This window comes from Podarcis muralis, chromosome 7 (assembly GCF_964188315.1).
Source record: "Podarcis muralis chromosome 7, rPodMur119.hap1.1, whole genome shotgun sequence".
NCBI classification, from domain to species: domain Eukaryota; kingdom Metazoa; phylum Chordata; class Lepidosauria; order Squamata; family Lacertidae; genus Podarcis; species Podarcis muralis.
The window spans coordinates 18,928,358-18,979,450 of record NC_135661.1 but is presented as its reverse complement, the minus strand read 5'-3'; the positions used below and the strand labels follow the sequence as shown (position 1 = coordinate 18,979,450).

At 46.5% G+C, this 51,093-nt stretch overlaps 1 protein-coding gene across 1 annotated transcript; it reads left to right on the top strand.

The window, feature by feature from the left end:
- The first annotated feature begins 315 nt into the window (after window positions 1-315).
- GABRD (gamma-aminobutyric acid type A receptor subunit delta) lies at window positions 316-33,006 on the top strand. Its single transcript, XM_028740919.2, has 9 exons — window positions 316-1,505; window positions 22,069-22,181; window positions 23,698-23,765; window positions 23,916-24,136; window positions 25,272-25,354; window positions 27,465-27,602; window positions 28,469-28,624; window positions 30,498-30,709; window positions 31,613-33,006. The coding sequence occupies exons 1-9, from the start codon at window positions 1,438-1,440 to the stop codon at window positions 31,901-31,903; spliced, it is 1,350 nt and encodes a 449-aa protein (XP_028596752.1). The 5' UTR covers window positions 316-1,437; the 3' UTR covers window positions 31,904-33,006.
- Window positions 33,007-51,093: the final 18,087 nt, after the last annotated feature.

The following is a 51,093-nucleotide window of genomic DNA, read 5'->3' as shown; positions in this document are numbered from 1 at the left end:
GGCAGGGAATTTCCCCTACTCCAACTAAAGGTGGTCAAGGAGTGAACATGAGACCTTCGGCATGCAGGGCAGGTGCTCTGATAACTAATCTGCTGTCCTTCCCTTAAGACCCAGGCAGACCTCTGGTCCCCCTACCCCAGTATTGACTGCACTGACTGGCAGCAGCTGTCCAGGATTCCGGACAGGGAGTCTTTCCCACCCTGAACAGATATTGCTGGGCATTGGACATGGGAACTTCTGCACCCAAAGCCGGTTCTTAACCATAAAGCAACAGCCCTTCCCCAATCACCAAGACAATTCTGCCTCTGGGGGGCCACCAATGACCCCCCCCCTCCAGGATGATTTCTGAAACCTTGAGCTCAAACAAAGTTCTTTGTTCACACTCTCACCCCCTCCCCAAGATTGGGTGACTGAGTTTATTCGGGCATTTTTGCACTACTCTGCTTCTGTTACCCCCCACTAAAAACACACACACACACACAAAAAAAAACACCTCTGGAGCTGAAACTGACGGATGCGGGGGAGAAGAGCGTGCTTCTAACACCCACCCATCCCTCCTGAAACTGACAGCTTGTTTTTCCCAGGAAGAATAAAGGTAGGGGGTGGGGGAGAAAGAGAATTCGCCTTCTTTTTCCAAGACCCTCCTTCCCAATAATTCCTGCCATCCTCCTCTGCCTTCTCCCCAACCCCGCTTCGCTGTGCCTTGGGGGCCGCCTGACTGCTCTTTTTATTTATTTATTTATATACATATAATCAAAATCTGGGCTCGAACTGAGCACGTGGAGAGGCGCTGAGCCCTCCTCCTCCTCCTCCTCCAGCTGCTGCGCTCTCTCTGGTAATGCTCAAAATCTGTAATTTCGGAGAAGGTTTATTTTCGGCCACCAGCTTTGTACGGATCTGCTTTTTTATGTTTAAAGAAGAATAACGGGAGAAGGAGAATAATTTCGCCTTCTTGGAGAAGGGGAGGGAGGGAGAGAGAGAGAGAGAGAGAGAGAGAGAGAGAGAGCGCCATGTGGGGCAGGGTGCCATTTTTAGGGTGCCCGGGTGCGCGTTGCCTTTGGCATCCAGGGAAGGCGCCCCTCTGAGCGGAGCGGGGCAAGGCAGGGCAGCCAGGTAGTGCCTGTCCCGGAGTAGCTCTCCATCCCTCTCTCGCTACCCCGGCTCCAACTCCGGGGCGATGGTGGGAGCTGCGCGGTCGCCTTGGCGGCCACTGAGCCACTTGGCGTGAGAAGGACTTGCTCTCTGCCAACTTCCTCCCTGGGCAGGAGAAGGACCAGTCTGTGGATGCTCTCGGGAGGATGGCGACGTTACCCCATCGCAGGATGCGCCGCCGCCTCTGCTGCTGCTGCCGCCCAGCCGGGATTTGCCAACTTCTCCTCGTCTGAACAGCGCTGGGGACCTATCTAAACACACACACACACACGTATATAGGAAAAGATGGAATTTTTGACCTGGGTTTTGCCTTCCTTACTCCTGCTCTGCACCCAACAGCACACCTGCACCAGGTAAGAGGAGCAAGCGCGCCGTAGGAAGCGACTCCCTTCTCTAGTTAGAATGGGGTTTGTTGCTTTATTATTTTAAAAAATAGGTATCTAAAGGCAGCGATCCCAGCTGGGGAGGATGTTTGACTGAGCGCAGGGAAACTTCTCTCTGACGAAGGCTTTGGGCTGCAAGCCCCAGGCGCGCTTAACTCAAGAGGAAGGCGGCTGGAGCAGAGCGGGACTCACTCCCGAGGTAGGGTTGCCTAGTGGTTAGGCTGCACGCCTGCCATCCTAAGCGCCCTGGAGGCGCGATCCTGTGCGCGTCAGCCCGGAAGCCGAGCGTTGCAGAGGACAGCAGGGTTTTGCTCTCAGAGATGGGTCTGAAGGATCTCCCAGCATTACAGGGCGAAGTGGGGCTTGCTTCTGAGGAGCATTAGGAGGCGGGGTGGGTGTGTTTCTTTTAATGCAAGATCCAACAAAATTGCAACTCATCCTGGGACAGGGATGCGGAGCAGCTGTGGCTCTACGGGTGTTTGCTGGACCCTGCCGGCCAGCAGCCAGCGTGACCAAGAGTCAGCGGTGACCAACATGGGCAGGGGGCAATGGCCTCCCCATCCTTGTCCTAGGGTGACCAAGAGAAAGGGCTGGACCACCGGCCTTCTTAGCTCTTAAATAGTTGTGTAAGGAGAGGAGGATCCTCTCCCCCGCATGCCTCCAGCCCCTGCGCTGAAAATGTCTTTTTTTCTGCGCAACTCTTAAAAAGCACAGGAGTTCCTTCTTCCTTTACTTCCGACCGTCGCTGGGCCTATCCCAAAGTAATCATGGGGGACCGAGGATTCGAGTTAATGTTAGCTCAGGAATCTCTCTTCCCCCTGCCTTGTGCCAGAGAGCTTTCCTATCAAAGGCTGCCTCTGGGTATGTGCAGAGTGTTTGTGAGATTTCGACGAGCTCGTGCACCATGCGAGCTGGGAAAGGAAAGTGCACGGCGTACAACTCTCTCCCCCGACCCCAGTTAACAAAGGCTCTCAGCCCATCCTATGTAAGTTCAGTAGGAAAGTCGCACTGGGGTTAAAATGGGGGTTCCCTCCCAGTTGGAGGGGCTGGTTGGCTTGCATCACCCTGCCCTAGGGTGCGCTTGGCTGGGGGTATTATTTCCCCGTTTGCAAGAAAGCATTGCGCGCAGAAATGAACTGTACGTCTGAAGTGTGCGCAATAAAGGACGGTAATAACGCACTCGGAGATAAACACAGATTGATGTACGTACACACTCCTCATCCCTTTTACCAACGAGGATGAGAACGAGGGGCTTGAACAAGAAAGAGAGAGAGAGAGGGGGGGGGGGAGAGAGAGACCAGACTTTGCTGAGAGTTCCCCCGCACTGGGAGGCGAGATTCGCACTCGGGAATCGCCGCTGCAGATCCGTCTGCAAGGCTTTGGAGTTTTGCCCTCAAACGGATGCCCCTCTTGGGTCTTCGCAAGGGCGGCGGATGAAGGTTGCACTGATCACTTGGCAGCGGAGAGGAGGAGGAGGAGGAGGTTTTCTGCAGTAGAAGAGAGAATCATCAAAATATGCCCTACTTGTTAGACAGGAGGGAACCGGGGATCTCCCTAGAGAGTTCATCCAAGGGGTTGGGTATCACTTTAAGGAGCTATGGACCAGAGCTTAAAATATATATTCATTTTCTTCCCAAATGTGGCTTGTGCCCTACTGAGAATAGGCTCAGTGGGTTGTATGCAACTTTACTCCTGCTCAAAGTAGACCCTTTGGAATGGCTAGACATTACTTTGTCCCATTCATTTCAGTGTGTCTACTCTGAGTAGAACTTAGTTGAATCCAACCCTTTGCTGAAAGCCCCCCCCCCTTTTCGGTTTTTCCATAGCTATCTGAAGTTGAAGTAAGAAACACTCAGTGCATACTCAAAGACAGCCAGAGGTGATCAGATCACATAGGTAGACAGTCTCCCTTCCTCTGCCCTTTTCAAAAGGTGCAGTCCTATATGCAGTATTTCACTCTGAGTAAGTCTGGGGCTTGCTTCTGAGTAAACCTGTGCCAGATGGGACAAGGGAAGCAGTATTACATTTACACTTCTAATAATAAACTAATGGTCCATATAGCAATTATTATAGTCACATTCAGTTGTGTCCTATATTAGTGCCACTTGGAGCTGATCCACTTAGGTCAATTAATTTCTATGGATCCCATCCTCATTTACATTTGACTGCCCTGGGGAGGTGGGGGTGTTCTAGCAAATGTTTTTGCAAACTTAACTCTCTGGACCCTGGAGGCTGGGATATGTTTTGATGTAAACATGATAATAGCAATGGGGTTAATACTATTTTGTGGCGGGGGGTGGCTTTTTAGATTGTAATGTGTATTACCTTGAAAAGTGCTAAGCCAGCTGTGTTTGGGGCTCTCAAAGTCTTCCTTCTGTGTGAAGGTCCTGGACTCTGCTCAAAAGTCCTTCCCTGGTGGTGCCAACTGCTAATAACAATTCTGTAGTGAAATCTGTCTACTATTCAGGACTTGGAATCTATAACCCAATGGTGCACTTGGGGACCCATTTCTTAATTTAAAAAAATATATATTTGTATGTTGGTAGTACTGCTTTTGCAACCCACCTTAAGTCAGGCTGCGATCTGGTAGTGGGTCCCAACCCACCAATTCGAAACCAGTGCTTTAGACAACTAGAACCTCCAGCTAGGTGCAAGTTCCTTAAACAGGTTGTGCATTTTTCAATCTGAAAGCAGGGTATGTATGCGATCAGTTGGATGTGTGTGGCAGCTCAGACTCTTGCTTGACTTCTGGGACAGGTTATGATGAGGAAGGCCAAAAGGTTTCGAGAAACAAAATGGACCCATTTATGATGTGTCTGTCCATTAATTGTACGCAGGTGTGCACATGGGCACATTTGATAGGTGAAAAACTCTCTTGTCTGCAATTGGAGGTGGCATTTCTTCGGATGCTGTTAACTAGGCAACAGCCATGGGGCTTTTCTGGATGTGGATATGGTAGGAGAAAGCAATTTGATAATGCAGTGGAAACTGAGATGGGGAGGGGGGTGTCAGCTCATAATGCAGTGTAAGATTCTTGTGGGGTGTTATTATATTACTAATCTACACCTAGGTCAATCTTGGTATTTCAGGGCTGACAAGATGGGGAGGGAAGAGTCCCCCGTGATATTTGTAATATTTTCCTTCTTTGTTTCATTTTTTTTTGCAAGGAGGGAATGTTGTTCTAAAACGAGCATCAGAAATAAAAATAAGGAAGAGTTTTATTGATTCAGCATGTTTTGGATCCTTATGATCCATCGTCATGGAAATTCAGAGAACAGTGGTTCAAAATTCAGATAATAATAACAGTGATGGTCACCAACTTAGATGGCTTCTGGTTCGTCCTGGGGGTCCCTATCTGAAAATCTGTTTTCCCAAGTAATTTTTTGTTTTGTTTTGTTGACTGAAGCAGGAGAAGAACAGAAATGCAAATTGCTCTGGCTGCACAGATTTAAACCAGCCTGTCAAGGTCAAGGGACACGGGTGGCACTGTGGGTTAAACCACAGAGCTTAGGACTTGCCGATCAGAAGGTCGTTAGTTCGAATCCCCGCGACGGGGTGAGCTCCTGCCAACCTAGCAGTTCGAAAGCACGTCAAAGTGCAAGTAGATAAATAGGTACCGCTCCGGTGGGAAGGTAAACGGCGTTTCCGTGCGCTGCTCTGATTCGCCAGAAGCAGCTTAGTCATGCTGGCCACATGACCCGGAAGCTGTACGCCGGCTCCCTCAGCCAATAAAGCGAGATGAGCACTGCAACCCCAAAGTCAGCCACGACTGGACCAAATGGTCAGGGGTCCCTTTACCTTTATCAAGGTCAAAGTTGACAAACCCCAAAAGACAGCACGGAATGGCAGGCATATATGCAAAATACTTGACATGGCAGCAGGAGATTTGGGAGAAGGATTAAGAAAATGGGTAGACTCCAACAAGGTTCTACTCAGAGGAGTCCTATTTAAATTAACAGAACTCTGTTAGTCATGTCCATTAACTTCAATGGGTCTCCTCTAGGTAGGATTGGCACTGGATACAACTCAACAAGATTAAATACTGTCCACATTGTATGATGATAAATTGTATTCAAGTCATGTGTTGTCATCCGCCCCCCCCCCCATTTAATATTAAATAAAAATTAAGGTCAGGCTTAGCTAACAGCCATCTTGCACAAGAGGGTATTGAGTTTCTCTCTCTGCCCCCACCTCACAGCACAAGTTATGAACTGCTGGTTTAGGATGCTGGAGTCGATTACACTGGTAACACAATCACCCTCGCACAGGCGAGAAAGCTTTCATTTTTCAAAAAAGAGGGATGCACAGAGAGTGACCAAATGCACAGCTAACCCAGTGCTTTTTAATAGCTAGTGTTGAAGGGGGAATTTTAGTGATAACCACTTCCCCCAGCCCACCACTGCGTGACAAGATGCAGGAGCCAAGTTAGGATTTAGCAGTGCAATCCCCTCTGTCTGTACATCATTTAGAAGCATTTAGAAGTCCTGCTGAGTTCAAAGAGACTTACTCTTAGTGTAAGATTGAAGTCTTTAGATTTGGGATTTTGATTCCTGTTAACAAGGAGAAAACTTTAGGATGCTTTTATTAACCACAGTTAAATGCTACAAGGCTTTCCAAAGGGAGGAACATCTCTCCCCTCAAAGCTTTAAGGGTTGTATGTATCCAACTAAGTCCTACTCGGAGAAGGCCCAGTGAGACTAATAGACCTGTTAGTTATGTCTGTTAGGACTAGCACTGGATGTCACCCTAAGCAGTTTGCAAAGCAGAAACCCTAAAATCACAAGGCTGGAATACAAATTGAGATTCTTGCATTGCAGGGTGTTGGACTAGATGGCCATTGTGGTCCCTTCCAACATTTCTATGATTCTATAAATCAAATGAAAACACATACTGGGTTGTAGCCAATTCTAGTCTTACTCAAGGTAGACCCACTGAAGTTGATAGACATGATTACTTGGGTCCATTAATATGAATTAATATGAAAACAAGGAAGTTTTTAATATGTGACATTTTAGTGTATTTTTCATCTTTGTTGGAAGCCGCCCAGAGTGGCTGGGGAAACCCAGCCAGATGGGCGGGGTACAAATAGTAAATTTATTATTATTATTATTATTATTATTATTATTATTATTATTATTATTATTGGGTCTACTCTGAGTAGGGCTTACTTGGATACAACCCACTGCCAGTAAAAATAATAATAATCCATTACCAAACTGCTAAAGCAAAATACTGAACTGTCCAGTCTAAAAATTAACAGCCCTGAAATGCCTGAACAAACTGTACCCAGGCAGGCATTGCCAGCCCAATTGTTCCAGAGGACAGGCTCTCAAAAAGCAATTTAAAAGTTCTAGTCAATATTCTTTGGTTATATTAAATAAGTGCTGCTCTGGGAAGATCATGAAATGACCATTCGTCTTTTGACAGCAGTTCACACTGTAGGAGGATATGTCAGGCATGGAAAAAGCCGTACTTTCCCAAAGTCTGGCTGCTTAACTCTGGCGTGCTCTGGTCCATGGGATCACGAAGAGTCGGCCACGACTAAACGACTAAACAACACAGAGGTCAAACAAGCAGGGAAGGGAAGGGAGACGATGGGATGATAACATCATAAAACAAGTAGAGTTTGAAGTTATTGGAATTCAAGAATGCAGTGGATATATATTATTGTGGGAGAGATAAACATTGTGAATTTGGAGGTTTATTTTGTAGTGGGAACACCTTCTGATCTGATTGATTTGTTGAGCTTAATCAGTGCATCAAACAGAAGGATTTCATTTAATTATATATCTGCAATGATATCGTTTATGACATATTACTTGAAATTAACAATAGGTTGTATCTGGTGCTAGTTATATTTAGAGCAGAACTACTGAAGTTAACAGACATGTCTAATTTGGGTCCATTGATTTCAGTGGGCCCACTCTGAACAGAACTCAATTAGATTCAGGCCTAAGTATCAATTATTAGTATCTCATTTATAGAACCGTAGAGTTGGAAGGGACCCTCAGGGTCATCTAGTCCAACCCCCTGCAATGCAGGAAGCTTTTGCCCAAAGTGGGGCACAAACCCATGACCCTGAGCTTAACAGTCTAGCCCAACAATTATGTACGTATTCAAAATAAATTCATGGCAAAATAAAATGTTATTGTAAACCTAAAGCATGGTTTGGGGTCAAGAACTTCATGCCCGGGGCCAAATGCAGCCCCCCGGCCTCTCCCTCTGCTCCTTGATATTCTCCCTGGGCCATAGCCTTCACTGACCTGGCTTCACACACTCCTTGACTATATTTGCCGGGCTGGGACTCAGATAATGCTTCTTGATTGCCTAGATGGAAGGCAGAAATGTGTGAGCACGTGCAGAGAGAAGCCGATGGTGCAAAAGGAGCATTTAATCTGTAGCCCTGCCCACATTTGCCCGTGGCCCCGCCCACCACTGGCATATGGCCCACAGAACGTTTCTCAAAAAGCTAGGTAGGCGGGAAAGATTTTCCCTCCCCACCCGCACCTAAAGCTGTGCATAGCCTAGTACTTTCATCACTTTCGCCTCCCCTCTGAATCAGCTCTGGAACTTCACTCATCACCTGAGACCCTTCCTGTGGGTGGAAATTCAGTTGGTGGGGGAAGCGGGGACTTATTCATTGTGGAATGCTCTCCCCACTGAGATCCACTTGGTGTCTTCACTGACCTCTTTTTGCTTTCAGGTAGAAGCAGCAGTTTTCAATGGACTGCAGTGATGGTGTTGGCTGTCTGTTATGCTGCTGAAGCATTTAGGACCTCTTTGCAGATATTCATAAACTGCATGCATTTTTACTATAGTATATGTGTGTGTGTTTTTAGCCTGTTATAGTGATAAGTGAGGGACGCGGGTGGCACTGTGGGTTAAACCACAGAGCCTAGGACTTGCCGATCAGAAGGTCGGCGGTTCGAATCCCTGCGACAGGGTGAGCTCCCGTTGCTCGGTCCCTGCTCCTGCCAGCCTAGCAGTTGAAAGCACGTCAAAGTGCAAGTAGATAAATAGGTACCACTCTGGCGGGAAGGTAAACGGCATTTTCGTGCGCTGCTCTGGTTCGCCAGAAGCGGCTTCGTCATGCTGCCCACATGACCCGGAAGCTGTACACTGGCTACCTCAGCCAATAAAGCGAGATGAGCGCCGCAACCCCAAAGTCGGTCACAACTGGACCTAAGGGTCAGGGGTCCCTTTACCTTTACCTTTAGTGATAAGTGAGGATGGGGACACTTTTCATACCAAGATCACCTCTGTACCAGGGTTGGGCGAATCTGTCAATATCTCTCAGTTTCTCATTCTTCCCATCTCATTTTCCACATTTCTGCATCAATCTGTGATTTTTTAATTTTAAAAAATCATGAAAACTCCTTACCCATTTTAGTGTAATCTTGTCCTAATAACCACATTTTTCTATGCAGTTATGATTTACTCATTTTTACAAGCAATACCCCATCAATGCATTGTACATTACTGTCATTAAATTTTTGCGTTAACGTTGTATGTATTTTTGGAAATATTGTTTGTGCATACCGCAAAATTCAGAGAAGTGTGAATTTCAACAAGCGCATTTCAGTTCATGTATTGGTTTTAGAAATGTGAATTAGTTTCTAACTGGAATGCAAATGAAAGCAAATTTGTCGTCTCCCCCCCCCCCATCCCTCTGGGGTTCTCGTAAACCACCTATACTCTGCTCTTGTGTGAATTAAAACAATAGTGACTTTCTCCTGGGAGATCAGGATGATAAGTAAAATATAGACCCATTCCCACATATTAGTTTCAGACGTCTCTCATTAAAATGCAAACAAAATTGAATTTCTCCTCCACTCCTAATCTGTGCTATTATGCATTCCTGAAGACCCACTTTTGTTAGACGCCAAGAGAGTGTTTGTGTTGTTTTGCTTCAAGACAGTCTCGAACAAAACACACTTTGTCCCACTATGTGTTACCAACAGCAGTTGCAAAAATGTGCGAAGCAGCAAACAGCGCAGTGCATGGTGTGCTTTTTCAGTGCTCCCCTCGTGTCTGCATTTGCCAACATGTGCACTTGAGATGCTTTGCATCCAACCGTCCACCCACTCACCTTCCTTAAGCTTCTAGAGACCCAGGGGGAGGGAGCTGAACCTCGAAGAACGACGATGCTAGCAAATTGCACAAATGAATTTTTTTGAAGAATCTCCCAAGTGGGGAAAAAAAATCAAGGACAGTGGTCTGTTGGGGACAGATGTGGGAAAGGAGGGACACTCAGAGTAAAGTCTGCTCTTTTACCAGCAGTCTTATCTGCAGCCATGAGAAATCTAGGAAGTCGTCTTATGCTAGGGTAGGCGATTGGTCCATCTAACCCAGTATTCCTTTATTTATTGAATTTATAATCCGCTATTCATCCTGAAGGAGCCCAGAGCAACAAACCAATCCACAATCTAAAAACAAAAAAAACATTATAAGGCAGTTAAAGCATTCTGTAAACAATTAGAGTGAATGAACCTTCTAAGAGCGCTTACAGTTTAAAACATTACTCCATCCAGTGATCTCAGGGTTGCCAGGAACAGTATCCTTCAACCACAAATGCCTGGGTAAAAAGGAATGTTTTCACATTCCTCCTGAATGTTAATAATGATGGAGACAGGTGCACCTCATTAGGGAGGGCATTCCACAAACAGGGAGCCACCACTGAAAAGACCTTGCTATGGGTAACTGCCATGGGCAGCACCTGGCTGCAGCACCACCAGCAAGGCCTCAGCTGCCAATCATTACGTCCAAGGCGGTTGGTACTGTCTACTCTTGACTAGCAGTTTTTCTCAAGAGATCAGGCAGAGATCTCTGTCACCCCCTGCCCCCTGTTTTATTTGTTTAACTGGAGATGGTTTGCACCAGGGGTCTTCTTTGTACAAATCATGTTCTTTATCGTGGGACAGAGCCCATGTTCAGTTCTCAGAGCAAATGTCAATGTGTGTGGGGGGGGCGTTTTAGCAGTAAACTGGGTTTTCACAGGAAAGGTGTTGGGCCCCCCCCCAAAAAAACCATGCTCAGACCTGTGCCTGCAAATCATGGAGCTGTGCGGGTGAGCCCTTATAGGCAAATCTACCTAATTCACAATTTCTGAAACAATACACAAACCAAAATAGCCATCCTTCGAAACTCACTCTTCTCCTAATTTTGCAATGCCGCTCTGCAGTCTTGTAATGTGCAGGGAAATGTGTGTACTGTACTAGGGTAAAGAGTGCAAAAAAATGCATATACCAATGAAAGTACATTATACTAGGGGAAACTGCTTTGCAAAAATGTGCAGTTAGGCAAAATTGCAGACAAACGTGCACATTTCATTCTGAAATGCTGATGTATGAGAATATATATATTTTTATCCCAAACTGACGTGGAAATGTGGAAGACGTGAAGACTGGGGAAAAACTGAGAAATTGGAACTGACAGATTTCCTAGGTGGATTGAACTTTTGTGGGCTAGAGTCAATGTCCTCAAGTGCAAACTCGTCTCAGGCATCTGGAAAATGTTGGTGTGCCGTAAGAAATTTGTTAGTCCTTCAGGTGGTAGGACAGGCCAGTTTTTTGTTTTGGCAAGCTTATTCATGCCAAATCTTCTTCCAAGCGGGAATTGCTTTCCCCCTTTTACTAGTACAGGAACACCATAACATTATGGTTTACATCGCAAAAAGAAAGAAAGAAGATAAATCCAATTAAAACTTTAAGCTTATGCTTTCCTTTTTAATGCTGTCTTAAAAGCCAGCTACCCAGCCGAGCTATGTAGAAAACACAGCTTCAGTGTCCTATACAAATGCAGTCAAACTGCATTTACAGAATCCTTCACAGAAACCACATTTTCTGCAGTTCGTCAGATGTAAGCACTGTAGCCTGTAGAATCTGGGGAAAGATCTTTCAAACTTGGGCATTGTCCATCTGAAAGCTAATAAACAAAAGGTGGCTTTGGGAAGCCACCTGCAGGGCAGAGCTTCTGCTTATTCAACTGTTCTGTTGTTTCTGTATTTTTATAACTTTCATCTCAAAGCCACCAGAGAAATATTTATACTTGAAGGGCAGCATATAAATTCTTAAAATAACTAAATAATGAACAAATGCACTCTTTCTTAAAAATAATTTTTATTAAATTTTCAGTTTTACATCTTAAAATAAACATTAACATACTGTTAGATATCCAGTGACTTCCCTCCTCTTTCCTTGGTTCGTTTTAGTTATCTTTCATTCCTGCATATTTTGTTATAAGCATTTTAGTCAGTTCTCCACTTTTATATCACTCGAACATTAATTACACCGATGATTTTATCTTAAGCTGCCAAGCCTTTTCAGCTGTGTACAGTTACAGTAGTACCTCGGGTTACATACACGTCAGGTTACATACGCTTCAGGTTACAGACTCCGCTAACCCAAAAATAGTACCTCAGGTTAAGAACTTTGCTTCAGGATGAGAACAGAAATCGTGCTCCAGCGGCAGCAGGAGACCCCATTAGCTAAAGTGGCGCTTCAGGTTAAAAGCAGTTTCAGGTTAAGAATGGACCTCCAGAACGAATTAAGTACTTAACCCGAGGTACCACTGTATTTTCCATATACTCAGTAAATATTTTCCATTCTTCTTTGAATATATGTTCTTATTGCTCTCTTATTCTGTATGTTAAACCTGCAAGCTCTGCATATTCTACCATCTTAAGTTGCCAGTCCTCTTTGCCTGGGACCTCCCTCACTTTCCATTTTGAGGCTAACAAAACTCAGGTCGCCATTGTTGCATACATAAATAAATTTTGTTGACACTTAGGATTTCAGTCTGGATTATTCCCAACAAAAAGGACTCTGGTCCTATTGGGAAAGTTATTTTAAACATTTTTTTCAACTCATTTCCCAATATTCTTTTACCTTTTAACATGTCCACCACATATGAAAAAAAAATGTTCCCTTCATTTCTTTATATTTCCAACACATATCTGATTCTGCTTTATACATCTTAGCCAACTCTGGGTCAAATACCATCTGTAAATCATTTTTATATCATTCTCTTTCAGTGAGTAACATGCAGTAAATTTCAAATCATTCTTCCAATGTTTCCCCCAGAGGTTTAAATCTATGTTGTGTCCTGTATCCATTGCCCAGTGTGTCGTTGAAGCTTTGACTAGCTTGTCTTTTGTTTCCCATTCTAATAAGAGGTTATACATCTTGGACAATAACTTATTCTTATTCTGTAATAATTGTCTTTCAAATTGTGAGCTTTGGTCCAGGAACCCATTTTTTAAATCTAACTTAAACATATCATGTAACTGATGATACTGCAACCAGTCAGAAACTTGGCTACATACATCTTGCATTGGTTTCAGTCTGGGTTCCCTCCCTGTAAGGTCCAACAGTTCCCTATAGGTTGCCCATTGTCTGTCCATATTAACTCTTCTAATTGTAATTGCTTAAATGGGAGATAGTCATAAAGGTGTTTTTCTTTCCAGCAAGTATTTATATTTCTCCCAAACTCTATACAAATTTGTTGTTGTTGTTTAGTCGTGTCCGACTCTTCATGACCCCATGGACCAGAGCACGCCAGGCACTCCTGTCTTCCACTGCCTCCCGCAGTTTCGTCAAACTCATGCTGGTCGCTTCGAGAACACTGTCCAACCATCTCGTCCTCTGTCGTCCCCTTCTCCTTGTGCCCTCCATCTTTCCCAACATCAGGGTCTTTTCCAGGGAGTCTTCTCTTCTCATGAGGTGGCCAAAGTATTGGAGCCTCAGCTTCAGGATCTGTCCTTCTAGTGAGCACTCAGGGCTGATTTCCTTCAGAATGGAGAAGTTTGTTCTTCTTGCAGTCCATGGGACTCTCAGGAGTCTCCTCCAGCACCATAATTCAAAAGCATCAATACTTCCTAATAATGTGGTCTGTAAAACTCTTACAAACTTTAGCTTTCCCATACCATAGGCATGCCAGCCAAATTTTATATGTTGGCCTTCCAAATGTCTGCGTTTTCCAATACGATCCATTCTTTTAGTCAACACAAGCAAGCTTCCCTGTAATACAATTGAAAGTCTGAGAGGGCAAAGCCTCTTTCTTTTACGTCTATCAGAATGAAACTAACAAGCACCCCAGTACTGGCCATCCCACTTGTGACTCTCTTGATTGCACTTGAATCTTGGTGCATGGGGTGGGCCGAGGTGGTGGTGGTGGTGGTGATCCTTGTGTAAGGGGCACGTGCTTATAAATACACATGCACTGTATCCTGCAAATCCTCCTATTTCCAATGCTCCAGCTTAGAGGGTTAATTTCTGAGTAGTCGCTATGATAAATTACAGTATTTTCCCTAGTGTGTCTTTAAGCTAAAGAACCGACACCCTTTTTGCTTTTAACTCGACACAGGACAGGCTATTTTAGGGGAAATTAATGCAGTGTTACCCACAGGGAATAAATGTGTAAGTGTTTGTGTGTGTGTGTGTATGACAATGAGGGCACTGCAAGACTCCAAGCACGCAAGGAATAAGACAGCCATGTGGGTCATTGGGGGAGGGAATGGAAAATGGAACAGAGGGTTCTTTTATTTTTGTGTGACAAATTCACTTATCCTTTGTTTAGGTGGTGTGATACTGAGCATTCAGCCCTCTAAACCCCTCCAGCAAACCATGATATTTCATTCTTTAATTAAAAATAGAAACATAATCTCTTATATTTTGTTTGTAGGAAGAATCTGTAGAAGAATTGAAACATGTCTATTTGCAGATAATTTGTCACGTACTTCGTGCAATCTTTTAACCTAAGAGAAGAAAAGCTTTTAAAATGTAGACGCTATATAGATCTAAAGAGTGCACTATGTGGTGTTGCTTAAAGCTAGCAGGGAAAAGGAAATCTGGTGGGTTTTTTGTTCTTGTTTTTTTTTTGCATGTTTGCAAGGTTGCTGTGAATTAAGCCTAATGCTTTTTCAATTACATTTCAAAATATAGAACATATTTACAGTGAGCATCACTTAGAGTCAGGAATGGCAGATGGAAAGGGTACGTGAATTGCTCTGGATTATCCCAGAGGCCAATGCAAGAGAGAATTCATGCAGTGACCCCAGAATGACTGAGAGGCTGTCCTAAAGAGGTGTGCTTTTAATAGTGGTGGAAATAGCACCAGGCCCTGCTTTGAGATGCTGACTTGTAGCAAACTGGTCCCAGGTAAGGAGAAGCAGGACGTTCTTCAGGATTTCCAAAGAGGCAGCAGTGTCAGTCTTCCACAGGAAAAGCAAGGGCCCAGTTCAGGCCATCCCATCTCACCTTAATGAACTGATATGTCCTCTTCCTTAGGTGCTTTGCCTTTGCATTGCCTCTTTCCTCTTCCTTCTTAGCACACTCTGGTAAGCCAGGAAGCCTTCAATGAACCATTGTTTTCAGGGCTGTCTTAAGCTTATGCAGCGTCGGGGTGCAAAGGTCTGCCCGGCGCCCCCACCCCCAGTTTGCCCAGTCCCAAGTGTGCAGGAGGGCGGAGCCGGCCAGCCGCCTCAGTGTCTCGCTGGCTCAGTCGCCCCCAAAGTCTGCTGCGGCACTCCGGCCGATGGGCAGGCTCTTCCCTGGACTTAACTCTCAAGCCCCGGACTCTTGGCCTGGTGCCCCTGAGAGCCTGGCACCCAGGTGCCCTGCACCCCTAGTGCCTATGTGTAAGATGGCCCTGATTCCCCCCCCCCCCCCAGTTATATTCAAACAGGGAAACAATGGTTAGTTACACAGTATGGATGTCCTTTTAAAATGTGGCTCTTTTGGGGGGGGAGTTGTTGGGTTGTTGTTTTTATTTTGATTATGTTGTTGTTTAGTCGTTTAGTCGTGTCCGACTCTTCGTGACCCCATGGACCAGAGCACGCCAGGCACTCCTGTCTTCCACTGCCTCCCGCAGTTTGGTCAGGCTCATGTTTGTAGCTTCGAGAACACTATCCAACCATCTCGTCCTCTGTGGTCCCCTTCTCCTTGTGCCCTCCGTCTTTCCCAACATCAGGGTCTTTTCCAGGGAGTCTTCTCTTCTCATGAGGTGGCCAAAGTATTGGAGCCTCAACTTCACGATCTGTCCTTCCAGTGGGCACTCAGGTCTGATTTCCTTAAGAATGGATGTGTTTGATCTTCTTGCAGTCCATGGGACTCTCAAGAGTCTCCTCCAGCACCATAATTCAAAAGCATCAATTCTTCGGCGATCAGCCTTCTTTATGGTCCAGCTCTCACTTCCATACATCACTACTGGGATTATATATATATAATCAAAATAAAAACAACAACCCATATATATATATATATTATACACACAAACACACACACACACACACACATACATACAGTGGTACCTCAGGTTACAGACGCTTCAGGTTACAGATGCTTCAGGTTACAGACTCTGCTAACCCAGAAATAGTACCTCAGGTTAAGCACTTTGCTTCAGGATGAGAACAGAAATCGTGCAGCAGCAGCGGGAGGCCCCAGTAGCTAAAGTGGTAGCTCAGGTTAAGAACAATTTCATGTTAAGAACGGACCTCCTGTATGAATTAAGTTCTTAACCCGAGGTACCACTGTACAGTCATACCTTGTGTTGCGTCTGCTTTGTGTTGCCTCTTTTTGCGTTATGTCCTGCGGCAACCTGGAAGTACCAGAATGGGTTACTTCTGGGTTTTGCCGCTCGTGCCTGTGCAGAGGTGCTAAATTGCACTTTGCGCATGCGCAAAAGTGCCAAAACGTGCCGCACGCCTGTGCAGACGTGCTTCGAGCTGCTGGCATTTCACGTTATGGATGGGCCTCCAGAACGGATCCCGTCCATAACACGAGGTACCACGGTATTGTGGTTTTTATGTTGATCTTTTCTGTGAACCACCCTGAGACCTCTGGGTATAGGGTGGTATATAAATCCAACAAATATTATAACAACAACAACAACACGGATCTGTTTTAAATTTGGTAACCATCATTTCAGGATTTTGACATAATGGGAAATGATGATTAACCAAAACTTATGGAGTTAATTATGATGTCCCCAGAAAGGGATAGACACAAACACACTGACATCCAAACCAGGAGAAATACTCTTTCACCGTAATTATTATACATACCGAAACTGGCAGATCCTTCCATCCCTAGGTGGGGGGAGATGTTCTCTGTATTTTGCAGTGAGTGGGCATTTGCTGAACACAGCCTCACCCTGCTAAGATCCTCTGCTGAGCTACAATAAAGGCATGTGACATTTATAGGAACTTGTAGTTGGGTGTGTCAAACTCTCTTAACGCCTCCCAAGAAATGCTAATTTTGTCGTCAATCCTTATCAGCCATTCCTCATCACCCAACGTATTTATCAGCCCCCATTAAATGGTGCAGAGAAATAGAAGGAGCATTTTGGCTTACTGGGATCTTGTTTCACTAACTGACATAGTTCCCTGCCCACCCCTACCAACAGAATAAATTATGTAGAGCAGAATAAATTTTGCAAGACAAAATTATGCAAATGAGCTTAATTTATAGAGATCTTAGGTTTTCTTATAGTATTGCTTTTGAGTTGCCTTGGCATAGATCTGTTTATTTGTGCTGTTATATTTCTTACTCGCGGAGTATGTGTGTTCTTGCTACAAGGGCATCACATTGATACAGAATTCTTTCAGAAACCTAAACTAATGAGGATGTGGGTGCTAAAAACCTAGGCAGTGGCTTGAGGGAACACGGAGTGATGCTTTTTTGAAACCTACACACCTCAAGGAGCTAGTCTATCACATCTGTAAGCCACCCATGAGGCAAAGTGAGGCTACTGCCTCAGGCAACAGGATGCAGAGGCGCAGCAGATCCAGCCTCCAAGGAATGAATCTCCCCGCAGTGGATACAACAAATATTGAGGCCGGATCTGCTGCCTCCTTGGCATCCCCCACACAATGCCACCTTCACAGCAGCCCCTTGGCAAATAGGAGGCCTTGCTGGTCTCCTCCCATCCTTGTTCCTGATGTAGAGCTTCACTCACTCCTTTCCTGGTGCGGAGATGTGCCATTTTGTAGTTTGCCTCAGGTGCCAAAATGTCTTGGGCCGGCCCTGCTGTATGGCAGCGGAATTTCCAGGAAAACATGGTCAGTTGAGAATTGTATCCATTCCTGATTAAAAAGTGGCATTGGGATTATTTGTGCTGATGAGTCATAATACAGTGGTACCTCGGGTTAAGTACTTAATTTGTTCCGGAGGTCCATACTTAACCTGAAACTGTTCTTAACCTGAAGCACCACTTTGGCTAATGGGGCCTCCTGCTGCTATTCTCACCCTGAAGCAAAGTTCTTAACCTGAAGCACTATTTCTGGGTTAGCAGAGTCTGTAACCTGAAGCGTATGTAACCTGAAGTGCATGTAACCCAAGGTACCACTGTACATTAAAAAAAAACACCAAACACAGGTGGATGGGAAAACTTAAAAACAAAATTGGGGGATTTACATTTAAAATCTTTCTTGGTAAGGAAGTTAACCAGCTTTAGTTGATTCAGCAACTTTGTTCAATGCTTCGAGAGGAAAGGTGTGGTATAAGAAAAGGTTATTCATTTGTTTATTATTTTTTTTAATGAGAGTTTGACAGCAGCACTTAATAAATGGGGGACAAAATGTTGCTCAATCTCCAGCCTGCACCACTAGAGAAACAGAGACCAATGTTGACAGCAAATCCTTGAAGTAATTTGATGAAATGTCCCTCCCTGGTCCTGCAGTTCCCAAGGAACCATTACTTTTTGTTAGTTAGATTGGTGGTTGTTCCGTCAGATGGTTAGGAGATGGTTTCCTGAAAGGTGGGAATCTCTCCCTGTTTTTAAATGAGATGCTCTACAGAGCTTGGGGAAAGATGCTCTCTCTTGTGAAAAGGAAGAGACGGGGTGGTGTGGTGGTGAGTGAAGAAACCATAGTTTGTGATGGAGAGGGATGCATGGGCATAGTCAAGGGGTGGCAGATGGGGGCAGCTTCCCCCCTGCCCCGGATCCACAAATATTATTGAAAAGCATTGAAAGTACTCAGTGATCTGAGGTTCTGCCCCCTGCCACAGCAGAAGCCTGCCCCCTGCACTATCCTATTTACGGGCTATATTTACCCGTGATTTCCCAAGAAAAGCTCAACAGATGCCAGCCTGGCCAGGACGGCTCTCCTTTTATATCTTCTGGGCTTGATGAGGCATGTGACCCTCACCTGTCCAGAGCTTACGCCAGCTGAGGAATCACACACCTCCTCCCAGAGCTAGCAAGCCCTACCTGGGCTGTGGGTCCTTGCTTTCCTTCCCACAAAACTGACAGCTGTAAGTTCTGGAATCCAGAGGTCAGAGATGGTGGCGGCCTGGCCAGGACAGCAGCTCAACAACCTTGGCTGCTCCCCCACTCCAACAAAAAACCTGGCTACGTCCATGGAGGGATCTACAGGGGTTCCCCGGGTTACATATGCTTCAGGTTACATACGCTTCAGGTTACAGACTCCACTAACCCAGAAATAGTGCTTCAGGTTAAGAACTTTACCTCAGGATGAGAACAGAAATGGTGCTCCGGCAGCGCGGCAGCAGTGGGAGGCCCCATTAGCTAAAGTGGTGCTTCAGGTTAAGAACAGTTTCAGGTTAAGTACGGAGCTCCGGAACGAATTAAGTACTTAGCCTGAGGTACCACTGTACATTGTTTTGAGTTTTTAGGAGATCTCTCTTCCCTTCTGAGAGCTACAGTTCTCAGCGTGGTTTAACAATCCACCCCTCATCCCAGAGATGACTGGGAATGGTAGCACTGTGAGGGGAATAGAGGTCTCCTAACATCTCTCAGCACCTTTAACAAACTATAGTTCCCATGATTCTTTGGAGGAAGCCATGACTGTGTAAAGGGGTATTTTCTGGTTTAAATGCCTAGTGCAGGTGGAGCCTCTGCCAGTCAGTGTAAACAACACTGAGCGAGATGGACCAATGGCCTGACTTGCTGTAAAGCAGCTTCCCATGTTTCTAATTTCTCTTGTGCTGTCTCTCTCTATAAAAACCCCACATTTTAACGAATGACACAGAGGTTAGTAACCAACAGGGCATGACTTGCTGAACCTTTGAATACAGGGGGAACATGTCAGGAAGAAATGTAAGGGCTGGATCTTTCTCTTCTTTCCCCTCTTTCCTCCCCCACCCCACCCCACATCCAGTGATGCCATTGCTAATGACAGCTCCTCACACAGTGGCTTTTATTAAACTCTGATGCGGTGACTGAATGCAGGGATGAATCACTCATCTTGGGATACATTTTCAATTCAGACATGCAATATGCACTTGCCAAAGGGAATGGGAATGCAGAAGCAGACGGCTTTGTTTGGCTTTTTTCCCTTGCCATTGTTCTTTTTTAAGAAAACAAAAGCATTGTTTCATATACAGTGGTACCTCTGCTTAAGAACTTAATTCGTTCCGGAGGTCTGTTCTTAACCTGAAACTGTTCTTAACCTGAGGTACCACTTTAGCTAATGGGGCCTCTCGCTGCCATTGCGCCGCCGCCATGCGATTTCTGTTCTCATCCTGAGGTAAAGTTCTTAACCTGAGGTACTACTTCCGGGTTAGCAGAGTTTGTAACCTGAAGCGTTTGTAACCCGAGGTACCACTGTAGTGCAGTGGTGGGGAGACTCAAGCCCATGGGCCCTCCATGCAGCCTTCCAGACCCCTACATCGGGCCCACAAGTCTGTAAACACCAGTTCCTGGGAATTGCAAAGGGGGAGAGTTGCTGTTGTGCTCGGATCCTGCCTCTGGGCTTCCCACAGGCATCTGGTTGGCTTCTGTGAGAGCAGGATGTTGGACTGTATGGACCATTGTTGGCCTGATGTAGCAGGACACTTATTGCATTCTGTAAAGCTCTTCCATCTTTGACTACTCCACTAACAGCAGCTGATGGTGTCTGTGTTACTCAGAACATGCATCCACAGAACGGTATCCCAACCCCCCCGGCGCTGTCTGCGCATACATGGGAAACCAGAGCACAATCAGCACAAAAGCTGAACAACACTTTCCGCCCTGTTTGTTTTGCAGAGCAATTCAAAGCATGGCCTTGTGGCATTAAATGCAAAAGACCAACTTCGGAAGTAGGGCTTTTGCTTCCTTTTTTGGGGCCAGTGACACATGGAAGAAGAAGCAAGGGGAGTGGGGGGGGGGGAACCCCTAGGAAAGTTACGTAAGTCCCAAGACAGGAAATGCTTATGGTATATTCGACTACAGCCTTTCATCAATATTTAACAAGATTTCTCTCCTTCTACCCGCATTATTTCTTTTCAAGCGCTCTGCTTATTTCGGAGCCTGGTGGGAGCTGTTGCGCCAGATCTGAGGGCGGCTCTCATCTAATGTTTTGAGTTATGTAGCTCATGTAGCTCTGGAGCTTAACTCATTACCGGTTTTGAGGTCCAACAGAAAGTTATCTCTCCCACATCCATAAGGGCCTTTGTAAAAGGAACTGCTGTCAGAAGGAGCTGTTCTGGGGACGTTAAGGACAGCGCTGCAGGATCAGACCCAAGGCATCCTGTTTCCCCACAATGGCCAATCACATGCTTCTGACTGGGTACAGAATACTGCAGCCAGGCTACTGCCTGGGGTCAGTTAAATGTAGGGAGCATATTATTCCCCTGTCAAAACAATTTCACTGGTGACTGGTCTGTTTCCAGGCACAATTCAATGTGTTGATCATGAACTATAAAGCCCTATGTGGCTTGGGCCTGGGTTACTTGGAAGATTGTATCTCCCTTTATGAACTTGCCCGGGTGCTAAGATCCTCAGGTGAGCACCTTCTCCAGGCCCCATCAACATCAGAGGCACAGTTGCTGGCGACCTGCGAGAGAGCCTTTTCTGTGGCTGCTCCCATGTTGTGGAACTCCCTCCCAAGGGCGGTTAAATTGTGTCCCTCCTTGATATCTTTCTCTCGGCAGGCAGAGACCTTCCTATTCAGACACGCCTTTGAGCGATCAGTGCTGGTTATAAATGTGTTTTATTGTATTTTAACTATTGTTTTCAACTGGATTGTTAGAATTATTTTGTATTTCAGAGCTATGTTTTTGAAGTTTTGAACGCCACATTGAATCCCAACTTGGGAAACAGGCAGGATACATTAAACAAATAAGTGCTACCCCTCTGCCATGGTCTCACCCCCCCCCCCCCGCCCCCATTGCAATTGGTAGTCAGAGGAATTATCTAGTACAGGAATGGGGAACCTCAGGCCCAGATGTCAAATGTGGCCCTCCAGGCCCTGACTCTCAGAATTGTCCCCAAAGCCACACCCTCTGTTTTCAGGCTACACCCCTTGCCTGCCCTGTCTTGAGTGTTTTTGCCAAGCTGAAATGTGTCCTTGAACTCTTATCATTCCTCTTACTTGTCCAGAGGGAGAACAGAGCACAGGGAAAGTTCTCAGGTACAACAGGTCCCTGCCCCAACACATGGACTCCTGCCACTGCCAGCCAGTGTGGATAGTTCTGACCTACAGTTACCCAATGGCCTGACTTGGAATAACTTGGCAAATTCCTGTGTTCTAATGACATGTTTTTTTCCTTTTTTAACAACAACAACAACAACAACAACAACAACAACACAGAGCTATGAATGACATTGGAGATTACATCGGGTCAAACATAGAAATATCTTGGTTGCCCAATTTGGACGACCTGATGAAAGGGTATGCAAGAAATTTCAGGCCTGGAATTGGAGGTAAGATTCTGGCTGACGTCGTTAAACCACCCTGGGAATCGTAGCTCCATGAGGGAAATGGGGCTCTCCCAGAAACATTCAGCACCCTTAACAAACTACACTTCCCATGTTTCTTTGGGGGAAGTTGTTGACTGTTTAAAGTTGTATGTTACTGCTTAAGATGTACAGTGCAGCTGGGGCCTAAGCTGGATATGGCTCAATTTTTAAAAAAAACAAACAAGCCATGAAACAATTTACATTGCAGCAAGGAAGCATATATCTGTGGTTACAGGGCAAATTTCAACAGAATATTACCGTGGGCTCCTGATTTGGATTGATGGATATGCCATGGATCAGGACCACACAGTCTTTTCTCCGCGTGCTTAAAGTGTGTCTGATGTATAGCGACAATGACAACACAACAAGTGTTAACACTTGGGTTAACTTTTGAAACCACATGTGAGGCTGTGGAGGTGAAAACTAAGTAGCCAGTATAGCTCTGAGCCTGTATAGGATAGTTGTGGAGGGTTTTGCAGTTGCCCAATGATATACCAACCTGAAAAGTGAGTATTAACAGTTTAAGCTTTTCCAGAAAGTCCTGGAACCATGGCTTTTAAAAATTGCCAATGTCCAATCAAATTACAAAGTTGGAGGAGGTAAGGGCACCAGCTTCCGAATATAGGTGGAGGAGAGGGGGTTATTGCTTTGTTTTGTTCTTGTTTTTATTTTTTCCTGTTGTTATTATGTATTTTGTGTTGGCTATCTTGTATTTTTATGCTGTGAACCACCCTAAGATCTACGGATGAAGAGCAGTCTACAAATTTAATGAATAATAATAATCATGCATAGTTTGGCCCTTGGGCTTTGTTAATGGCACGAAAGCCCCCATTTGGACACCATCAGGTGGCAGGTGGAGAAGCAGTCACCATTCCCTCAGTTTCACTGACAGGGGTTCTACTTGCAAATTGTGTAACTCCTGTTTTAAAAGCTGCACGGGTTACCAGTTTGTTGCTGGGCCTAATTCAAAGTATGAACTCCTGAAAGATTTAGGTAGGCCTCAAATATATGAAAGACTGCCTCTTCACCAATCTCCCGGGATGTTAAGAATTGCCAGTTTGGCCTCTCTTTGTAGTTTCACTACCCTCAGAAAAGCAGGGGATTGGTGGCCTGGGACGGAAGGGGCCTTCTCTGTGGTAGCCCCTAAATTGTGGAACTGCCTCCCCTTAGATGTGCCTTCATTATATCTTCACCGAGCCTCTTCATAGTACAGTACACATCACTTCATCCTGGCCTCTGGCTTCTTGCAGTTAACATGCTTTCCTTTTGGGACCCACCTCTTTTGCTGAATGTAAACTTTTGTGTACCGTTTTGAAAGGTTTCCCTTGCTTTATAATGGTGATGGTTTTTTTTCTTTTTAAAGACTAATGTAATATTCTATTGTTGTAACCCGCCCTGGGACCTTATGGTGAAATGGGGAGTAAGAAATCTCATAAATAAAATTAAATAACCCCCTCTTTTTTCCTTTCCTCTAATTCAGGCCCCCCTGTTAACGTTGCTCTAGCCATTGAAGTTGCCAGCATTGACCACATATCAGAAGTCAATATGGTAAGTTGGCGCTAGAAGAAAAATAACGCATCCGTGTCGTAACATCCAACATTTTGGATGGGGTGGGGGGAATAAAGATATATGTTTCTCCAGATTATGGAATTGTGGGAAATTTTAATGGCAGCCAGTGGTGGTGATTCTTGTCCTCAGGAATACACAATGACAGTCTTCCTGCATCAAAGCTGGCGCGATGACCGGCTGTCGTACAATCACACCAACGAAACCCTGGGCTTGGACAGTCGCTTTGTGGATAAGCTGTGGCTGCCGGATACCTTCATCGTCAATGCCAAGTCTGCCTGGTTCCATGACGTCACTGTGGAGAACAAGCTCATCCGGTTGCAGCCTGATGGGGTCATTCTGTACAGCATCAGGTAAAACAGAAACTTCATGAGGAAGAGTGACCTTTTGTGCTGGGTAATTAGATGGCAACGTTTGCTAGGTTTTAGGTGGTTTCCCAAGTGTTGCATATAGGTCAGACCACATTGTGTTTGTGGGCAGGGACCAGCTGGCCTTTGATCAGCCTTGTGCGGTTCTGCTAATCAGATTCAGAGGGATCTGTAGTTCATGCTGATGTTTACTTGCACTTGTGTAGGCTGGTGAGGCTCTTGAGAAGCAGAAAGTCACCAACTCACCAGTCACCATTAGTGCTGCCTGCCCCACGAACTTGTTGGAGGGGCTGCTCATTGTTGAGTTCATATAAGCACATGTGGTGGACCTGCAATAGGGGAGCCACATTCTGAGGGGAATTATTCAAAGATATTAGGGAGAAAACTGGACAAAACACGCTAAAAGGCCTGGAGTTCGCATTACATAAAATTTACCTATGAGACAATATGAACCTGCATTCTAAGCACATTTTTAAAGTTTTAACTGGCCAGGTAGGGGGGGATGGGGTTATTTAAGCATCTTACGTTTTAATTGTTGCAACCTGACCTGTGACCTTAGGCTGAAGAGTGAGTAATAAATTGTAGTAGTCAAATCATCACCATCCAGCATTTAGCAGCAGCCAGGCCAGTAATAACTAGATATTGGAAATTATTAGAAGGTGCAACATTGACCACAAGGTATTTTTTAAAATCCTGGCAATTAGCGCGGACAGAAAAATTAGCCACTAAACTAAAAATAGCAAGGAGAATGAAATGAAAACGCACATTTTGGGTGGATTGACATACTTTGATTATGTGCAGTGCAGAAGAGGAGAACGGGGGACCTTCTCCACTTTATAAAGTTTTGTTTGCTATCATTGCAGGCAGCAAGAGAAATTGCCACCAAACTGGAAATATGACAATTTAAGGGATGCAAGCTCTGATGTAATCCAAACTCATGTCTTAAAAAATTGTGGGAGGGTGGGTTTTTGTTTTAACACTGCTTCTTGTTGTTTTGTAGTAAATAATAATAATAATAATAATAATAATAATAATTAATAAATAAATAATAATATTTTCTAATGGCAAATGTTAATCTATATGTAATGGTGGTTTTTGTTGCTGTCTTCATTTTGGATAGAATCACCTCAACGGTGGCCTGTGACATGGACCTTACCAAGTACCCTATGGATGAGCAGGAGTGCATGCTTGATTTGGAGAGCTGTGAGTTCAATTCTGAGGTGTCTATTTTAAAAAGGTCTTCTCAAGTGGGAGGGCGGGGAATGGAGGAGATAATTACCTTCACACAGGGTAGCCTTGTCCCAGAGTGCAAACCCCTTAATTATTGGAGCAGGAGCAGGGAAAGCGCAGCTCTCCCAGCTCCCATAATCCCTGACCATTGGCCATGCTGTCTGGTGTTGATGAGAGTTGGAGTCCAACGGCATCTAGAGCATGGAAGGATAACCTTTGGTGCTCCAGCTGTGGCTGGAATACAGCTCCCAACATCCCTGACATTTGCAGAAATGTGCATATTAGGAAAGATTCACCCTGAAATGCTGCAAAATTTTCATGGACTTGTTTTTGTTTTATCCCAAACTAACGTGGAAATGTGGATAACTGAACTTAAAGAGTGGAAAAAGAAGAAACAGAAATTAACAGATTTGGCCCTACCTGCAGTTTATTTGAACATTTTTAGTGGGCTTCCTGTAACTCAAGGCAGCTTACAGCAAATGTCCACGTTGCAACTCTGTCTAAATGTGGTTTCGTCACAGCACCACAGAGCTTCTGAAATCTGGCTGGTGGTGGGATGGCAGGTTAAATGGTGCTATGCATGGTCTGATGGCACCATGGAAACGCTGTTGCAACAGTTTAACACGAGGATGACCTGGATGCTATTTCTCTAGTCCTGAATAGCCGTGCAAAGCTGGGACTAGAAAGCATTAGAGCGGATTGCACGCTGGTGCAAGTTTTCTCCTCCTCCTCCTCCTCCTCCTCCTCCTTTCATTTTTAGCACTGACTGTTTTCTGAGCAATTAAGCACAATACATTTTTATCCCACCAAATATAGCAATCTGCAGTTCTTTTCACTTATGCAATCAGTAAATGCAGAGGCAGCCAGAGAATGAGGCGGCAAAATTTTAGTCTGCTGCCGAGTTTTTACAGAGGGCTCGGATTTTAATTTAATTTTGCAGATTGTGTTTATAGAGCAATAATCACAAGGAGAAACGAAGCCTCTTAAAACAGGTTTAAAAAAGGAAAGTTGGCTCTCCATGGGAGTGGGGGCAGTTTAAAGACAAGCGAGGAGTTTTGTTTTGTGGGGAGGGGAATGTTGATGTAGAAAATGGACAGGTGAGCCATGCACTTGAAGAGTAGCAATTTTGCTCAAGTGAGTAGCAATTTTGCACAAGTGAAGAGAAGCTTTAATTTTATTTCTTACAGAAATATTTATTTCTTACAGAAAAAGCTGTAATTTTATTTCTTAATATATACCTTGCTTTTTCCTGTGAATGTTGGGGTGGGGAAGAGGTGGGTGAATCTGCCAATATCAGTTTCTTATTTTTCATAGAATTGTAGAGCTGGAAGAGGCCCCAAGGGTCATCTAGTAGACACCCTGCGATGCAGGGATCACAGAAAAAGAGTCCCTGACAGATGGCCATCCAATCTCTGCTTTAAATCCTCCAATGAAGGAGAGCCCACCACTTTCCAAGGAAGGGGGGAAACAGCTCAGACCCATGCCTAGAAAGTCCGGGTCAACCGGACCCATGCTTTTTGGGCGCAGGAGAAGCAGTAGTGTGGACAGGCCCTTAGTCATCGCCCCCTGCATACATTTCAGTTGGCTAATATCCTTCTGTCTTTCCAAACCTTTCTGCATTAGCTTGTGATTCTCTAAGTAAAAAAAAAAGTCATTGTGAAAATTCATCATGCATTTTTGTGTGAATTTCTTTTAATGCAGTTTTGCCTAAGGAACAGCAACGTCCCTCGTATCATGCACTTCTGTATGTTGTTGTCATTAAAATCTGCACTGCAAAATCTGGAGAAGCCCAGTCAGTGTGGGCAATGCTGAGCTAGATGGACCAGTTGCCTGATTTGGTGCTTCCTATCTTCCTAAAAGGGGAGGGTGATGGGAAGAGAAGCACGAGAACACCTTGCTTGTTTCCAGGTCGGTTAGCTCTGATACACTGAACTGGGTTCATTAGGTTTGAAGTGGGCCAGAAAGCATTAACCAGTGGGACCAGTAAGAGAACTGTGGCCATGGATTCTGAGTGTTTCATCCTGAGCATGTCAATCTTTTTTACTTCCCCGTATCCCTGTATTTATTCAGTTTCTTTTGACAGATGGCTACTCCTCAGAGGATATTGTCTACCACTGGTCTGAAAACCAGGATCAGATCCATGGACTGGATAAGCTGCAGCTCGCTCAGTTCACCATCACCAATTACCGGTTTGCTACAGAAGTGATGAACTTCAAATCTGGTAAAGAAAGCTTCCAGTCCTTTTAAAAGCCCTGCAGGGATGGGACTGGGTAACATCCAACTAGGTTTTGCCCAGAGTTAGGGAAGGAAGGATCTCTGGATATTGTGATCTTTCCAAACTTAAATTCCGTTCTCCACATTTTTTAGCAATTTGAGATTTAAAAAGAAAAATCTTCATGATAATTCATCAGCATTCTAATGATGTGCACATTTTTGTGTGCCGTTTTGACAAACATGCGCATTCACACGTAATATACACAATATACACATTTGCATGCAATTTCCACTACCGTAATATTAAATAAATCATATGCATTTTAGTTGATTTATTGATATTTGCAAGTTAAATCTACATATATTTTCCGCTTACAAATAAAACCTGGTTTGGACCTGGTTTGGACCCCGGGTTCAACTCCCAACTCAGCAGGGTGTCCCACATCTGGGGTGAGCTCCTTTGAATAATATAAATGTGGTGACAGGGGAGGGACAGACACCTTTTAAAATCAATTAACTGCATTATTATTTATACAGTGCCATTAGGAATGAATGGATAAGTCTATTTTGGGTCAGCATCAGTTCTGCACTTGTTCATCCATAAGACTGCATCATTCTGCTATCCCCTCCCCCATGAAAATGGATTTCACATGAAAATGTGCATTTTTACATACCCCCCCCCCAAAGGGTTGTATCCAAATGTTAGTCCTACTCAGAGCTAGCCTACCTCACAGGATAAAACTCACAGGATAAATTGTTGTGAGGATAAAACTGAGCTAAATGGGGGAAAGAACCATGCAAGCCACTTCGAGCTCCTTGTAAGAAAGGTAAGATGTAAATAAATACATTTGCCTTTTTGTCTCCTTCATTTAGCTGGTCAATTCCCCCGGCTGAGCCTCCACTTCCACTTGAGGAGGAATCGAGGTGTTTACATCATCCAGTCCTATGTGCCTTCCATCCTCTTGGTCGCCATGTCATGGGTTTCTTTCTGGATCAGTCAGTCAGCCGTGCCTGCCCGAGTCTCGCTAGGTAAAAGTGCATTGTTTGATGGCTGGGGACCTATTGTAGGGTGTTAAAGCCCACAGAAGTGGGTTGAGCATTTTGTGGGATGGGCTTTAATGGGTAGGTGAGGCTATATTAATTGCAATTTATGCCTCCAGGCGCCCATATGTGTGGGTTGAACAGTTTTAAAATCCCATCATTGGCAGCCAAATTAAAAGCATAGGAATTAGGCTATAAAACCATGTTTTTGAGCAAGTCCAGCTATGAAGTAAGCTAATAATAATAATAATAATAATAATAATAATAATAATAATAATTTATTTTTACCCCACCCATCTGGCTGAGTTTCCCCAGCCACTCTTGGCGGCTTCCAATCGAATGTTAAAAACAATACAGCATTAAATATTAAAAACTTCCCTAAACAGGGCTGCCTAAGATAGCTGCTTATTTCCATCATATCTGAAGGGAGGGTGTTCCACAGGGCGGGCGCCATTACCGAGAAGGCCCTCTGTCTGGTTCCCTGTAACTTGGCTTTTTGCAGTGAGGGAACTGCCAGAAGGCCCTCGGCGCTGGATCTCAGTGCCCGGGCAGAACGATGCGGGTGGAGACGCCCCTTCAGGTATACAGGACCGAGGCCGTTTAGGGCTTTAAAGGTCAGCACCAACACTTTGGATTGTGCTTGGAAACGTACTCCCTTTCTTACCCCATTTTACAAAGAATCAGGCAACAACTTGTAAAGTAAGTTTTAAAAAAGGTGTACCGTAGATTCCGGCAGATAAGACGGCTTTTTAACCCTGGAAAAGAGGTCGGGGGGCAGCTCCGCACCGGGAGAAAGCAGCAGCAGCAGCAGCAGTGGTGGGCTCCACTCTGTGCCAGGAGAGAGCCCACTTCGGAAGCAGCAGGGGCGGCAGGCTCCGCTCCGTGCTGGGCGGCTTTCTCCCGGTGCGGAGCTGCCCAGCGTATTAGGTGACTGGGCTTATAAGACGAACCCCCAAATTGCAGCTGCCAATTTGGGGGGGGGGGTCGTCTAATACGCCCAGTCGCCTAATACGTCGGAATCTACGGTAGTTACTTTATAATCATGCATTGGTTCACAGCAACAGTAGCCAACAGTAGCAGTAAAAACTATGCAGGCAAAAAACTTATATTTACAGTATAACCAGCTTCAGGCATGTGGCTAAAGTTGGAGCAAGCACAGGGCACATCTGCCCTCATGGCTGGTCACAGAAAGAGAAAGGATCAGGAAGTACTATATGAACTTCCTCTTTAGGTGAGGAGGGGGAAATGACATCACACAGAGCCCTCTCTACCAATTGTATTTCTATGGTATGAGTATCTATCTATCTATCAGCAATACAGCTCTGTTGTATTAGCCCCTGCTCATGCTAACTACCAAGAATATGCATTTGTTAGGTTTGGTTGTTAATCTCCCACACATGTGCCTTTCCTTCTTGGCGTTTCTTCCCCCACCACTAGTCGAGCATAACGTCTGACGTGAAGCTGCTGCACTGGGTGCCTGTTCACTTTTGAGCCAAATGCAGCCCTCTAGCCCTCCAGGGTATGGCCCCAACTCTCTCTACAATCCCCAGGACTCTTCCCATGCCAAATGCCTCACCAGCCTTGCTTTGCACCACCCTTTGGTGCTTTTTCCCTGGCTGGAATGTGAACTCTGATAGTGCTTATCCTGTATGAGGAATAGAGTGGTTTGTGTGAGTGAGTATAGAATCTGGCCTACTGTGCAAAGGTGAAATGTGCATTCTTTGCCACTGGCATATGGCCCTTGGGAGGTTGCCCAGATGGGAATATGGCCCTCAGACTGAAAAAAAGCTATTCCCAGCCTTGGACTAAACAGAATTAAACTCTAGCTGGGACACCCTCCCCCACACCTTGTTTCTTTCAGGTATAACTACAGTCCTCACCATGACCACCCTGATGGTGAGTGCTCGGTCTTCACTGCCACGGGCTTCAGCCATCAAGGCCTTGGATGTGTACTTCTGGATCTGCTACGTGTTTGTCTTTGCCGCACTGGTGGAATATGCATTTGCTCACTTCAATGCAGACTACATGAAGAAGCAAAAAGACAAGATCAAGACCAGCAGGCAGGCAGAAGAGGTCAGTAAGAGCCTCTGGTGGGTTCAGACTCTGATCCACCCATTCGGTAGAACTGGGCTGAAATGTGTGGCCCAGCATTCTCCAGCCATGCAGGCAAAAAAAGGGGGGGGGGAGTAATGGGAGAAGCAAGCAACTTTCTGATCATATAAACCTATCTGCCATGGACTGATTGGACACAGAGGAATAGTAGCAGGAACCAGTGGGGGAATCCCCATGGGAAGAAGGCTCAGAGCAAGGGGATTGGTGGTGGGACAGTGATGTGTGGTCTGAAGGAGAAGATGAAGAAACTGGGAGGAGAGGCCTGTAGCTGCAGCGGTAACAGGGCTTAGTGAGAGGGGGGAGTCTGGGGCAGAGAGCAGTCCAGAATCAGAGCTAGAAGCTGCAGCAGGAGATGAGGGAGGCCAAAAGGTACTCCTTTGCAGATCCTGTTTTTTTCTAATAAAGAGTTAACTTTACTTACTCCATGTGATTTACTGCTGGCTTGAGGAAAATATTTAAGGGAGAGTCAAGGCAGGTGTCAGCAACAAGCCCTGGCAGTTCTCCAAGGATGCCAGGAGCTGATGCCAGCCCCATATGCTTACTTGGAGAGAGTCCCACAGATATCAGTATGACTACCTAATTCAATTATGAGGAACTTGTTCCCCTCCAGATGTTGCTGGACTCCAATTCCTATCAGCACCAGTACTATCAGTAATTGGTGATGATGGGGGTTGCAATCCAGCAACATCTGGTGGGCCACAGGTAAGTCACCAGTGAAAACCAACATGGTGCTGTCCAGATGTTGCTAGCCCATCAGCCTCAGACAACAAGGCCTATAGGGAGGGATGGCAACATCTGGTGGGCCACAGGTTCCCCATCCCCTGGCCTACAGACATGTTGATCATTTTCTGCTTCTCATTTCAGGTCAATGTGAAGAACGCCATTGTTATGTTTTCCCTCTCGATAGCGGGCGTCAACCAGGAACTTGCTGTTTCCAACAGGCACCACAGAGTCCCTAAAAACTTGCCTGGGTCAGTGGAAGTGGAAGCAGGAGAGACCAAGAAGCAACAGGAGACGAAACCCGAGAAGAAAAACGGCCTGAAGTCTCTCTTCAAGCCCATCGATGCAGATACCATCGACATATATGCTAGGGCAGTTTTCCCAGCAGCCTTTGCAGCAGTCAATGTCATCTACTGGGTGGCTTACACAATGTGAGGGTCACAAAATGGAGGCAGGCTGGGCAACAGGCAACTGAGATCCTCTGAGCCAAAGCAGAGCTTCTTAATGGAAGGGCCTTACTCAGGGCCAACTTTTTAACCACAGCACTTCCAAAGCCAGATGGATATTCCGTTAATAGAGAGGATTGTTCTTCTCCCTTCCTCTGTCGCTGAGACAGCAAAGCAGTTGGCCACCACCCCTTTTTATTGGCTTGTTTCCCCCTCTTTAGTCTCCACAGAGCGAGTCAGATGCCACAGTCTTCCCCAGTTTGGCATGAAACTCCTGCCAAGGCTCCACAGCTGCCTAATCCTGCGCAACCATAAGGCGTTTCACTTCTTCATCCGTCGTGTCATCTTCCAGTTTCAAGAAGGATAAGTCCTGGATTGGGGCCTGAAAAAAAATAGCACCTGGTGCATCAGGGTCTGATCCAAACTAATCTGGTGTGTGTCGCCAGGGAATAATTGCTTTGCCGGGTGTTTGTGGGGAGAGATGCTTAAAAGTGGAGCAAAAATGCAAGGGTGGAGCTCTGCATGGTCTGGATTTTAACCGGCTTTTAAGGACCCAATAGAAAACCTTTTTATTTGTGATTGGACTATTAAAAGGCTAGCTGGCTGGCAGTCCATTTCTTTGCAGTTCTGAGAACTTTTCTTTCTTCAATCTGCACCTGTTTTAAACACACACGCACACACACACACCCTACTTGACTGCACAGTTTGTGTCATAGCTCTGTATGGACGTGATGGTTTAGCTGTGATTCCTGCAGTGCAGGGGGTTGGGCTAGATGACCCTTGGGTCCCTTCCAACTCTACAATTATTTGATGCTATGATATCTGTAGCTGGGCATTTTGATGGCCGGGGTAATGGGGATGTGTGTAGAGTGGGGTGGGGGAGACACACACACACACACACATGCATATACACATATTCCTTGAAGTTAAAGAAATCTTTAATGGTTTTAAAATTTGGGCGACAAAGGCTAATACTGGGTTTTGGGATTCTGGTTTTTTTTAAAAAACTGTATCATTTCTCTTGGATAAAGTATTTAAAACACTTTTTTATCCTCTTCTAACCACAGCATGAAATAAAGCCTATGACACAGAGCTTGGCTGGAATTGTTTTATCACGGATACTTCATAGCTGGATTGTGGGGAACAAAGATCCAATGGAAAGGGAGCAAGATTCACTGCAGAGAACAAGGGCTAGCGAAATTACAGAGAGAGAGAGAGAAAGATTTGTGTTTTTTATATGTACACCATAAACAAAGACATGTAAGCAGCTCTGGAGAATCACTGGGTGCATCCAGACCGTCTGTTTATTGGGTGTTCATCCTGATTTGCTTGTAGGGAAATTAGACGATGTCAGGGCTGCCTCCAGTCCCAGCTCACAAGAGACCAACACCAAGTCCAGTTTATATACAAAAATGTTTATTGAAGTCCATTGTACGCTCCACAGCCGAGGCGCGCAGCCCCACGTCTGTTACGCTTAGACCGCTGAAGTCCCCTCTGAGTCAGTCCCTCCTCTGCACCAGTTTAAGAGGGCTGTGCTGCTCCACCTCTTCCTTTCTTTCCTTTTCCGCAGGGTCTTCCTGCCCCCTGGGGTTTCTCCCCTCCTGGATTCCCCTGACGCTGAATCCCCAGACAGCTCTTCCCCCCTCCTGCGTGCTTTGGGACCTGGCTCCTCCCCCGGGCTCCCTGTTCTTCCGCGCGCCTCCACATTTGAACTTGGCGCGCGTTCGCAACCTCCAACCTTCCTCTTGACAGTTACACTACTCCCTGCACTAATCCCCTCCCTTTCCGGGAGGATGTCTTGCTCCGATCTTCCCTCCCTCTCTGCTTTAGGATCTGCTTCCCCTGTCACACTGGAATCTCCACCCCCTTCACTGCGCTCTGGCGGAGAAGCCGGTCCCGACTCCCAGCTCCCACTTTGGGTTCCCCTGCTGGTCCCCTGCTCCTGACGAGTCCCCCCTGTGACTCCCCTCGGCCTTACCACAGACGCCCCCTTCTGGGAATCCTCCGATTCACTTGAAAGACTCATGGAATCCCTCAAATCATTGTCATCCTCTTCCTCGCTGTCCTGGGATTCTTCCCCCTCGCTCTCCGTCTCCCCCCTCACCTGTGCCTCTGTCCCTGAACCCCTGACAGACGACATTGGCTATGTAATGAACATTCATCCTGATTGGTAGATTAGGGAAAATTGCAGAGAAGAATTATTGGGAAAGTCGCGCTATTATCTTGATGAATAAGGACTTGCCTTTTTTGTTTTTTAAAATTGTAAACTGGTGCAGAAATGATCGGAATTGTAAACTGGTGCAGAAATGATCGGAAAAAAATGAGCAAGCGAAATAACATCCCTACCAAGTACCCAGGTGGGCAGGGCTGAGTCAGGTCGGGCCCACGCGAATCATCCACCCTGGTCCAACTCAGCCACCTGATCCACAGTTACAGACCGGTGATATTTTCTTATGGACTAGCCTGTCTTTCAGAAACAGCACCACAAGGTTGGGAGGTAAGTTAGCATCACTTCCCAAGATTTGTTGCCTGGGGAGACTGGGGTATGTGTGGAAGAGGCAGAAGCCCGCAAACATATTAACTCTGCATCTAATCCCTTTGCAGAAAGCCTCCCTTTAATACAACTTTAGATGTTAATTTGGCTTTAGCAAAAACAAGAGGGGGTGGAAGAGTGTTGATGGCATGGCCCAGTGAGACCCTTGTGCAAGCTTCTTCCGCTTTAATGTTGGAGGAACAGACTGAAAATGAAGCAGGATAGCGTAGTATGTTACAGATGAATGAGGGATGAGGGTGATGTAGCTGAACATCACCATCTGATGCAAACGGGGCAGTGAGGCGGGGATGGATGGGGAAGTGGGAAGAGTTGAGGCTTATGATGATAATCATCCAAAAGGCTCCCACTTTGGCTCTTAATGGGACTGTGTTACTTCAGCAGATAATGAACTAGAAAAAACAAACCCAGCACAGACGCAATGAGCCTTCTACAGCTGGAGCAATAGGCTCCTAATGCACTTCTTCGGCTAATAGGTGCTGCCATTGGGTTAAGAAAATTGAAACTCTTTTTAATGTTAGAAAGGAGAATCAACAGACTGCCAAGTTTCTTTCTGCCAATGGTTGGCACCGAAAAACTAAACAAGGGAAAAGAAAAGAGGGTGGGGTGGGGTGGAAATGGAATTCTCCCAAGATTACATTCAAGAGGAATTTAAATGGTGCTTTTTAAAAACTATATTTACTTTAAGTAATTTCGTTGTCCCCGAGAGGGGGCAATGACAATAAAGATATTATTATTATTATTATTACTTGGAAGTAAGATCCAGTAAAATCAATGAGCTGTATTCAATGCTAGTCCTGCCCAGATTAGACTCACAACTTGGCATCCATTAATTTCAGTGGGTTGACTACGTAGGACAATCTGGTGGGATTTATTTATTCAGTAAATGTTTTGTGGATCTGCTTGGATGAGTTCAAAGGCACAAGGTCAGACTATTTGTCCATCTAGGCTGGTACTGCCTACGCTGACTGGCAGCGGCTCTCTGGGATATCAGGCAAAGATCCTTCCTCTCACTTATTATTCTTTCAGCTCAGGGATGAGGAAGCAGCATTGCTGGACTACAATTCCCATTAGTCCCCACCCCAATCAAAATGAGCAATGGATGGGGATGATTGGAACTGTAGTCCAAAAGCACCTGGAGGGTGATAGATTCTCCATCCTGAGTGATGCCTGTGAATGTCTGCCTGTTTGAGCTGCAGCTCCTGCAGGTGACAATCTACTGCTGGAAACAGAAATTTCAGCTCTTATTACCTTTTTAATTAGCAATCTTTTATTCCTCGGCTCGATGTACTAAATATCTTTTAGAACGCTGTATGGTCCTCTTTCACAAGAGGTGTTTAGGAACAGCAGTTTTTTTCTTCACTTGTTTTAAAAACTCCCGTGTCTGAAATTCTAGTTGTGAAGGCTCCCTTTTTATTGTTGGAGTGAAAAATAAGTTTTCGTCTTGCGGTAGTTGAACACATGCCAAAGAGTGTAATTTATGTGTGCCTTTAAAGCACTTGGCAATTCCTCGCCCACACAGAGGATTAAAAACTAGCTTTTCTATTTTAAAAAAATTGATGAAATACATAGGCATCCTTCTCTAGAGGGCTTAGAACACTGTGTTAAATAACATCACAGTAGCAAGTTCTGACTTACATGATCTATTTCTTTTTTTCCCTGTTCTGAATGGTGTCTTGGATTTTGTGGTATCAGATCAGTCTTTAGTCAAAAAGCAAATAATCCTCTTTGATCCCCTTTGAATGTACCACTTACTTGCTGGAACCAGGAGTGTACATAGCATACACTTAAAGTACATGCTTTCGCCCGAAGAATCAAGCAAACGGTAGTGTGCTAAGGGTGCTGGGAACTGTAGCTCTGAGGTAAACTATAGTTTGCAGGATTCTTTGGGGGAAGGCATGTATTATGTGTCCATAGCCTGGGCTCCTGGATATAGGGGATACTGGACGTAGGAATGACAGCGTTCCCCACCCCCCATCTAGAGTGGATGCTGTAAGAGTGTCGGGAAATGGCATTTTGCAAGCTGTTTGGGTCCTTGCAGGGCCTATAAGCTTAAGCAAAGCCAGTTGGTCAGTCAAGTACAATCCGCAAGGCATCTGGTGCCGTAGCTTCCTTTGGAATGATATTTCCTCCTTCTGCACATGTGAAGAGCAAGGAGAGAAATAACAATACTCCTTCCAGAGAACCATGTAATATACTGCATGTGTGCACCATTCAAGAACTCTCCATCCACAACCTACTGGCACTTAGCCAAGGTTCGCGTACGTAGGTGGCTGGGAGCCTTGATGAAGCCTAAGGAAGGCACCCACATACACAAACACCCCAGTGAAACGCACTGTGACCACAGAATGTTGTGTGCCTGTAGAATGGAATGGAGTCCCCTGAACGTTTTGTTGCAGGACTCACTCACTCATAGCGAACTGGGGTGCCTATCTGTTTGGAGGCGAAACGGCGCCATCCAAAGTATGTTAGTACTATCTCCATACTCGGGAGATTGCTGAGCTACACACAAGTATATGCATTTGTAAATTCGTAGGGAAAAGGTTTAAACTACAAACCCCCAAACAGCCAGTAAAGGACATCTGAGTGTACAGAAGAGTTTGGATTTGATATCCCGCTTTATCACTACCCTAAGGAGTCTCAAAGCGGCTAACATTCTCCTTTCCCTTCCTCCCCCACAACAAACACTCTGTGGGGTGAGTGGGGCTGAGAGACTTCAGAGAAGTGTGACTAGCCCAAAGGTCACCCAGCAGCTGCATGTGGAGGAGCGGAGACATGAACCCGTTCACCAGATTACGAGTCTCCCGCTCTTAACCACTACACCACACTGGCTGTACAGAATGGTGTGGTTGTGGCTGGGAGGGAATTGGAGGAGGAGGGAATGGGGAGGGAATTCATAGCAAGTATCATAGAGGGAAGGAATAAGTATTGGGGTGGAGGAACTCATGATATGCCCCATGGGATTAAAAATCTCTCATTGCAAGACACAATGGGGTTTAAAGAGGGAATACAGGAAGAAGAAACCTTTCCTCTCTCTGCATACTGCATCCACCAGCTATATAACCAGGGCTTTTCTTTCCCTAAAAAAATGTTTAGGGGTACTCTCATTTTCCTATTCATATTGAAATACTGCCCCTCAATGAGGCCTAACATAGATTCACAAAATGTTTAGGGGTATGCATACCCCTGTGTCCCCCCAGAAAAAAGCACTGTATATAACTGTTACAAGTTTTTTTTTTGGGGGGGGGGTAGGCTGTACACCCAGACCCTTCTAATTCCTGGGTCCAGCAAATTTTAAAATCTCAGCTAGGATTCAAATTCCTGGAATAGTCAGACTAGCTTCCTAGTGAGGTAATGGGCCGTTGAGGTAACAAAGGAAGTGGCTTGGTGCCAGATAGCTAATACAGCAGCGGATTTAGGGTAGTGAAGGCGGTTCCCCCCCACAGGGTGCTGAGCCAGGGTGTGTGTGTGAAAAAGTGAGAAGATCTGCTTGAGGGTGCCCAATGTTGGCCTCTCACAGTGTGCCATAATACGAAAGATTACCACAGTCCACCCTTGGCAAATTGGTGGGCCCCCTCTCTTAACTTGCTGGTAGTTAGAAAGACAAAGCCCAGAGCTAAGAGTGGAGTTATGTGAGCTGGGAGCTGGAAGAGAGGAAGAAGGCTGGGAAGTCAGAGGGTCAAAGCCATGCTTGACTTCTGCCTGAATCCAAGGCTGTGGCTATGGGAGAAGCAAGACCTTCTATAGGGTTGCCATATTTTGAAGAGCAAAAAAGAGGACACATTTGCCGACTTCTGCTTTTAACTATGGATAGCTATGACAACTCTCATTTTATATACAAAGGGGGGGGGGGAAGAGGGTGCGTCCTGGAAAAAGAGGACATATGACAAACCTATTTGGGATGTTAATATTGTGGATCTATGCTGCTCCCGAGGGTTAACCGTGCGGCGAGGTCCGAGTCCAGTCCGAGGTCGAGGGTGTGGTATGGAGACTGTCCGTCAAAGCTGAAGCGGGATCCAAGGCAGGGAGTTGGGTGGGGTCAGAAACTCTGGCAGAAGAGTTCCTGCAGGCAGGAACAGGCTACCAACAATGTTGCTCCCACAACCTGGGACTGGGGCTGACTGGCTTTTATCTGCCCCGAGGCATAGGGTGGCCCCGGTCCACAGGTGACTCGCCTCTCCTGGCCTGGAGGCAAGCACTCCTCCTGCAGGAACTTAGTTCCCTCCGCCTCTCTGCCCTGAGCCTCTGCAGCTCAGGAGAGGCTGGAGGGTTACCGGACACAGAGGCAACCTCAGCTTCCCCTGACAGGGCTGAGAGTGGACCACCTGCAGGCAATGGGTCCTCCATCACCTCAGGAGCCAGAGCAGACTCAGCTGGTGCCTGACCTGAGGATCCAGCACAGGTGAGGACCCTTCATGCTCAAGCCCCAGCCCCGGCTCAGCTGGTTCTGGAGGCAGGGACTCCTGTGCAGGCTGGGATTCCTCAGGTTCAGCCTCCGAGTCTCAATCCCAGGCCATCACACCATCCTTGCATCACAGGTTCAGGTTATATATACATGGCTCTGCTCCTTGCTAATAAAAAGAACTTCCAAGGGGTCCAATGAGGAGGGCAGTGCATGGTGGCATGGCTGGATTAGGCAAGGAAGAGGGCCTTCCCAGCCCCTGGTACCCTTGGCCAGTGCCGGACTTAACTGACCGTTGTTGCTGGGCCTGAGAGAGAGAAGTTGGCATTTTCAAAAGGTGTCCATTCAGCTGATCAGCTTTTAAAAAACCAGCTAACTTCCTTCATGCAGAACCTCCTAGAGCGAATGAGATAATTTCCCCCATTAGTAACGCACCTCTAATTTCCCACAGCCGTCGCTGATGTTCATAACTCTGGAAATTTTGCTGATACTTATAACCTCTCTCTTTGACAAGTAACCAAAGAAAATTAGTTATCTTCTTAATGTAAGTGTTAAGCATGGGGCTGGCCTATTTTAAGAGAGGCTAAATAATAATAATACTGGCATGCCATCCGCCAAGCTTACTTGTGCAGATTACCATGGAAATCAGCTGGGGGTTTTTTCATACACCGTCGCTCTACAGTTTCAATGAATTCTGGTACAATTCTGGTACAGCAAACAAGATCCTATCCTTTGAACTTTCTGTCTTGCTTAAACTCCGTTCTTTTTATTTATTTCTTTTGTATAATAAAACATTCTGTTTAATCTATCTTTCCCGTATTCAAAAGAACTTGTACATCAAGAATGTGGTTTTATAACAGCCATTGCACTCAGAAAACACAAAATGAGAAAAGAATAAAGGGTTAAAAACAACTCTGTGGGATAAATTAATGCATAAATTAACAGCATACTATATTAGGCAGCTTCCTCTATTCTGCGCTCGGGGGAAGCAGTTTGGCAGGTGACAGAAAGGGAAGGAAGTCTGGTGTTTCCACACCTACAAGCTTTCCTTCATCGTTGGATCCCAGATGTTGTTGCACCACAGTGTCCATTAGCCCTGACCATTAGCCATGCTGCCTAGTGGGAGTTGGCATCCCAACATCTTGTGGAGACCCACCTGCAAGTTGGGGGGAATCCTGTGTGGGAACAAGGCAGTTCCGGAACTCCAGAGACCAAGCAAAAAATGTGACCTCTTTCCATGGTGCTGAATCAATTTTATATCCCTAAACAGAGCAAGGGAGTCCAAATTGCCACTTTTGATCACATGGGTTTGAGGCAATGAAGCCAATTCATGTGACATTGTGGGGGGACGGACGTCAGATTTTTCTCCCACCCAGTCCTGATAGAGCTTGCAATGGGCTTACAAGTAGAACCCCATCTCCTTCCACCCTCCAGATGATCTCTGGGAGCTAAGTCATTGTGAAAGTGAGAAAATGCCGGTGAATTGTCCGCATGCCAAGGAGGTTGTGCATTCTTTGATAGGACTAGCCAGGAATGCCTTAAAGGGGTTCAGTTGCCATGGGGGCAGAGGAAGGCTGGGGAGCTGAGGTGGAGATGGTGGCTCGGGTGTTTGCATTAACTTTAGTTCTGTAAAAAGTTCTGTGAGAGAGAATAAAAGAGCAACATTTATTACAAAGCCAATTAGGAGTGACAGCACCGTGTTGAAGCAGAGTTGTCTGTTACCATGGGGTGTGGCAAGGGTGGGGGTAAGCACTGGAGTTGGGAGAGTTTTTAAGTGAAGACAGGAAAAGAAATAAATTGATGGGCAGGAAAGCATCATGAAATGATAGACGGGGGAAATCTTTTCTACCCTCCCTTGAAACTGTCAAAAGGTGCCAGCTCTTTTCTTGTAAAGCACTCCAGGGTCCGACTCCTTTTTGCTGTTTTAAAGCTGTCTGACTTTTCCTCATTATTGTCTATACCATTATTGGCTCTTCCATCCTGGGATTCTCCAGATGCTGTTGGATTCGAACTCCCATCTCCCCTCGTAATTTTCAGGACCTCACCAATACCCTGCGTATCCAAAGGGATCTGGACACAGAGGCTGAAGGGACACCAGATGGGGAGCTGGGTGCCACCTGACACCCATTCCACACTTGTAAGAAATCCATCTTCTAGGACGGCAGCACTTAAACTTTGGAACTCCTTGCCTCTTGACATCAGGTAGTTGCCTTCATTGTCCCCTTTCTGCTGCCGTGTTTCTTTAGACAAGCCTATCCAGACACATGGAACACTGACATGCATTTTATACCTTTTCAACTACAGTTATTTTAAATGTTGTTAATGCTTTAGAAACCTTAGATCTTATCAAGGATTTTGGTGTTTTGTTTTTAGCTCTGCTAACCACCTAGAGGGTGTGTATATAAATCTTGTTGGATAACTAATAAATAAGTGGATAGCTATTGCAAAGTCCTGTGTCCCGTCCCCAACACACAAAGGGCTTTAGCCCTGTTATGTACTGAGTTGAATAGGATCCAAACTGCAGCAGTCTGATTGGTCCTAGAACAATAGGATCCAAAAGGCAGCAGTCTGATTGGTCCTAGAACAATAGGATTCAGAATGCAGCAGTCTGATTGGTCCTAGAACAATGCAGCAGCATGATTGGTTATGTACTGAGTTGAATAGGATCCAACTGCAGCAGTCTGATTGGTCCTAGAACAATAGGATCCAAAAGGCAGCAGTCTGATTGGTCCTAGAACAATAGGATTCAGAATGCAGCAGTCTGATTGGTCCTAGAACAATGCAGCAGTATGATTGGTTGGCAGGAACTACCCAATCATGCTCCAGATAGAAGTGAATCCACAACCTGATTGGCTTACAGTAGAATTCCGGAACTAGCCAATCAGGTGCAGCCCATTGTGTAAATAATGTATATAAAGCAGATACTTTGAGGGAACTTTCATTCATTCCTCCTCACCACTATGAGCTGAATAAAGAGCATGAAATCACTTTGCGACTCTGAGTATATTTCACTGGCGACGAGGATGGGATCCCGCTGAGCTGACTGCCACACACAGCACCGCAGCACCGCCACCTGCCGCACCGCTGCCTCGCACCGTGTATCCAGGCTTCAGCTCCGGGACACAAGGAACTCAGAATGGCAACCGGCAACAGCTTCTCGCCGTTCAACCCAGCATCTGGAGACTGGGAAGCGTACGCCTCCCGTTTCACCTTCCTCCTAGAAGCCAAAGGGGTCACCGACGAAGAAGACGCCAAGAAGAGGGCGATATTCTTCAGCGTCTGCGGAGAGGAGACGTTTGAAATCGCCCGGGCTCTCCTTGCGCCTGAAGACGTCGCTACTGTTCCATACAAAACAATAATGGAACAGCTGAAGGGGCACTTTTCGCCACAGCCCTCAGTGGTGGCTCGTCGAAATGCCTTCTACGCAAAGCGGCAAGCCCCTGGGGAAACCATAACTGGGTTTGTGACCTCTCTCCGCCAAGCCGCCCGGTTCTGCAACTTCTCAGAGCTGGAGAACATGCTTCGTGACCGCCTCGTCGGTGGCCTGAAGGATGAGAAGCTGCAACGACGCCTCTACGCTAAGAAGGACCTAACGTTCCAGGTCGCTCTGGAGGAGGCCCTGGCAACGGAAGCTGCCGAGAGGTCGACGCAAGAGGCACGGCCGAGCCTGTCATCCCAACCGAGGGTCCACCACGAAGACCTCACCGACGACTCAGGATCCGACAGGGAGGAGGTGCACCGAGTACAGCAGCGCACTCAAGCAGCCCACATACCACAACTGCCTCGACGAGAAGGAGGGAACTGCGCAAGCTGTGGAGAAAGTCACGAGAGGAGGACCTGCCGTTTCCGCAACGCAGAGTGCAGACAGTGCAGAAAATTGGGACACATCGCCCGGGTGTGTCGGGCTCGGCCCACCCGACGCCAGGCATCAGATGACCAATCCAAGAGCCCCAGGTCCCGGGGCCCAACACACCAAGGCAACTCGACGGAGCTCACGGACTTCCAGGTATACCAGTTGCCCCACCCCAACGTAGAGAAAATTTATGTCGAGGTACAGATAGAGGGGGCCCCATGCCGCATGGAGCTTGACACGGGTTCAACTCTATCCATAATCTCGGCAAAGACCTTAAGAAAACTGTGTCCTACGGGGGGTCCCAAACTCAGGCCGGCCCCATTCACCCTCCGGGACTTCCAGAAACGTAAGGTCCCCACAATGGGGGTGGGGACCTTCAGGGTGCAATACCGAGGGCGGACGCGGCAACTGGACTTGCTTGTGGTCAAGGGCCCCTACATTAGCTTACTGGGATTGGCATGGTTTGGACCACTGGGGCTAGCCGTCACCGGGGTGAACCACACTAGCTTACAAGTAGACGTGGACGCCATATGCAAGGAATTTCCGGGGGTTTTCGATGGGAAATTGGGACAGTATACGGGCCCCCCCATTGCTCTACAGCTTGACCCCGCAGTACGACCGGTCAGGCTCAAGGCCCGCCGGGTCCCGTTCGCCCTGAAACCCCGTATAGACGAGGAATTGGACCGGCTTGTGGAGCAAGGGGTGCTGGAGCCGGTGCCTAATGCCCCCTGGGAAACCCCAATTGTCACACCCGTCAAGCCTAATGGTTCGGTCCGCATCTGCGCAGACTACAAATGTACCATAAACAAGGCCCTCACGGCCCATGCATACCCAGTGCCAGTGGTCAGCCATGTTCTTGCCACCCTGGCTGGGTCGAAAATTTTTGGCAAGCTGGACTTGGCCCAAGCATATCAACAGCTGCCAGTAGATGAGGCTACAGCAGAGGCACAGACGATTGTGACGCACAGAGGAGCATTCAGGGTAAAGCGGCTGCAATTCGGTGTCAGCGTGGCACCAGGCATATTCCAGAATCTAATGGACTCTCTCCTTAAAGGGATTCCTGGCGTCACCCCCTTCTTCGATGATGTGTTGATTGCCGGGCCCACACCAGAGGAGTTTGAGGACCGCCTCCGCACCGTTCTGCACCGTTTCCAGACGGCGGGTCTCAAGGTGAAGCGGGAAAAATGTCTACTAGGAGTGCCTCAGGTGGACTTTCTGGGATTTATGGTGGACGCAGAAGGGGTCCACCCGACTGGGGACAAGGTACGGGCCATTTGTGATGCCCCAGCGCCCAAGAACAAGACTGAACTTCAGGCCTTCTTGGGACTATTGAACTTTTACCATTCCTTCCTTCCCCACAAGGCGGCGGTAGCGGAGCCCCTACACAGACTCCTGGACAAGCGGGCCCCTTGGGTGTGGGGCCAGCGCCAGGAGGCCGCATTCCAGGCAGTCAAGGACTTGCTTGTCTCAAACTCGGTCTTGGCACACTTCGACGAGAGGCTGCCGGTGGTGCTAGCATGCGACGCCTCGCCCTATGGAATCGGCGCTGTCCTGGGACACCAACTCCCGGATGGAAGAGAGGTACCAGTGGCATACTTTTCCCAGACACTCAACGCAACCGAGCGGAACTACTCGCAAATCGACAAGGAGGGTCTGGCAATCGTGAAGGGAGTAAAAAAATTCCATGATTTCTTGTACGGGCGGCCCTTCACCGTGGTGACTGACCACAAGCCGTTGCTCGGCTTGTTTGCCCCTGAAAAGCAGACCCCCCAAGTGCTGTCTCCTCGCGTCCTCAGGTGGTCAATTTTCCTTGCCAGCTACCAGTATGCACTGATTTACCGTCCTGGGAAGGCAATGGGCCATGCGGATGCCCTCAGCAGGCTACCACTACCAGAAACAGGCCCCGACCCAGCACCTGCACAAGAGGTTATGAGCCTGGAGCTGCTTCCCGACCGCCCCATTCAGGCACAAGAAGTTGCACACCATTCCAAGAAAGATAGGGTCATCTCCCGGGTCCTGGACTGGGTGTGGAGGGGATGGCCCAGCAGCAGCCCCGGGCCAGAATTCGCCAGCTACACAACCCGCAAGCATGAACTGTCGGCCCACAAGGGGTGCCTGTTATGGGGAAGCAGGGTCGTTGTTCCCCAGCCCCTCCGCAAAAGGGTCCTCACAGCCCTACACGAGACACACCCAGGGGTAGTAAGAATGAAGGCCCTTGCCAGGAGTTATGTGTGGTGGCCGGGGATCGACGGAGAGATAGAGGCCTGGGTCAAACACTGCCAGGCCTGCCAAGAATCCCGCCCAGATCCCCCAAGGGCCCCAGTCCAGTCCTGGGAGTCCGCCCGAGCACCATGGTCACGCCTGCATGTGGACTTCGCTGGCCCCTTTCAGGGGAAAACATTCTTCATAGTGGTGGACTCCTACACCAAATGGCTGGAAGTCGCACTGGTACCGTCCACTTCTACGTCCGCAGCCATCCGGGTACTACGCAGGCTGTTTGCAACCCACGGGCTCCCTGACACTCTTGTCTCAGACAACGGGACTGCATTTACGTCAGGAGAATTCCAAACCTTCACAGCACAGAACGCCATCCGCCACATCCGTTCGGCGCCATTCCACCCTGCCACCAATGGCCAAGCAGAACGCATGGTGCGGACCACCAAGGACACCCTTCGCCGCATGACGCAAGGGGATTGGGAGTACCGCCTTGCCACATTCCTTCTAGCACAGCACAGCACCCCCAGCTCAACGACTGGCCGGAGCCCCGCTGAACTACTAATGGGTCGGCGCCTTGCAATCAGATTGGACCGCCTTCACCCCGATAGAGCTCAGGATGAGGTAGTGGTGGGGGAAGGCAGGAACCCCCGGACCTTCGAGGCCCAGGACCCAGTGTATGCAAAGAATTTTGGGGCAGGCCCAGCATGGGTACCTGCCACAGTCACCAGGGTCACTGGCCCCGTGTCGTACGAGGTGCTAACAGATGGGGGGCAATGCTGGCGCCGCCACTGCGACCAGATACGGCGACGATTCCCGGGAGAAAACCAGGAGGAGGAAAGGGCAGAGGAGTCCCAAGGGAACAGAGGGGCAGTGAGGCCCATAGAGCACGAGGGGCCAGCAGGAGAGGCAGAATCAGTCAATACAGAGAGGACCTGTGAGGCCGAAAGGACACCGGAACCAGAACCACGAATGAGCGAGCCGGTTGCGCCAGACCAGACAGCCGCATCACAGCCAGCATCCTTGGAACACGAGCCAGAACCTGAACCTCGGACCAGGGAACACCCCAGGCCGCAACGCACACGTAGGCCGCCGGCGTACCTCAAGGACTATGAATGCGACCTCCCGGGCAGGACTGGAACTTAGAGGGGAGGGGTGTTATGTACTGAGTTGAATAGGATCCAAACTGCAGCAGTCTGATTGGTCCTAGAACAATAGGATCCAAAAGGCAGCAGTCTGATTGGTCCTAGAACAATAGGATTCAGAATGCAGCAGTCTGATTGGTCCTAGAACAATGCAGCAGTATGATTGGTTGGCAGGAACTACCCAATCATGCTCCAGATAGAAGTGAATCCACAACCTGATTGGCTTACAGTAGAATTCCGGAACTAGCCAATCAGGTGCAGCCCATTGTGTAAATAATGTATATAAAGCAGATACTTTGAGGGGACTTTCATTCATTCCTCCTCACCACTATGAGCTGAATAAAGAGCATGAAATCACTTTGCGACTCTGAGTATATTTCAAGCCCAGAGCTAGGGCACCTGCACTGCATGCAGAAAGTCTGAGATTCAATCCTCAATGGCATCTCCAGCCAGAAAGACTCTCTGCCTGAAATCTCAGAATGCTGCTGCCAGCCTGTGTAGGCAACATTGCGTTATATCAACCAATGGGTTGACTCAATGTCAGGCACTTTCCTACGTTCCTAATCCCTTACCCGAGATTCCCATTACAGCCAAGACTGCTAATGTTTCCTGTCATTCTCTTATCCAGGCTAAACATACCCAACTCCCTCAACAGTTCCTCATAAGGCTTGGTTTCCAGACCCTTGGTCACCCTCCTCTGCACACATTCCAGCTCATCAATATTCTTCTTAAACTGTGGCACTTCTTAAACTGTGCCAAAGTCAAGAGGGTCAAATAACTCCATAATGCTTGGGAGTTGTTTAAAAATACAATATTAGAAGCTCAGCTTGAGTTTATACTGCAAACCAGGGTAGGTACAATGAGGACCAAGAGCCCACAGGCATAAGTGGAAGAAGCTATTAGAGGCAAGGAAGCTTCCTTCAAAAAACTGAAGTCTCATCCAAATGAAGAGAGCAGTAAGGAACACAAACTCTGGCAAGTTGAAAGATTTGGGACCAATAAAAGAAAGTATTTTACCACGCAGAACATAGTGAAACTACTACCCAAGAACATAATGGGAATTGTACAGTAGGAAGTTCAAAGATTACACATTTATAGTGTGCAATGATTTTTTTTATCTTAAATATTAGTTGCCATTCATGGGTTGTCTCCAACTAAGTTTTACTCAGAGCACATATCCATACCTATTTTTACTTGTATGCTGCCTTTCCACACATCAAACTATGCACAAGGCGGCTTACAACATGAAAAAATACATAACCACAACATAACAATAGTAATCATAAACAATAAATAAAACATTAAAAGATATGCAGGCAATGGAACATAAATCACAAGATCAACGGCAGCCATGATCATGTATGCTGGCTTATGCTTAATTTACTCTGCTTCCTGGCATTTGGTCCCAGAGCTGATTGGAAGCAGGGATCCTATTGGTTCAAAGTTCAAAATGCGCCTGCCCCTCCTCACACAGCTCCGTAGACTCTTACGCCACAAATATTTTTGCCACATTCCTATCTTTAAAGCCTCAGTTAGATCACAAGCCGTCACACAGCCTGCGACGGAGTAAGTGCTGGAATCACTCCACATCCCCTCCCCCCCGTTTCTGTTTTCTTTTTAAACACTATACCTCAGGAAAATTGGATGAGCTTAACGGACTAGCAGACTATGCAGATCAAGAGACAAAAATAGAAATGAGGAATACAAAGGAAGAAGACTTAGACTGGCCTATTTAAATAAATGTAGGTCTCTTCATCTCTGCCTGGGGACATTGTCACAAAACAGAGCCCGGATCCAGCCTACGTATTACTTCATAGAGTCAAAGGTCAATGTGGGATATATGAGCATGTGTAAAATAAATAGGTGTGGAGAGTATCTAGGCCAAATGTGGCTTTCCAGGTCTCTTCATTTGGACCTTCTGAACTATCCCCAGACTACACACTCCTCACCAGCCCTACTGAACAGAGGTAAGATTTACAGGAGCGTCTCCACCCCCATCATTCCGCCCAGACACTAAGCTCCAGCTCCGCAGGCCTTCCCTCACTGCGAGATGTGAGGTTACAGGGAACCAGGCAGAGGGCTTTCTCAGTGGTGGCGCCCGCCCTGCGGAACGCCCTCCCATCAGATGTCAAGGAAATAAGCAACTATCTGACTTTTAGAAGACATCTGAAGGCAGCTCTGTTTAGGGAAGTTTTTAATGTGTGATGTTTTATTCTGTTTTTAATCTGTTGGCAGCCGCCCAGAGCGGCTGGGGAAACCCAGCCAGATGGGCGGGATAATAATAATAATAATAATAATAATAATAATAATAATAATAATAATAATAATGTGCTCCGCCCACTTTTGCCCCTGACCCTACCCTCAATTGACATGTGGCCCTTGGAAGGTTGCCCATAAATTAATGCAGCCCTTGACCCGAAAAAGTTCCCTACTCCTGTTGTATGATCATCATAATTATGGGTATGTGTGGTGTGATGGGAAGGGACACGGGTGGCGCTGTGGGTTAAAGCCTCAGTGCTTAGGACTTGCCGATCGAAAGGTCGGCGGTTCGAATCCCCGCGGTGGGGTGCGCTCCCGTCGTTCGGTCCCAGCGCCTGCCAACCTAGCAGTTCGAAAGCACCTTCGGGTGCAAGTAGATAAATAGGGACCGCTTACCAGCGGGAAGGTAAACAGCGTTCCGTGTGCTGCGCTGGCTCGCCAGATGCAGCTTATCACGCTGGCCACGTGACCCGGAAGTGTCTGCGGACAGCGCTGGCTCCCAGCCTATAGAGTGAGATGGGCGCACAACCCTAGAGTCTGTCAAGACTGGCCCATACGGGCAGGGGTACCTTTACCTTTACCTTTTTGTGGTGGGATGGTAGGGAATTAGTAAGTCACCTTCTTCCTCTTCAAGGTATATCCTTGACATCTTTTAGACCAAGAATGGTATGGCAAGAATTCGTGAAGAGCTTTGGAAGGCTTTACTTGAAAATATGGATTAGTCAACACAGATCTTCCTTTGTTGTGAGCAGAATAAATGGCAGAAGTTCACATGTGGTTTGCACACCTAACTTTCCTCCCCTCCACGTCAGCGGACTTACTATCCGGAACATAGTGAAAATGAAGGACAGAGAACCGCCCTTGAAATCCACTGGTCTAGCTTGAATTAATGCAATGCAATTCAATTGTTACTAGATCTCAGCCTGAGAGGAGGTGAATCACAACAGCACCACTACAGCTGAACATATATGTGGTAACTTCTTTTTTTTTAAGAAGTTGGCCACCAAATTCATGTTTGGGTGAAAAGTGTGCCCCAATTGCCCCTCAAACAAGAAATGCAAACTAAGATGTTTATCCAACAAGTGAGGCATGCTCTGCCCCTTCCTTTTAAAGGATGGGGGAGGCACAGCAAATGACTGGAGTCTTGGGACTAGATAAGCAAGCAGGTACTCTTTTGGGGCTGGGGGCTGGGCTGGTGAGGTCCGTCCATGTCCTTGGTGATGTTGGCAGAGTTGGTAAATCAGCATCTGATTTACTTATAGTTGCCTCCTTTGGAGGAGACTCTTCATGGCTAGGAGAAGCCACAGCAGGAATGATCTGATGAGGGGTGTCCGGTGTCACAGAAACAGAACATTCCTCTATTAACCCATGCTCTCTTTCTAACGTCTGAAGAGTTCTTTCTCTTTAATCTGGACTTGGACTAGACAGCCTTTTAAACAGAGGATTGTCCTCTTTAAGCAGGAAACATGGCCACCTTAGGGAATGAGCCAAGCTGATCCTTGAGTGCCCCTCTCATCCACCCTTGTAGGCCTACAGATCCACACTGGGATCCGTTTGTGAAAGGCAGGTAATAAATTTAATCATTGGGAAATTGTTTTGGTTTTTTTGTTGCTGTTGTACTTGGTTAAAATCTGCCCCTTGTTTTCAACCCTCTTTTTACCTACAATGGTTTTTGTTGTTGTTATTGTTTTACAATGATGCACATTGGCTCCATGGCACTGTTCCACAGCAGAAGACATCCTCAGTGGGGCAATGTAACTGGATCCACAACCCTGCCCCTATTAAGGCAGCGTTACATGGTGTTTGCTGGTGCAATTGCTAAGTTTCTCACAGTCTGTGAGCTCCTTAAAACGAAACGAGAGACAAGGTGTTGCTATGCTTTCCTCAGACGTATTTTTGGGACTCTCTTGCCCTCTGCTGGAAGAATTAAATATGTTGTGATGGAATGCGCTGTTGCATTTGGAATACAAAAAGCAACACCTCCCCTCCTTTTAATATATTTTATATACCACAGTCACTTGTAAACTTCTAAGGTGTCATCATAGGATTATTTTCTATTACAGCTATTCCTCTTGAACTGGGAAACCTTATTTATAGAACAGCCTTCTAGTTGATGGTGAGCGGGAGCAAAGTTTTGCTTTGGAGGGAGATGCTGAGTTGGGAGTTCATTTATGTGTAGGGAGAGAGAGGTGGAGTTGAGGTTGAAAGTGAACCAAACCTTTCTGTCATGCCAATGGGAATTCACTGTATTTTTCAGTGTATAAGACTATATTTCCCCCCAATTTTTTAAAGTTTAAAATTGGGGGTCGTCTTATACACTGAATGTTTAAAATATTATTTCTTAATTTTGGGCTCAAAAATAGGGATTGTCTTATACATGGGGTCATCTTGTACATGGGAAAATATGATATACAGTGAGAAGGAGTTACCCATGTTTTGTAAGTACAAGTGTGGGGAATTTTTGGTCCTCCGGATGTTGCTGAACTACAACTCCCATCATCCCTGGCCATTGGCTATGATTGCAGGGACTGGTGGAAGTTTTAGTTCAGCTACATCTGGAGGGCCAAAGGTTCCTCACACATGAAGTACAGCAAAACACCTCACAAAGGGTGAGTATTCATTTGTTTAAAACATTTGTTAGTCACCAAAAGATTCCAGGGCAGTGAACAAAAGTGTGAATAAATATTATTTCACCCATGACCTTGTTTTGCTTTTCACCTTCATATTGGCATTACAGACAGAAATTCAACAGGTA

Coding starts and splice junctions, on each gene's coding strand:
- GABRD (XM_028740919.2), top strand. CDS start 1,438: ATGGAATTTTTGACCTGGGTTTTGCCTTCCTTACTCCTGCTCTGCACC. Junction 27,603..28,468: donor AGTGATGAACTTCAAATCTG/GTAAAGAAAGCT, acceptor TCCTTCATTTAG/CTGGTCAATTCCCCCGGCTG. Junction 28,625..30,497: donor GCCTGCCCGAGTCTCGCTAG/GTAAAAGTGCAT, acceptor TGTTTCTTTCAG/GTATAACTACAGTCCTCACC.